This window comes from Saccoglossus kowalevskii, chromosome 14 (genome assembly GCF_978046115.1).
Source record: "Saccoglossus kowalevskii chromosome 14, keSacKowa6.1, whole genome shotgun sequence".
NCBI lineage: Eukaryota > Metazoa > Hemichordata > Enteropneusta > Harrimaniidae > Saccoglossus > Saccoglossus kowalevskii.
The window spans coordinates 23065800-23137888 of NC_140654.1; the positions used below are offsets into that span (position 1 = coordinate 23065800).

Consider the following 72089-nt stretch of genomic DNA (forward strand, 5'->3'; position numbering starts at 1 on the left):
GAAATCCATCAACTATAAACACGACACGGGCAATACACATCTGACTGCACTTAAAACTAGACTTGGCTATTTTTAGAAGGCAGTTCGAACGAATTGTCAATAGCGCAAGTTATTGGAAACCATGAGGAAAACAGTTTAAACGTTAAAACGCGAATGACTGGAACAATATTAAACCCGGATGCATAAAATACACCCGGATCTTTAGCACTGCTATTGTTTCCATAATTTCACCAAACCCATACTGTTATGTTTTTTAACAAAACAACGCTTTTAGTTTACGAAAAATTACACCCCATTTCATATCGACACGCGATATAAAAAAAGATTTTAAAAATACATCACATAAACTCTTTGATTTGTCGATACTGTCATAGTCGTTGTCCATATACAACCAGTTTTTAGAAAGTCGATAAGCGTCCTGTAAGTATTTTAAAAACGGAATAGTAAATACCAAAAAAAAAAATGACAAAACAAACTGATGGAACGGTTTGTTCGAAATTCAAGGCGTTACGTGTTGATGAAGAACTAGTTACGGTCGTGATGGGCTTTGTCTGTCAGTTTGTGTTTGAACGGCGTACGGCGCCTACGTACAGGCGATCGTAATGTACGCCAAATTGAAGATCATCGGAAAAACCGAAGGACAATAATCGTCCAGTAGAATGCATATGTGTCTCTTTAATTTATTTTTTGTTCTAAATAACCTCAGCCAGATTCTGTTGATTTGATTTTCCATCATCACATCTTCGCTCGTAATTGTCTACCGTGCGCATCCTTTATTCGTGTGTCTCCACACAAAACAACAAAACGCATAGCTGCATAGTCATTGGAGGATCCATCGGTCTATTAATAGAAACAAACAGACTCATTGGAAGATCCATCGATCTATTAATAGAAACAAATCACCAGATTCGAGCTGCCATGGTTTTTTGTAAACACAAATATACAGTTATGCAATCTTATTGGTTGAAAAATACCACGTGGTCACACTAGTTACAATTGGTTACCTGTTTCCGCAATAACATGGTATTCACGCCGCATCCATATATAAATACTTGACACGAGCTCGCGAATCAAAATCGTCAGTTGGTTCCAGATTAACAAGCGAAATGTCTCGATTCGGGCTGACATCGACTGTGTGCATGTGTGTTATACTTGCATGTACGATTTTTACTGTTAGTAGTGTCAGTCATACGAAAGTAACACTAATCAACAACGAGTACCACGATATTGTGATTGCGATTGAAGATAACGTTCCCGAAGACAAGGCGTTACTGGACAAGATTCAAGAAGTTTTCACCGACGCCTCAGCATTTCTCTGTGAGATAACGAGGTATTGTGACGTCAGTAATTTGAAAATCTCTCTTCTCACCTGCACTATTTTTTTGCAAACTTCTGAGTATATTGTGTTCCATTTTAGTTGTTGATTTCCGACAAACAAGTCTCAAGTCGCGTAAGCACGTGCCTATATACTAAATGACGACTCCCCCCAAAAAAGGAAACCCGAAGTCCTTACAACTATTAATCAGTCAGGGAATGAAAGTTTCCCTATTCACCGGGAGCTATTAAGCAAGAACACTTGTGACTATTGTCGTTACATGACTTCGGGGTACCGGGGTATCATATATTTATGTCTGCGCACTCTGGTAACTTAGATATCCGCATTATAATCGTACTCACACGTATGGCAAGTAACACCCTGTGGTATTATCAAAATGTTTAGAAGCCTCGCACATTCGAGAACTTTCAGATGTTTTTAACAGCTTAAAATCTTCATCATGTTAATGCATGGTTTTTGAAATTGACTAATGTTTATTTCAGCAAGCCATTTCATTGAAATTGAGATTATCCCAAAACAAGGAGACATTCTTCCAACCAGTAATATATTTCTGTATCTAAGCTATATTTTTGACACATCTGCAACTAAATTGATGTTATCTAAGGTGAGAATATAAAACATATATTTACCATAGTTTCCCCTGTATGAAAAATAATGAAACAATAAACAAAAGTAATTGTTTTAGAAAATCGATTAGTAACCTACCGTCACATTTTTTTGTTGGATTTATTCTACTTCATAATTTGCGTATCCTTGCGTTGTCTTGGTATTGAATGATTTTTCCTGATCGAAAATTATCCCCCTCCTCCTACCTAGACAGTAAATACAATGTCGTTCACATCGCCGAATTTTGTTTTATTGTTCGTCAGTTAGAAAATATCAAATCTCACAAGAATATGATTTTGTTAAGTGCTGGACAACTGCACACTAAGACAATGATCGACTATGTCAACGAACTTCAGTTTACTCTTATACTAGTACACAAAAGCGCGTTGTCGCTGCTATTCATAGACAGGGCTTACTGAAATGGAGTCATACGCAGTGAGACACGTTTTCTCCCAATTCTCCTAACTGCATATGAAATATCTAGGCATACCATATGACGCAAGAATTCACCTTGCCATTGAAAAAGTACGGATGAATGATTTCATTGTACAGATAATGCTATAAATTACAATTTCAACGACATGTGCTGTGACTTACGATGACGTAATTTATAGTATACAAAGGTGCAACAATGAAGCGTAACTTTGTTTAGTCCTATTAATGCTTGACTAATTGATTCGTGTTTATACTAGCCGGATAATCTTGCCTAATGGCAGCTATGTTTACACTTAGAGTAAGCCTGAGTCGGAAATTAAACACGAGTCTTGGGCCTCGGGTTATAATGTATGAACCCGCTTCCGAGAAATACAGAATCGCACGATATCAAGCTTAAGGTACTAACCATATTAACGTGTGTATGTGATCGACGTATCTGGTGGTATAAATAACAAACATTATAGGTCGCTTTGAGCGGCCTTCATTTCACCTGTCTAGGTGATTCTGACGTCTGGGGCGCGACATCTGGAAAAGGTCATTGATTGTTCTACAATCCCTTTATAGATAGAGGGATAGAGGGAACGTGATTGTTCACTAGGTGCAATGATATTCAGCCCTGACTGCTTCTGTTTGACGTAGGAGAACGTCTATGTTCACCCTAAGGGTTTACTTACGTCCTTAAGATACCTCTGCACGTGAAGTCAGGATACTGAGATCGTTACCAGGTGGTGTAGGTAGACAAAGCGAGGAGTTACACCTTGCCCGTTGCGAAGCAGGTTTTTTTGGCTAACTGAAGATGCTGTACAGCTAGCATACAAATGCCGATTGTTAAATGTTCACAGGCTACTCCACTTCAACGGTCATACTATACAAAAGATTGCACCTCAATAGAATGTATAGTGTCATTTAGTGCCCGCATGACTCTCAGGTCGAGGTGTGAGCACTGCTCTGTCTTATAAATACAGGAATATATGGTAATGTCTTGACCAATGTCTTGCGTATTCTTTATATTTCATCTGCTCTTGTTTCTCAACAGATATCGTGCATATTTCAAGAGTATAACCATTCTTGTCCCGAAGTCTTGGACCGATGACCCCCAGTATGAAACACATAACTACGAGACATATGAAACTAGTGATATTAGGATTGACGACACCGATCACGATGGACCGTACGTAATGAAACCGACACCTTGTGGAGAAGTGGGTGATTACATGCATCTCACAGCAGATTATCTCATGGATTCAACCATTGCTGACAGCTATGGTATTTACTCACACGTACGTATGTTGAATAATTCATGAGAAAGAAATAAACAACACGTGTATACAATGATATATTAAGTTCGGCTTACGCTATGTGTTTATAGGTTTCACACCACAATTATAATTCGCATTAAGACGCGACTTGTGTGTAACTAGTTTGTGTTTTATAATACTGTATACGTTAACAATGATATACTGCAGTAAGCTCAGTGAGATTTTCGAGACTGTTCTTTTATGTGAAATCCGCTGCAATGGGAACATGCAATCGGTACTGGAATTCGCGAACACACCTGGGAATGAGTTTTAAAACTTTCTTTGCCACGTGCCAAATAGAAATGAATATTTGTAAAACCTGATTTGACATAATGACACCTGCTCTGCCATTTGCACCATTTTAAAACATAGAAAACACATCTGCATTGAATGGCCCTTTTTATAATAATTTATTTCAGGTAATAGTACACGAATGGGGTCATTTAAGATATGGTGTATATGATGAATACCCTGGTGGCAATACTGGTGCTCCCTATTTCTATTCATCTGGTAGTGGTGACATAGAAGCCACTAGATGTTCTACTGCAGTCACAGGTATTGTATGACGATCGTTTTCGTTGGTTATAGTGACGACAAATTTTACCAAGACATCTGACGCATACATTTATTTCTACTCGATTACCCTTGTTCAGTAGCAAGAATAGTTGACCGAAATGTCCAGGCTAAAGACAAAAATACGATGCCGAAAAAATACCAACAACACATATTATATTTTGCTTAAGAAGCTGTATTTAGAATTGCTCAATCTTAATTCTCGAATGATGAAAAAACACCCATGTAATCCTATGCAATATTATCGACTGGCGGCCATTTTGTTTTTATCCTTATTAGGGTTCATGTTCAGGTTACGTGATTGCTCAGCTACCACGCGCGCGAAGTTTCAGTTGGCATTCCGATTCACATTATCTATTATCATACAAGAAAACACGAAACTCGTACGTTATTTTTCATGCAGTTATTACATATAACCATATATATATAATCGACCTAATTTCAAATTGTTTTGCGTGCTGATTCAAAATGGGTGGCTGGTGACAGTAGTTAGGATGTAAGTGCGTACATTGTAATAGTTTTACAACCATTTCCCATAGGAAACTGGTCATGAGGCTAATTGTTTTCATGCATATAAAAGATAATGCTCGATCGAGGATTTGTTATTGTGGCATCAAAAATAGACCTCAGACGCCATGGCCGTCGATATCTCGTTGATTTTTTCCCATAAAATAGTACACATCTCTTGTCCCCACCCGGTTCCACCGATAATTAACTATGGCATTTAGAACAGATGGCGAAAGAGATGACGAGAGAAAATATACACTATTTGAGGACAAAATAACTGTATCCCATTTCTCTCGCTCCCAATGTGGTACTGGCGGCCATTAGCGTTAACGATCGGTTATGAGGAAGGTCGTATAAAAAAGACGGCTTCAGAAAGCAACAAGAGTCGTTGTGGGCAAAACACAGTAGCTGAAATCACAAAAAATCAAATTGATCAGGAGAAGCCTAAAGTAGTAGGGCACGATAGGTTTCATATAGCGCTTTTCCATTGGTCGAAATTTGAGATATCTGATTGGTCGAGTATGATTACGCTCTGCAGCCGGGCTCCAACTTACAAGTACATTAAAGTACATTGAAATGTCCCATTTTGTTCACCGAAATTTATTCCGTATTATATGGGACGAACGTCACAATATTGTGACGTAAGCAATGCGTTGTCATTCAAGTTACTGATAATGAGAAATTCAAGATAATGAGAAATACAGAATTGTACGAACAACTTATCAGAGAGATAGAATATGTTTCAGTTGTTGTAATATTAATCCTATAGCCCCCTTTTTTTATTTTTTATTACTTCAGGCGTAATGAAAAATAAAGTTACCGGAGCAGACTGTGTGTACATTAATAATTATCCAGAAGATGATTGCCGTTTTTACGATTCAGGTTCATTTACCGGCTCGCTTATGTACCGCCAGTATCTATCACAAGTATGTACACGCGTACATTATTAATCTAAGTTATGTATTGTATTGTTCAAGTGTTAGACGATTCTTCGACTGTTCCTAATACATGTATTGAATTGTTATCACGGCGGTGAAATAAGTGGCATGGCGTGTTACCTATATTATCAAACAACTTATCCATATTCCGCCATTACAAAATATGTTTCTCTCGTTCATTTCAGCTTATCCATTTTTGTGACAACGAAACCTTTGCCGACACACTAGAAAGCATTCACAATGTTGAGTCCCCTAGTAAACAAAATAGACTGTGTGAGGAGAAGAGCGTTTGGGAGGCAAGTTCTTTATTTTTTCCCTTCTATTTTTCCTCATTTTTTTCGTTTTTCCCTTCCTCCTTCCTTTTTTTTGTTTGTCTATTTGTTCATTTATTAATTTCGGGAACATTGTGTGGCACTATGAACAATGTTTGGAACATATTTTGTATGGCGTTTTAAAAATATTATATTCTTTCCATAGATAATGCGAGAACACGTAGACTTTGCTGACGGCGCTAACCCACCGGGAGCTGGATGTGATGCGACCTTGACTCTTCCCGAATTCCGTATTGTAAAACAACAAGGCAGCCGAATCGCATTGGTGTTGGACGTCTCGGGAAGTATGTCCGGTGAACGAATCGTAAAGTTGGGACAAGTATGTATCAATACACAGTGTTTTATCACAGTTACGACAATACAACTAGGCTGGCCTACTAGCCGAGGCAATTTTATTATTGTATATTATAATTTTTTCTTCTCTAAATGTTGGTTCGACGCGGCAATTTCGCCAGAACAGAGGTTCGTTCTTAAAAAAAAATTCGCTTTATAACCAGAGGTTCATTGTTAAAAAGAAATTCGCTTTTTAACCAGAGGTTCATTGTTAAAAAGAAATTCGCTTTCTGACCAGCGGTTCATTGTTAAAAAAAAAGCTTTATAATCAGAGGTTCATTGTTAAAAAAGAAATTCGCTTTATAGCCAGAGGTCCATTGTTAAAAAGAAATTACAATTGTAGTACGCCCAGAAAGTAGAACATTTATTACCATTGGTCCGATATTTCACAAAGCTGCAGCATTATGCAATGTCATCAATTATTCGTGACGTTAGATTTGGACAAACAAATTAACACAAAATAAAATTAGCAATAGACGTGTTTAGTTGCTACGTTATTAAAATCTTTTAGCGATCGCAAGACCCAGTATTCAGTATTCGTTATAGTCTGCGCGCGTTAGAATCTGATCTTTTTAACGCGCTGAACAACTTTCGATAGTTACGTCATTTTCATTTCGTGATCGCGACACGCGCAATGCTCTGTGGACCGTACCGTCGTGTGGACGTGAGACGGGGTCTTCGAGGCGACCGTACCGTCGTATGGACGTGAGACGGGGTCTTCAAGGCGACCGTACCGTCGTGTGGACGTGAGACGGGGTCTTCAAGGCAACCGTACCGTCGTATGGACGTGAGACGGGGTCTTCAAGGCGACCGTACCGTCGTGTGGACGTGAGACGGGGTCTTCAAGGCAACCGTACCGTCGTATGGACGTGAGACGGGGTCTTCAAGGCGGGGTAAACGAACCTTTTCAGACATATCCCCGGGGGCAGTTGATACATAACAGGGTAGGGAGGTGCCCCTGAGTGCTCAAAAGTGTGACCATTTTTATACCTGAATAGTGGCAAATCTATACCCATATTTATATCAAAGTACCATTTATGTCATCACTGTTTATTCCAAATAAAACAGTTACCATATTTGTTCTATTAGAAGAGCATCTCCATTAGAAGCACATGTAAGCCAACAGTTGCATTGAATATTGATTAATATATGTATTTTGACCGTAGAAACACCTCTGTCACATACATACGATCATATTATTAACACAATGTTCAGGTTATTTAGGTTGTTAAATGAGATACAGTTTCGTGCTACTAATCAGATTGCGTTGTCTTTCCAGGCCGTTAACATCTACATAACAGACTGGGTAAGCGATGGCGATGAACTCGGAATGGTTAAATTTAGCAGCTCTGCTACTACTTTGTCACAATTAGTAACTATTGATGACAGCACACGAGCACAGTTATCGGCGTTAATACCGACAACTACGGATGGTTCAACAAGCATTGGCGCAGGTTGGTAGAGAATAATTATTATATCTTAGTAGGGCATCTAGGTTTCAGAGGAAATAACACACCTGCTGCGAAATCGTCTGTATCTGTACTTAAACGCACTTCCCACGCTAAATTGCCTTAGCTAAACACGAAATAATGTTGATTATTATACATCTGCCACCGTAACGCCATAGGTTACAGCGTGCCGTAATTTTGCGGTATTATGCGGGGTATTTTCATCCTACCATATTAGGAAATGCGAATTCCAAATATGGAATTATTACGCGCGTAAGCGTCCTCTAATAATAAAAAACAAACATGGCTGCCACCAGAATTTAACCGGACTACATACAAAGAAGTTCGCTGATTCTGTTCTAAACTTTTTAGATTTCGGCATTCCCATGATGTATACTTGGTAGAAAAAGATGTATAATAATAAGGTTATTACGAAGATACCTCAAAGTATGCACTCAGACAGTACGCTGTCGCATCGACCTCCGCTGCGCGTCGGTGGATACTGCCGCTGTACTGTCTTCGTGCATACTTAGAGTTATCTTCGTAATAACCTTATCCTCGGGGGCGGAGCTACGTCACAGACGTTCCACGTTGCTAAGACGCGCACCACTGTACCATGCATTTCTATGGGCTCTGTGCGCGCTGCTGTGGAACGCCGGTCGAGCCCGCCCCCCCACTCCCTATATTTAGGGGGGGCCTATGCTTGTTCCCTCATTTTTTTGACCCCCCCCCCTATCTAGGGAAAAGAAGAAAATTTAACCCCCCCTTTCACGAGCTTTTCCGATGAATTTCACCTCCTATCTAGGGAACTTTTCAGTCTAGAACTCATTTTAAACCCCCCTTTTTTGTATATCTCGGGAAGTGTTTTGAAATACACCCCCTATTTTGAGAATCTCGGGAAAACAAGCAAAAAATACCCCCTTTTCTACGATTTTCTCGGGAAAATGTTCCCGAGACAGATCGTCAAAAAGTACCCCTTTCCCGAGAAAATGGGAACGCGCATGCGACCCCTACGGATCCTGAGTGGGGGGGGGGGGGCGGTCGAGCCGGTGAAAATTCGAGAAAACAATACAAACTCAACTTTGAAGTAATCGCGAACAACCAAATTTATATAGGTTACACACGTAGGGCTAATCTTGTTGCACTGTTCAGAGGAGTCTCAACAATCACCCCAAAGTACCGTTTTCTGCGAGTTTTGGGCCTTTGCTTTCACCGCCGCGGGTTGCCAGGCGGTGAAAATGCCCGGATGTCCGCCCCGGAGGATAGCATAGCCACATTGCACCGTTCTTTTAAATTGCGCCCTCTAGCGACGGCATGTGATGTGAATGTCGTTTAATCTGTGGTCATCCATTAAAACACTAGTTTTTCGAGACTTATCAAACAGACAGGGTTATCTATTTTAACAGCATTACCTTACACCCGTCTATGTTATTTTTACGTCACAAAAAACATTCGTCGCTTGATGGCGCAACCTATTTCAAAGGTTTAGTTTCGACATAACCAAAATCTGTCAATTTGTATTGTCATACAATATGGGTTTGAGGTTGCTACAACTTTTCCTTGCCATTGGAAGTTTTGGAAACCCCGGATTGGCTATCTCTCATGTGTGATTCGTATCCTTTCACTGATTCCATCGTAAGCATATTTGAATATGGCAGACAAATGCCCCACTAGTTATTTCGCGCCCTCTAGTGGCCAAGAGTTACTGTGACGTCAAATGACATAAATGGGTGTAAGACCACCATTTTGTTAAAATCGACAACACTGTCTGGCTGTGTAGTCGTGAGTTACTTAGAATGTAGTGAATCTCTTTAAATACAGTATTTTTGATGATGGGCAGCTACAGATAACACAATCTAAATTCAACGCTGTGAACGATTTTTTACCCATTTTATGAACGTACCACTACAAGATACCCCAGTCAGACAACAATCCAGCAACGGCCTATACATGTCAGCCTACAAATGCCCATACTTTTGTTTTCGTCTCATTTCTCAATTCACATTATATATCAGAGCCTTTCAACAAATATACACGACTATATTGAGCATGTTGAGCAATCAGCAAAGCTATGTAATTAATGCGTGTGCATTTTGCGTCAAGAGGAATACAAATGCATTGTCATGTACGTGTAATTGTATATCTATCACTATTATAGGACTGGTAAAAGGAATTGAAGTTGTGCAAGACGGTGACAGCAGCAGACTTGGCGGTTGTTTGGTGGTTGTGAGTGACGGCGAGGAAAATACATCTCCATATATTTACGAAGTCATACCTACTGTAAGTATAATGCCAATTTATATATTGTTCTCCAATATGTTTTCGAGTAATAATGTATATATAAAATTGCAAGTAACATTCATGACTCCTGAAAGACACACATCAAAACAATTTCGTATATTCTCGCTGTTCTACCAACTGTGAGAAAGTTAAATAGTGTTTTTCATGTTGTTCACAAAATACAGATCAGGTTCTCCACTAAAGCAATATTTTTGTCGAGGAAATGTCACAAAGTAAATATTCAGAGAGTAAAGTCGATGAATATTTCAAATTCTCCTTACCGCCTGTGACAGGTTTGCTGGGACGAAATACGCCCCCACGACCAGATTTTTTTTTTTATTTTTTATTCGTGAGGCCAGACTTTATTATCCCTTGTTTCGCGAACCCGCCGAATGAACAGGAGCAGAAAATGAATTTCAGCGTAATTTCCCGCGCCCGTCGACTTGTGAGTGCAAACAATTACTAAAAAGAATTATTTTTATCTTTATTTTTTTCCTCCCGCCAGCTAACAAATCCAACTTGAAGTTAATGCTGAAAACTGCCAACCAGGTCATACATGGAATCAAATTTTATTTAATCTCTTCTTGTCGATCAATTACCTCACTTAGAATTCTTTGAGAATCACACAAATCTAATGAACAAAAAAATAATTTTATTTTTTCCCCGCCCTCCTCAAAAAAAAATGACTTATAAAAACTCGAGAAACAAGGAATAAAAAAAGTCTGGCCTTACAAGACTGTACCTGATTGGCTACCCAACCCTAACACGTCACAGGTAGACCAATCAGAGGGCAGCTAAGGTGTCAAATTTGGGTAGCACAGTATACCCGTGTCTTCACCAGGACAGCGAGATACCATATTCCTGTCACGTGCACAAACGAGGTATAATGGACACACACGGGTAGTCATCAATTGAGCATATTACTGAGGTCGACGAAATGGTCAGTCAAGTCAAGCGTGTTCTGATGATATGTTGATTTACAGTCACGTCAGGAACATCAACAAAGTGTAGCATCTCAATTACTGCATGAAGCTTCTCGTGTCATATGAACACTGGCCTTACTAGCCGAACTGAGGCAACTGACCGCCGGTCAATGCCTGGTATGTTAAAACAGAGGGGTCGTCACCTGCGCACGCGCAGAATTGAGTCCAACGCGACGATAACAGCGCGCGCTAAAACGCAAAGGCTCGTGTGTAGACGCTTAACTTTGTAAATGGCGAAATGCCATGGCCGTCTGCCGCTTGCACAGTACAGGTGACGACACCCTGCTTTAAAAGGCGGAACCCCCTCAGAGTAAAGATAGCACAGCAATCTAACATTGGATCGAACAATCAATGGGTTGTTCGCTTTGGATGTCAAACCCATAGAAGAAGGTGAACTCAGATCGAATAACATATGTAATTATAGTGTATTTAAAACGGGGGAGTCGTCACTTGCGCATATAGCGTGTTATTGTTTACAAACAAGCGTCTATCCATGAGCCTTTGCGTTTCTAGCATGCGTTGTTATCGTCGCTTGGATCTCAATTCTCGCGCGTGCCCAGGTGACGACCCCTCCGCTTTAAAGGTTTGATAGTTCAGTTACTATATATCGTTTATATTTTATTTTTTAACAGCTCATTGCAAAAGGTATATGTGTTGATGTAATTGCATTTAGTGAACAAGCATCCCTTAACCTGGAGCTGTTACCAACATCCACAGGAGGAAGGGCTTTCTTTTATTCTGAGAGTGCCACGTCTAACGCTTTAAATGAAGCGTTTGCCACCATTGCCACGAGGGGGAAGAGTAAGTTACAGTAATTCCATGTCTTTCATGTACGCGAACATTTTCTTGGTTCCATTGATATCCGTAACACTTGTGAGTTTCCTATTGATATGTAACGCAGCTGGACATACTATACGGCGACATATCTTGTAAATTGTCACTCACAGAAGAACCTCGCCGATTTTCGCGATTTGCCGAAGTTTAGATTACAGTTTCGAAAATGATAACACAAGAAATTACCAAGAAACTGAATCTGCAATCGCCGTATTGTGTCCTCAATTCATTAAACAATGATAACGTTGTAGAAATGATACATGGTTTATATCAGTTAAAATTTAAAGGGCGGTGGTCGTCGCGCTGCTCATTTGCGACATTTGTGTTGATAAACATTGATTTTCCCAAAATCCAATGCGCTCCTATAATGAAAATCACGAGTACGAGTTTGGACTTGGGTGCAACGTGCACTAATTACCTCTGGTGACTCCTTTGAAACCCTCCAATCACCAAAGATATTACCAAGCTTGGTAAAGTTTGTATTCGTTGGTCTGCGCAACAGACGCCATTTCTTTGTTCATATGAGTCCCATATCTCGCGCATGCTTGGCGCGACGAGCACCGCCCTTTCAACGTAGATGTCATTATGATACGCCTTTTCATATTCTATTAAGTGAGCGCAACATTTTACCAGGTTATTTTTTGTCTTTCTCTTCATGCATTTTCAGCTTACACTCTCGTAACAAAATAGCCCTCGGCATGCTGATAATAGAACAGAAACGTTACGCACATGTAAATATTCGCCCTGACAAGTTTGGTTTTAGGGGAGTGTATGTGCGCCATGTTCCCTATTATGTCTGCTAATATAGTTTTACGTAACATTGTTGTTATTTGTCAGGTGCGTTGGAGCAAGCCGTGCCGCTGTACAGTAATACTATTGTCATCAATGGTTATGATACTTCTGGTTTCTCATTCGACATCGATGCATCAATTGGCATGGATACCGAGTTCCTGTTTAATTACCTTCAATATACCGCTATTGAGGTTACTGTACACACTCCCAATGGGAGCACCATCGATAAAGATTCTTCATTTTATAATTTAGACAGTACTTTCAAACTTATACGGATAAAAATTCCAGGAATTGCCGAGGTAAGATTTCAACGTTTTTATTTTTAAATTTAAATCACGTCTGTATTTTTTTAGCTTAATCGTTACTAAATCCATTAGTGGGACGGTATAGGTTAAACACCCAAAAACTCCATTTACCTTCATCTAATATTTTAGAGAAATATTTTCAGTCACGTTCTGTGATGTAAATTGGCAATGACACAGTCAAGTTTTAATCTGTGATCGTCTGTCAATAAAAAATATGAGTTGGAGAGACGAAGGAACGAGTTCACAAACAAACAATCACAATTGAACAACACCACTTTCCACGCAAGATGGCGCTTCTTAGCCTGCCTGCGCTCAGAACTCTGGGGTGGAGAATGGAACAACACCCATCGACGTCAATATACTCTTACTTTCGTCGGTTGAGGTCATGATTTATACCGAAGGTGGAGTCTTCATTTTATAGCAAATATTAAAAATATTTACACATTGTTATTCTATGAAAAACAGACTTAAATAAAAACATATTCGAATTCGCCATGTTTTCAAAGTTCAATGTTTAAAAACTCGATAGTTAATTTCTTGTGTTCTGATCTTTTTTTTTCATCTCCTGATCAGGTGGGTACGTGGACTGTTTCAATATCAAATCCATCCTCGTCCACGGAATACGTAGGTGTAATAGTCCAATCAAAGAGCAGCACACCAGGTGAATATCCTATTACAGTGACGTCAGAATGGAGTGCCAATACCATCACGCCACCAGAGAAACTGAGACTGTATGCAACTGTATCTAAAGGTATGATGTGTTGGTATTTAACAAAAAAAAACAGATTGTTTTACAAATATTGCGTAATCGTGAAATATATTAGTTTTATGGAAATCATAAATACTTGAGCAAACATACGTAGTCGAAATGTGATCGATGTCAGATCGTAATTTCCGCTTCACACCCTAACGTGATGTGTGTCCTAGTACATCCGGGTCATACATACTTACCTATTTAGTCTATAATGTATTATATTTACAGGTATCATGCCAGTTTTGAATGCTCATGTCGTAGCTACTGTAGAACGACCAAGCGGTGATTCGGTTCAATTGATTATGACTGACAACGGTGGCGGCGCCGATATCACGAAAGATGACGGTGTCTACTCATCGTATTTCACTGCTTTTGCCGGGAGTGATAGATACAGTGTCAAGGTAAATAGTTATGCAACTTAATTCATTCCTACGAGGTTTAGAGGTCTAGCCGAGTAAAAACTTAGTTGGGATGGTGTGAGTTAATAAATACGTGTCTCTGGACGGCGATACGAAAGCAGAAACCGACGAGTGTGGGATTGTGCACCTTAACAATAACGCCATTGCCGAATTGCATTATGGGAAATACATGAATGAGTAAAGACGATTTCTACAACGGCCCCCTTTCATTAATATTTACTCACCCAGTCTGTGACCGGCCTCAGTAATGTATCTGACCACTGTTAGATGGGGAGGGAATTTATGAAGTTCAAAAGCAATACAAAACGACTATGGCCGAAGTGTAAGAGTATCTTTAGACTTGCATGCAATCCCTTGTTTATTTTTTGGTGTTTTTTAAATAACATTTAATATGGGAGTGTATAATGTTCAACCCGGGTTACCGCGAAATAGTGTTTTATTTGGCAGTAACCCGACTTTTGCGCTAACCCGGCTTTCACCATTTACACACTTCCATGATATTTTATTTTATTGAAAAAAATACCAAAAAATAAACAAGAGACTGTATGCAAGTCTATGGTTTCGGTAGTGAAATATAGCAAAAAAACAACAGGTTGTGTAGGCGAGAATATGTGAACAATACCAACATATTGATTTTTGACCTCAGATTCAGTGATATAAGACAACATTTGAATAATCGGCAAATTATAGAATAAATCACCTGTATAAACTAATTGTCATTACTAGGTCGAAGTAACGAATACAGGAGGCGATACTGTAATCAGTCCCAGTAGAGTGGTAGGTTTTGGTTCCTTAACAAATCCTGACCTGCCGAGTACTGGACAACAACCTGAAGATGAATCGACAGGAAAATTTCAGAGAGCTGCCAATGGGGGCAGTGTTACATGCGATGGAAGTACAGCATGCAGTGGTAAGTTGAAATATTAATATTGTGTTTTTTACTTTGAGGTTTTACATTGAGGTTTTACACGTGTCTTTCAAGCGTGTTTTAAAACAAGCCCTCTTGGTGTTATTTTAAGAATTACCTATATACTATGTACCTATAAACTACCATGCTGTCATCGATCTACCCTTGGTCGTTATTAATTCCATCGCACGGTGGAATCTCGTGTAATTTCCAATTCTGTTCACGTGTTGTACACTTTTACACACGTGACTCGTATCGAACACGACGCGGCGCGACGAACCCGTCCTTTAAGGTTGTAGAAGCCTACTCAAATACATAGAAGTTATTCACATTCCAATAAATTGGCACGGTACTTCCGGGTAATATAAGGATATTAATTTAAGAAGTTGGGGCCACCAGCTTAATTTTCAAGAAAATAATGTTTGTATTTTAGTGGATAGTGGTCATTTTTGCAGTATTATAGTGCTTCTACCACAGGTTTCTATGACAGAAATATTATACCATATCCTAAATTGTAGGTTGAAAATAAATATATATTGTGAACGATGAGGTACTTTTTGTTCTCCTCAATTATTAACAAAATCTTGATCTTAAAAAGTGGCAAAAAATGCAATTTTTCTTTAATATTGTGCTTTATGGAATTGTTCTAAAAATATTTTTGAAAAATATTAGGACAAGTTTCCCGAAACACGTCACTGTAACACACAAACAAATCTATTTCATGGTGTCATGAGAAAATAGCACGATTTTACAAAATAAACATTGTCATGCGATTTATGACAAACTTTCTCAAAAATTATGAGTAGGCTTCTACCTTAATCATCCTCTAATAATCATTATACTAGATATACTATACTATTATTGTCTGTGTACTTGTAGGATATTATGATCTGTACCCTCCTGCAAAAATCGTTGATCTACAAGTGACTAAGGTATCCTACGAGGATAGAGGCATAACGCTTCAATTTACCGCACCGGGCGATGATCTGGATTTTGGAAATGGTAAGACTATTCAATCATTAATGTATTTTAAACAAGTTGTAATGTTTATCAATCAAATCATAAATTACTTACCTCAAGACAATAATTAATCAGCAAGGAGTCTGTGTTAACGAATCCATCACGTGACCCAGAATCTTCTGCTTATCTTAGATGCGCAGATGAATAATTTTTACCGCATTCGTCTGATTCAAAAGTAAAGTTTACGATTTTTCGGATGAACGAGAGGTGATTGGAGTGTTTACCCTGAGGATAGTGAAATTATTCAAAGGGTAATATTTACCCCTTTGAATACTGGAAGTTTTTCACGTAAGAACACGTTCAACTGGTGATGATGTTTTTCCGTTCACTGCGAGATCTCGCGTAATGCGTGAAAAATGCGGATCGAACGTCTACCGTCTTTTTTATAGTTCAGTGTCGAAATGCCGCTTCAAGAGAATGATTTGGTGTTTAGATACCTTTACTTTATTACAATTCACCATTATCAAATGAAGCGTGGAAATATCAAAAAAAAATATATATTCGTGTTTGTTGAATCCTAAGCTAAGTTTTAACACCACTGCGACACTATGACCTTTGTTTGTCCTCTTTTCACGCATAATGCGGGATCTCGTAGTGAACGAAAAAAGGCCCGGGGTAATTTTGTAATTGACACATACAAATCACCGTCGCATGTATTCCAGGGTGACCTTTTGTTGTTTTTACGTAAATTTCACTATAGATATCCCCACTGGCATTATAGTATCAGCCGGGCAATCGACATACAAGAATCAACAAAACTTCGCCTTGGAAATAAACGCGACTGTGACACAAATAGGGCCGTTTTGTATTGCAAAAAAAAAAAAAAAAAACGATAGAAATTTTCATAGTAGAACCGGCCGTGTTTTAATTTTTCCCCATTATTGATTCAGCGTAAACAGGTATGAAGTGGGGTACTCAAAACGTGACAATTATTTCTTATTATATTTTGTTATCAACAGCGACAGCTTACGAGATTTGGATGCATACTGATTTTAGTACGATGTCTTCTAATCACGAAGACACAACGAATACTACACAGGACCATTTCGTGGAGGGCGTATTGTCGTCACCGCAATCACCAGGAGAAACAGAAACTTTTACCATTGTTGTACCCAATCAAGGTAAATTTGTAATAATAGATTATCAGTACTACGCACGCGTCAAACTTCTAGTTCTCCGTAATAATTACAAACAAATATTTTGATCTCGTTTTTTCCACGAACAAATCCTATATGATGGGAATTAGTGATAATGACGTACATGTAATTATTCTTTTCGCAGGTGAAATTACTTACGTGTTTTGTGTGGTTGCTATTGACGACGGCGGTAACAAATCGCCCAGATCCAACATCGTCTCCGCTTCTATGAAATACTTTCCACAAACTAACTATCTCGTGGTGGTTCTCATAATATCTGCGATTGTCATTGTCTTGATTGCGATCTTTATCACTACGTTGATTTGTATGAAGAAGAAATACCGTGTAAAGCAAGGCACGGTACCAGTGGCCTGAGTTATGGACAGAATTGACTCTACTTCGCAGCTAGTTGTATATCAACATCGATAACTAACATAGCAAGTCACAGTTTGTAACCGTGTGTATAGGTCCTCCGAAAATATAACTGGAGGCTCAAACAAAATATAAACAAATATCTCAAGATATAAACACAATACTAATGAAATCTTACAACATTGTTCAAATGAGCTACTTCACAGTAGGACTAAATGGGCACTTGGCTTCGTTTATTTTAGTAGCGATCGAAAGAGATCTACTGATATTAAACCTTATTTTTCATGACGCAATCTCATGTAAACACTACGCATGCGTAAACACACAAATGATTTAACCGTAGCCTGTATAGAAAAACGACTGAGGTACTACCTTTGAAGTAATGTAGGCAATAATTTCGTAACTCCCAGTTTGGTGTTAATGCATCTGAATGCAAGTAACTTATTGTTTCAAAGACAATCATGCAAAAAAGAGAACAAAACAGAGTGACATTGAAGTAATTATGTTTAAACTAACTCTTCTAAACACGTGTTTTAAACTCAGTAGTGATTGGAGCAGGCCACCATATCATGGTTTATATTAAGATTGCCACTTCCTTGATTATTGTAAACCAGGGTAGAATTCCTCATGTTTGGCAAACAACCATACAATCTGAACATCATAGCTTCGAAGGAGAAGGGTAAAAAAAGAAAACGATAGTTTAACAAAACTACCCCTCTACTCCATCCTACATTACATGAAGTTTATCTTATTAAATTTAGTGCAATTATAATTTAGAGTTTTCCACCATGGCTTCACAAATCGATTTTCTTTGAAATTCGCCTCAGTTCATTGTCCTTCTACCGACGCAATACAATAATCAATGAAATCGCAACAAATGAACACACCTATATATTCAAACCTCTGTCAGGATGAATGTACTATTATGGCTAGGCTGTTTTCACATTTATGCGATTAGGTGAAAGGCAATTGTGCAATATGCTGTGCTATTGAAATACCAGTAATTATGTGAGATGTTGCTGAACAATGCATCTATAACACACTCTGTACATATTCTCTATTTTTTTTTCAAGCCGAAATTAACATAACTCTCGGCGGCATTCCTCTTATCTTTATAATATTTATGGATGTTTCAACTCAAGTTGAAACAATAGGTTGTTTCTATTGGCTGTTGGAATAACATTGGAACTTTTTCAAATGACGTCAATACGCACTGAGCCCGTTGATTGGCTGGTTGGATTCAACTGCCACTGACTTTGATGCATGCATTTGTAGTGCCCAGAGTATAATATTTATACACGTATTTATCTTATTTTATTATTCGCAATAATATGTATAACCAAGAATTATTTGAAAACTGTAATTAAATAAATAACACTGACAATATTGTGTATTGTCACACGAACAACTGAGATATAAGAGTGTTACTAATATTTGCGCAATACTCAGCAGTAATCGACCCACTCGGAATGGTATTTATTTTCCTGGTGCTATATATTAACCAAAAGAGACATACAAAGCGCGACTCCAGAATCTACATACAACATTTAGTAATGTGTGTTAGCGCGCGTGATCAATATTGAGTACGTTATGTGGATACTGCAGAAATGGGCGCTAAATCTTGAGATTTGAACAAAAAACACTGAAATCTACGAAAAACTTATGACGAAAGTATGCAACGTTGCCTAGGTAAAGTTTTACTTTGCGTCATACTGAGTTTGTGAAATCAAATCGAGTAGGAGTTCTGAAGTACGAAACTTCACATACTGCTTCTCACGTGGCAACACGATATGTGATTCCCGGTATTAAACGCAAAAAACCTTACGTAATCAGTAATTGTATGCAATTTATTCAATTTAATAATGAGAAAAAAGTTGCCCCGTTTTACACGGTTTCGTTGAGGCCGACCATCCATGGCCTTCTCCGAACGCGTCAAGATTTAAGGTAGCGAGACTATTATTTGTGTTGAAAATTACGATTTTCACATTTATTTATTAATTGATGAAATGCACTATAAACTTTCATGTGATAAAGCCAACATAACGAAGAATGTCATGTAAGTTGGTTAAAATGTAGATTTTCTGAAGGGAAGCCAGGCAGCCTCAGTAGTGTTTTCCAAAATCAATAACACAGGTTTAATCTGTGTGCCTATAAGTTTCAAAGATAAACTCAAGACAAAGCAATGTTAGGATGTGTTATCAGTAGCTATCTGACACACAATGAGTGTTTCCAAACATTTGAGTGGTTTGTCTCCACCCCTGTTTGTTTCACAGATTAGTCATTTGCATATGAATGTGTCAGACACAAGGTCACACAGCCACTGAAAAAAATCATTGATTTTGGTGTTTTCATATGCCGAATTTATCCAATTATAGCTATCCCATTCCTTTATTTTTTAGGTTTCCAATAGCCTTAGACATTTGGATGTCCCTACACATGTTAAAGCAGACCTTGATGGGAAAACAAATTGATTGTGCCGATAAACAAGCTTGAAAATCTTTGCTGTTACTTCATGGACGTTTTCTAGGAGTTTATGTTTTTCAAAATACAAGGTCTTTAACAAAAAATAACGTATACTTATTGTCGTCGGATTAACACCAAATTTTCACAGCTTTAAGGTGACAGTGAGAGGAACTTGAATGTGTCCAGACAAACTATTTCATCGATTATTTACCAACGAGTTGTGGTTTGAGTTGGGGGCAATGCGACTAAAACAGTAATTGAAATTCAGCACACTATTTTTTAAAACGCGTTGCTTGCATAAAACTGACCAGACACATTCAATTTACCAGACTATTGAACAACTAGGAAAAGTGAAAAAAATACTTCTTATCGCCAGCATAAATGCGTAATTATTTTTTTTACAGAAAAAGTAATTTTTCACCTTTGATTAAGTAACGGGTCATAGAATGCAGATACGGGCATGACAAACACACCTTTGCAAAGCTTGAAGTCTGGCGATTCTAAAAATATATACTTTCCTGGGTCTATTTGTAGTCATTTGGTCACAATTAGAAGATGAAAACAAGTAAGCAAATAATAGTCCCGCTACCTTAAATTTAAACTAATAGATCGATTGTGTCGTTTATCCATCGCTTTATCCTCGGGGGCTAATATCCGGGCATTTTCTACCGCCTGGCAACCTTCACGGTGAAAACAAAGACCAAAAACTCACAGAAAACGGTACTTTGCGATGGTTGTTGAGAGTGCCCTGAACAGTGTAACAAGATTAGCCCTACGTGTGTAACATATATGAATTTGGTTTTTCAGGATTACTTCAAAGTTGAGTTTGTGTTGTTTTCTCGAGTTTTCACCGGCTCCACAGGCGTTCCACAGCAGCGCGCACAAAGCCCATAGAAATACGTGGTACAGTGGTGCGCGTCTTAGCAACGTAGAACGTGACTTAGAGTTCAATGTTTCTATGGAAACGCATCACAACACGTGACATCGCGTTCGATTTCCCATGGAAACGCATCACAACACGTGACATCGCGTTCGATTTCCCATGGAAACGCATCACAACACGTGACTTCGCGTTCGATTTCTCAAGGAAACGTACACAACACATGACTTCGCGTTCGATTTCCCATGGAACCACATCAGAGCGTACGCCGATGTGTTTTTAATTATTTTGTCTAGAGTGAATGAGATGCTGAATTGTTCAAGTTACGGCCATCGAGTTACGAATATCGAGTTACAAATAGGACTACGCCAATATTTCAAAAAAACTCGCCCACTTCTGCGAAACCACGCCCAAATTGTAACTTTATGTTCAATTAACAGTTAACAGAACTTCGAGTTACGGGCATCCTATATTTTTGTTTTTGTTGAACGTCCACATTTAGGAACTCGAACTTGAATTAACAGTTAACCGAACTTCGAGTTACAGGCAAGATAGATTTTTTGTTTTGTTTTTAACGTTGTAAATTTCCCGTAATTCCACAGGAAGCCTAGGAACTATAATCAACTGTATCTAGTGCTGGTATCTAGTGTAAGAAAAATAGACAAGGGATGAAGGTTCCAGCCAGCTCACATTTTTTAAACTCGAAAAAACAGACGAAAAGAATGAAAAATAAAATCTAAAAAAAATACCAGGTTGAAGAACATTAATTGCTCCTTCAAATTTCGCCAATGCCTTGCCGACATTTTACCGATATCTGTAGAATAAATCAAGAAAACTACACAAATTGACTCCATTTAGGAATTCCTAACGGTTTGCCCGAACGCGCGGCACAGTTGAAGGCGTGGCCTGTTCAGCATTTGGCACGACTCGGTTAGCCTTGCTCAACTGGTTCGTAACCAGTCTTGTGATTGGTTGTTGCCAAATGCTACAGGCCACGCCTCCAAACTTTGCCGTGCGTTCGGGCAAACCGTTAGGAATTCCTAAATGGAGTCAATTTGTGTAGTTTTCTTGATTTATTCTACAGATATCGGGAAAATGTAGGCAAGGCTTTGGCGAAATTTGAAGGAGCAACTAATGTTCTTCAACCTGGTATTTTTTTAGCTCCGCTGTCGACTTTGTCGAGCGGAGCTTATCATATGAGTGATTGTCCGTCGTCGTCCGTCGTCGTCGTCCGTCGTCGTCGTCCGTCGTCCGTGTCAATGTTTTACTTTTTCGACTTCTTCTTGAAAACTACAAGCCTAAATGCTTTGATACTTGGTGTATATGTACCTTGGGTAGACCTCTCTTAGGTTTGTTCATTTCATGTTGATATCTTTAATTCTCTAATTTTGGTGAATATTTTTGTCATTTTTGGTAAAAACTGATATTTTCGACTTCTTGTTAAAAACCGCAATTGCTTTGATATTACATCTATAGGTACTACATGTGGACCTCTCCCAGATTTGTTCACTTTGTAATGATATCTTTAATTCTCTAATTTTGGTGAATATTTTTGTCATTTTTGGTATTAATAAAAAACTGATATTTTCGACTTCTTGTTAAAAACCGCAAGTCCAATTGCTTTGATACTACATATATAGGTACTACATGTGGACCTCTCTCAGATTTGTTCATTTCGTGATGATATCTTCAATTCTCTAATTTTGGTGAATATTTTTGTCATTTTTGGTAAAAAGTGATATTTTCGACTTCTTGTTAAAAACCGCAAGTGCAAATGCTTTGATAATACATATATAGGTACTACATGTGGACCTCTCTCAGATTTGTTCATTTTGTAATGATATCTTTAATTCTCTAATTTTGGTGAATATTTTTGTCATTTTTGGTAAAAAGTGATATTTTCGACTTCTTGTTAAAAACCGCAAGTCCAATTGCTTTGATACTACATCTATAGGTACTACATGTGGACCTCTCTCAGATTTGTTCATTTTGTAATGATATCTTTAATTCTCTAATTTTGGTGAATATTTTTGTCATTTTTGGTAAAAACTGATATTTTCGACTTCTTGTTAAAAACCGCAAGTGCAATTGCTTTGATATTACATATATAGGTACTACATGTGGACCTCTCTCAGATTTGTTCACTTTGTAATGATATCTTTAATTCTCTAATTTTGGTGAATATTTTTGTCATTTTTGGTATTAATAAAAAACTGATATTTTCGACTTCTTGTTAAAAAACGCAAGTGCAAATGCTTTGATATTACATATATAGGTACTACATGTGGACCTCTCTCAGATTTGTTCATTTTGTAATGATATCTTTAATTCTCTAATTTTGGTGAATATTTTTGTCATTTTTTGGTGAAAAGTGATATTTTCGATTTCTTGTTAAAAACCGCAAGTCCGATTGCTTTGATATTACATATATAGGTACTACATGTGGACCTCTCTCAGATTTGTTCATTTTGTGATGATATCTTCAATTCTCTAATTTTGGTGAATATTTTTGTCATTTTTGGTAAAAAGTGATATTTTCGACTTCTTGTTGAAAACTGTAAGTCCGATTGCTTTGATATTACATATATAGGTACTACATGTGGACCTCTCTCAGATTTGTTCGTTTTGTGATGATATCTTCAATTCTCTAATTAATTTATTTTGGTGAATATTTTTGTAATTTTTGGTAAAAAGTGATATTTTCGACTTCTTGTTAAAAACTGTAAGTCCGATTGCTTTGATACTATTCATATTGTTCATTTTCTAATGATGTCTTCAGTTCTTTAATTGAAATGTGCATTGCTAACAGCGGAGCTATCTCAGCCGATAGGCTGCTTGTTAGATTTTATTTTTCATTCTTTTCGTCTGTTTTTTCGAGTTTAAAAAATGTGAGCTGACTGGAACCTTCATCCCTTGTCTATTTCTTACACTAGATACCAGCCGATACCCCCCCCCCGCTCATAGAGACTGCGTACTACAGTTGATTATAGTTCCTGGGCTCCCTGTGGTAATTCGAAGTTCGTTAAACTGATAATTCAAATTCGAGTTACCGAATTTGAATGTTAAACAAAACAAAAATATATGTTGACCAGAACTCGAAGTTTGGTTTTTAATGTAGAATATCTGTGAACATATCCCCCACTACTGCATATATACAGAACGGTGTTGGTTGGTTCAGTAAGTTATTTGGGGGGGGGGGGTGAAGCACGGAGCTCCATATGTGTAGCTCACTGTCTTGGCAGTGAATGGCATATTTGTTTGTTTCTTCGTGAATTGTTCAATTTGAAGTACATGTATAACATCCATTTCGATTTATAAAAATGTATATTTATAAACATTTATAACGACTACAACTTTATGCCCTTTACTGTAGATGGCCGCTGAGTGGTCATGGTTTTAGTTAGTGATAGGTGAAACGACCCATCACACAGTCTACATTCCTTGCACCATACAAAGAAACTATCACATATTTTAGCTTGGGATAAATGTAAGCGTGGTGTGTCAGCGAGCGATAGAAAATTACGAAGTTATAATATAGATAATTTTGTTAAGCCTCCTGGTCTACTGTCAAAACCGTGAACATCAAATATACCGCCTCATATATTGATCAAAGAATGTCAGAATGTCGCTCGCTAATAGAAAAGTTATGCACGCCATCAATATGATCTTACGTAAATCATACCAAACCATACACATTTTTACACGTCTGAGTGATTTGGGTCTTGGAACTGTGTTATATAAAGAACACAACATCCAGTTGAGATCCACCTCGTATGCTCGTAAACGTGAAAGCAATTATTTGGTATAAAAGCTGGAATATTTAGTGCTGGAATAGTCGGTAACTAAAAAGTTTCACGATTATTGTTATGTTGGTGCAAAGCTCACTGGACAGACTCGAACATGGTTGATTATTTCTCTCTTCCAGATTGAAATATATAGCTTATGTTATGCTGTGATGACCGAGGGTATAACGGATGTCATTTTAGGGACATGGTGGACGATTCGTCGACACAGTTAGTTTAGATGTGTGACAATCGTGTTGATGATAAACATTGATTTTCCCACAATCCATTGCGCTATTCTAATTGAATCACGATTATTTATTTTTGGCCAAGACGCAACATACACTAACTACCGCCGGCGACTCCTTCGATACCTCCCAATCATCAGTAACTTAGTAACGTAACGTCTCAGTTTGTACTTGTTAGCCTGCGCAACAGTCAAAGTCGCCATCTTTGTTCATATGCGTCCCTTATCTCGCGCATGCGTGCCGCGACGACCACCGCCTTTCAAAGCTTCCAGTTACAACATTTCTTAGGTTAAAGCAACGAAGCACACTGCTCATGCTATACCCAAACAATTGCTGAGTCCTCATTTATTTTATACTCTACAAATATTATATCACGATTGGAAAAAAGTTCAGGAGAATGGTGGCTAAGTATCAAAGATTTTATATTTAGAAGATATATAGAAAATACCTGTGAGACACTTTTGGTGCGAATGTTATCATAACGAAGTGTAAAGTTCACCCAAGTGACGCTAACGTGCAATGTTACCAACACACACACATAGACAAGTTATTTTGGTTGAACATCGTAGTCATATATGACATTTGGGTAAACATCGACTAAAACACTTTATTTTTTCAAAATGGAATTATTTTGTCCATGTTTATTTCATTTATGCACGAAATGTGTGATAATGTAGTATTGTTATGATAATACAGCAGGAAAACCTGTTATCGTGGGATATGCCTTCTGAAGTCAAAAACAAGACGCCACCTACGGCGAAATTTGGAGAATGGCGTGAAAAGACAAGCGGTGGGCTTCACGAACAGTATTTTTTCACAGTTTTGTTATCAAACAATATTCATGGGAATGACTGGGTCAGAGAGAGATAACACTATTTGCCAGTGAGTCACCAGTGGCACTGGGTAGACCAGTGAGTCGATATTATCTCCACAGGTGCACTGGGCGGACCAGCGAGTCAGTGAGATAATATTATCTCCACAGTGGCACTGGGCGGACCAGCGAGTCAGTGAGATAATATTATCTCCACAGTGGCACTGGGCGGACCAGCTAGTCAGTGAGATAATATTATCTCCACAGGTGCACTGGGCTTACCAGCGAATCGATGAGATAATATTATCTCCACAGTGGCACTGGCGGACCAGCGAGTCAGTGAGATAGTATTATCTCCACAGTGGCACTGGGCGGACCAGCTAGACGGTGAGATAATATTATGTAGATGAACCCCTTAAGTTAATAGTAGTTTGTCACTGGACATGATTTTAGTCGCCATGTTTGTCACAATCGTTAGTGTTAGAGAGCAGCAGCTACATTCGTGTGTTTTTGAAACCACAAAGGTTTTAATTTCATTGGAATAAGGTTAGTAAACCAATATTTATTACCTATCATAGTTATTGTTCGTGTTTTGAATGTTTAATAATAACTGTTTTTGACTTCAGAAGGCATATCCAACCACAGGGAGCCCAGGAACTATAATCAACTGTAGTACGCAGTCTCTATGAGCGGGGGGGGGGGGGGCGGTATCGGCTGGTATCTAGTGTAAAAAATAGACAAGGGATGAAGGCTCCAGCCTGCTCACATTTTTTAAACTCGAAAAAAACAGACGAAAAGAATGAAAAATAAAATCTAAAAAAAATACCAGGTTGAAGAATATTAGTTGCTCCTTCAAATTTTGCCAAAGCCTTGCCTACATTTTACCGATATCTGCAGAATAAATCAAGAAAACTACACAAATTGACTCCATTTAGGAATTCCTAACGGTTTGCCCGAACGCACGGCAAAGTTTGGAGGCGTGGCCTGTAGCATTTGGCAACAACCAATCACAAGACTGGTTACGAACCAGTTGAGCAAGGCTAACCGAGTCGTGACCTCGATGTGGTTCGTAACTAATTTGAAAGCAATCGAAATTTGAAGGAGCAACTAATGTTCTTCAACCTGGTATTTTTTTTAGATTTTATTTTTCATTCTTTTCGTCTGTTTTTTCGAGTTTAAAAAATGTGAGCTGACTGGAACCTTCATCCCTTGTCTATTTCTTACACTAGATACCAGCCGATACCCCCCCCGCTCATAGAGACTGCGTACTACAGTTGATTATAGTTCCTGGGCTCCCTGTGACTAGATACCAGCCGACACCGCCCCCCGCTCATAGAGACTGCGTACTACAGTTGATTATAGTTCCTGGGCTCCCTGTGATCCAACGATAACACGTTTTCCTGCTGTATTATCATAGCAATACTACATTATCACACATTTCGTGCATAAATGAAATAAACATGGACAAAATAATTCCATTTTGAAAAAAATAAAGTGTTCTAATCGGTATTTTCCGGACTAGATATTATTGACCGATTATGATTATCGATTTAAAGTTGTACATGACGTATCCAAATAAAGTACAGTGGTTGTCAACACTACGGTTGCCTTGGTGTATGTTGTGATGTAACAACCGTTGGAATTGGCTCGAGTAATTAAATGCTGGATGATTTTATTTTGCATTATGGATGACCAGAAAAATTGCATCCTGGTTGTGAAACTCTGTCAAATCCTCGGTATTGAAAAATTAAGAACACGGCTGTCCATTCCATACCCGCAATTTTCTGTGTTTTGCTGTTCATTAGTATGTATTATGTAGCCTGAATGCAGGCCGACCGTCATCAGACCGCACTGTGTTAGGTTTGGAGCACCGCAGAGGGCGCAACTCACGCGACCTCGTCTGGCTAGTATTTATGCGGAATTAGTATCCATGTAAAGAGGATTTCGTGAATCGACACAACCGAACACATTCAATAACCGCCACACGTGATATATTCCCTGTACTGGCACGAGGGCAGGGTGAGACAATAGCAACTGTTTAGATACTGTAGTTAATGGTATTCAGGTTGTAAGTGTAAATCGTGGTTTCTATACGTAAATCGAACAAAGTCAATTGTGAGCAGGAACGTCATATTCAAACACAATTCACATCTTAAAACCGTGGAATTTATTTCCGGATTACGAAAAACAATTTGTACATTTGTACATTTGTATATAAGAATAAATTCCCGAATTTGAAAATCGTAAGTAATCTTGGTTCCGAATACAATAGAATAATAAAGACGTTTTCAGTATGCTGTCATATGAAGAAAGGTCGAAGACGGGCAGATGTTCACTAGCGGATTCAGAAATTTGGTAAGAGGCGCGCGCTCCTATTGACGTAGCCGAAGTAGACCTCCGGTCGGCTGGGCTGTCAATTGGTTTGCCTGGCGCCCCCCCCCCCCAATCCGCGCGTGATGTTAGCGATGCATGTTGAGTCATGCTAGTCGAAAGTGCATCTACGAAATCCAAATTATGCTTTGTTAATAGTTGAGAAGCTCTTTCACTATCCTTTTATGGTAAAAACTGGGTCGCAATCGCCCAGTAAATGACAAATTTTCTTCTCGCAAGATTTTCCAGAGCTTTCAAAATGTTGCCAATTTGTCGACAGAGGGCGCATATGAAGAATGAAGTTGATTCAAATGGCATGACATATAACAGAAAGCGAAGGCGTCTTATGAGTTTGCTCGAAAGACAAGCGCAGAATGCGAAGGCGTCGAATGACAGAGCGAATATGGGAACGACATGGCACTTTGTGGAATTGCATGGCGTGGCATTAAATTACATGCCAAATGGCATATTGTGTTGTGGAATTGCAATACAAATACTCGAGTCTCCCATCATAGAATGGCATGTTGATGCGCCAAGGGGCATAACATACCATATAAATGACATATTCTAATTTTGGCAGGAATACGACGCCATATATAATACCATTAATATACACAAATAGTAAGTCAATTCTCATACTATATTAAGTCAAGTAGTGATAAATTAATATAAAAAAACGTTATATTAGTATAGACAGAAGTCGAGGTAATTCCGTATAAGAGTACAAAAGCTGATTACAATGAATCGAGTCAGAAGGATACTAAATATCGCAACACTTATCAACATTTCAAAAAAACAAGCTTTGATTCTATTCGTTAAGAAATGAAAAACAATTCCAAGAAATTTGATCACGACATGGTTACAGATAGAACACGGTTCCCAGTGTTCAGAGTCTTTGCATTATATAGAAACTGTTTTTACTTTGGAAATACGTCAACACTACATGCCAATGTATATTAATTAAACCATTGCAGTGGGAAAATATGTTAATGGAATATATGGTAATTCGTGTAACAGTTTTAAATGTAAAAATAAACAATATTGACAAACGATTGAGAAAAAGAAAACAGAGTAACTTTCTTTCAGTAGTTATAGCTTTATATTAAAGAGTGGGGGTCGTCGCACAGCGCGTGTTTAATTAATGCTATATTAATTATGTTAATTTCATGTAAACAAACAATGTATTTTACACGCGTTGTGTACGTCACTATGAGACCCATTTCGAACACGACGAGACGCGACGACCGCCGCACTTCAAGTAGATTGCAGTACATCCAAGTAATAAGGTTTCATTGATAAAAAAAGTCTTGAGATATTCTTGTATATATATATATATATTCTTGAATTATATTTCCGGAGTTCAATGATCTACACATACGATTACAAACGTTGACTTTCCGTTCAACACAGGTACGAAATATTGCTCTATCTGTTATTAAATTTGCTATGTAAGCTGCAACACAGTTCAACCGCCTTGCACACATCTTCGTATCACATATATGGCCACCGTGACGACAATCACGACAACGAGTACACTCGCAATTGTTGCGAGGATAAACAATAGATTGCTAGATCGTTGTGGAAAGTATTTCATAGAAGCGGAGACAATGTTGGATCTGGGAGATTTGTTACCGCCGTCGTCAATAGCAACCACACAGAACACGTAAGTAATGTCACCTGTGGAAAGAATAATTACGTCATTATTACTAATTTCCATCATTGGGTCATATTAGGATTTGTTCATGGAAAAAAAAAACATGATCGAAACATTTTTCGGAGTTCGAGGAGTTCAACGCATGCGCAAGCTTACCCTGAGTGGGTACAACAATGTTAAAGACTTCAGTTTGTCCTGGTGATTTCGGTGACGACAAGACGCCCTCTACAAAAAGATCCTGTGTAGTATTCGTGGTATTTTCATAATTAGAAAACATGGCACTAAAATCAGTATCCATCCATATCTCGTAAGATGTCGCTGTGGAACACAATATATTAATAAAGTCAAACAACTTGAACCACTTCATGTCATATATATATACACCTCAATAAAAAAAGTATGTACATTATTTGACAGTTGAGAGTCCTGTCAAACACATTGCGCAACAGGTTTGCGAAAGAAATGTCACAAATTACTTTTAAAAAATGTAAAGGGGAGCTCATAATCTTAAATATGTGAAGCTAACAAGGTCGTGTTAACTTCTCCCTCTTTTGTAGGCAATAGTTAGCTTTCGGGAGGCAGCTGAGAAACCCACCAGAACAAATGCGCCATTTATTTTGCGAAAATTCCTTTAAATCAACTTTATAATTCTCACTATACACATATTGGAGTTGTATTTACTAATATTAAAAACAAAGTTTGTATAGTTGTAATTTCATCATATTTCATATAAACCTATTTTATAGTTGTCATGGAAATATTGATACAGCCACCGTCGGCGTCATTATCTTTTAACAGTTACTCAGTGGAGTAAGCTGATGCTTAACAAATATTCAAAAAGAGAATTATTAACCTTTGACTAATTGCAACATTCTCGTTGTAAAAAATTATATCAAATTTCGATATCTATCTTACGACTCAGAAAATTCAGATGTAAGCGGTAAAAATAACTCATCTGCGCATCGGACGTGCGTAGAAGATTTGGGATCACTTATTCATATCGACTTGACACACGGTGTACACGGCTATACGTGAATGCCAGCTGACTAATGCCGTACTTACGACATTTATGTAAATGACTTCAATAATTCGATTGATTTATAAACATCATTAATTTATACACAGTTTATAAAATATGTTCATGATTTAATTATCTTACCATTTCCAAAATCCAGATCATCCCCCGGTGCGGTGAATTGAAGCGTTATGTTTCTATCATCGTAGGATATTTTAGTCACTTGTAGATCAACGATTTTTGCAGGAGGGTACAGATCATTTAACCCTGCAAGTACACGAGACAGCAAATTGCATAATGATAGTAGATGACTTAAAGGCGGTGGTCGTCGCAATGTGTTGTGTTCGATATGGTCTCATTCGAATTATAGTGTTATTTTTTCATTAAATTCGAACGCGTGCTTGAAGCGCGAAGGTCTTCACATGTGCACATGCAAGAATTGAGTTCCACGCGACGAAAAAAAACAACCGCTAAAGCGCAAAAGCTTATGGGTAGAATGACACGCTATGGCCATCTGACGCATGCGCAGGTGACGACGACTCCCCCCCCTCCCAATGGGTACATTGGATAATCCAAGTTTTGTATGCAGCACGTCCAGAAAGACCCGTGTAAAACCATAATATTTCAACCTACCACTGCATGCGGAACTCCCATCGCATGTAACACTGCCCCCATTGGCAATTCTCTGAAATGTTCCGGTCGATTCATCTTCAGGTTGTTGTCCAGTACTCGGCAGGTCAGGATTTGTTATAGAGCCAAAACCTACCACTCTACTGGGACTAATTACAGTATCGTCTCCTGTATTCGTTACTTCAACCTAGTAATCAATTAATTTATATAAAGGTGAATTACATTGTCAGTGATTCATTCTGTTACACTATACAATATATTGTTTACTTAGTAGTTTATTTAAGCAATAACCCCCGCCGAAGGCGGGTATACCACGAGATATTGCACAATTCACGACATATATGCACGAGCCGCAGGCGAGTGCATATATGGAGTGAATTGTGCAATATCAAGTGGTATACCCAACTTCGGCGGGGGTTATTGCTATTATATTATACCAGTATATTGACAATTCGATAAAACTAGTAAAAAAAGAGTTTACTTTCATCTACTAAAAGATCATGATTATGGCCCTTGAACATGAATATTTATAAGAATAGTATGTAGTTGTACGCTGAATGCATACAAAAATTACATGCGCAACACAGTTCAAATTGAATACAAACTAATTTTTATTCCACATGAAAATGAAACATATCCACGTTGAATAGAGCAGCGTAAACACACAAATTAGCATAACAAAGGATGACCTTTCTAACCTTTTACTGACGCACAACGCGATTTGAAATACAGGGTCGTGTACAGTTTGGATCATTTAAACAACGGATTTTCCACGTTTTCATTCCGGTTTTTGTACAATTTGGACTGTAATTTGCCCATTGAAAGTACAGTTGTGAAATAAACCGGTTTTGTGACTCATCATACTACTTGTAACTGTGGATATTTGACGTTCAGCGGTACTTGGTTCGACCGAAATTTGAGACGCGGCGGGACGCGGTGTATCATGTACGGCGACCGGCACAGCGACCTCAGTTCCAACATCTGACCTGGATACCTTTGGTATAACCAAAGTTTTGTGACAGTATGACTGACAAGTTTTGTCGTTGTTCTGGGGTAAGTTTGATGGTGTAAGATCGGATTTTCGCATCGTTTTTGTGACACGTACATGATATGCCTTGTCTCAACTCCGGCCGAAAGACTTTGCACGCCGTCGCTCTAATACAGTGGTTGGTGAACACTCGTCACAAATCTGTAGCTTTCGAAATTACCTTCATCATCTCCTGTAATTTATTTACCCATAGTGGAGAATTACAATACCATATATCGTCGTCGAATCCTGCGTTGTCCCGTGTTCTTTTAAACAGATGGCAATTACCCGGGTGCACTGCAATTTTGTCAGCTGCCGCGCGCTACCGGACACCGGTTGTTATTGGTGGCATACATTTTTGCCTGTGACTCATAGTTTTTTGCATTTTTATGTCATTAAATCCCTCAATTATATCTTGTACTTAAAGATCATGTTTTCTTTGTTGGAAGTTCGCAATCCATCTCAAAGTAACAACACTGAGAACATAGCGTTCTGGCGTTCGTGCAGGCACCTCACGGTGTTGAGGGACGGTGGTTTAGGTTTGTGTGGCGAACAACAATCACCCAACGACCGACGCTCACAACTTGGATCCCACAATTAACAAAAAGCAATATTATAGTTATATAACGTTTCAGATGTTTTTAATTCAGTATTTTTTTCAATATTCTTCCAAAATTCAACCACTATATTTCCCTAAAAATCAAATAATACCGGTTTTAAGTATTTCCGTATTAAACCTGTAGTCAATTCATGTTCCAGGGCCACTTGGTTTAGCCGTGCATTATCAGCCAATATACCATGGATTGCATATGCAAATTTTGTGTTTGGACCAATCAAATCAATGGATTAACACCATCAATATACTGGTATAATATAAAAATAAATAAACGCTGCTCGGACTGATAAATATGATATATAGAAGATAATATTTGGTAATCGTAGTCCTAAATAACTATTAAAAACTATTAATAACTATTGTCTACTTGACCGCTGACAGCGCTTGTGTCTGGCAAACTGGACCGGACAGAAAGTAGAGTGCGCCTTCGTGTTAGAAAAATCTGTATTTAATCTCAGCTAAATTGACTTCATGTTACATTCACCGTGGAAACGTATCAGAGCACACGTTGATGTGTTTTATTTCGTTTAGAGTGAATACAGGATTATAGTTGGTATTCGACTCGGATTCTGTCAAGGTATGTTAGTGAGGCGACGGCGACGGCGACGGACGAATTAATAAACCTTGGCTGGCGAAGCTGCAAACCATTTCGACAAAAAACAGTGAGTCTAAATATGGCTGACGAAATATAGTTGAATTGTGTTTTTTTTAAGATATGTGTGACTATCAAGCGTGGTGTGGTTGGTGGATACGTCACTCTGACTGACACAGTAGCAAGACATGTATATAAACCGGAAGTCTCCAGTGATCAAATGTATTGTTGGCCACAAATCGAGTGACTAAATATTGGTGAACTGGACCCGTATCCTTATATTTTTTTAAATAATGGGAGGGGGGTATACCACCACTAAAACCCTCTGTGTGTATACACGTATATCCCATCATTGATAATGACGTCATAGTAAAGGTTCGCCCTTTATTCATTGTTATTTACTTATACCAGCTACTATGAGTTTACTATAAATGGCTTTCGTATCCATGATCACGTATTAATAGCATTCAAAGTAATTCCTAATTTTCGAGTTGTTAGTTTTCTACGGAATTCCGCTAGAGGGCGCATCCAAAATACCCGGATGACGAGCCTGAGTGGGGTTCTTACATGCTTAAATCAATAGATTGGAAAAGCAAAAAAGTTCCAGAACTCCGCAAATTTCTTCAGGATCGTGGTATAACTTGCAGCAATGTTCGTAAAGCTAAACTTTTTGAACTTGTTGAGTTAGCAAACGAGTTAAATGTTCGCCAAGAGTCAAACAATCGTCGTCGTACTGTAAAACACAGTGAGTCGACGATAACTCTGGTAGATCCGTGTAACGTAAAAACTTGGCAAAAAAACCTTCATACTTTGCCTTTGTTTGAAATAGCTGATATGTTCGCATATTTGTTGCATCGAAGTGACTGGACAACAGCCAGACTGAAAGAATATCGACTTGATAATGGTTATTTACTTTCCGTAAAGCTTCATCAGAATACAGAATTTATTTTCATTATGGCAGAGTGTAGTCGGCAATGATCCATGAAGGAAAATCCTTACAAGCCATGGTTTATTATTAAATCAAACTCTAAAATAGTTTCTGGTGTTTGTAACTGTGTAGTGTAAGTTTGATTTAATATGATTCACCAGGCGATCAGCGGATGCAGTTATCATAAATGGACACACGTTTTTTCCTTCCATAGTTATTTCAACTTCAACTTCGAAACAAATGCCAGCATAAGGATTCTGAACAAGAAGATCGATGTGGGAATCGGCAACGAGCGAATTTTCCATCAAATCTGGCTCAATGTTTTCGTTTGCGCTCGTCTCGGGAAGCTGACAGAGTCTTCGTTTTTCAATCGATGTATAACTGCGGTTCAAAGACGGCTGTCTCTAGTTATTGAACTAAAAAAAATACTGGCGCAGGATGGAAAATGCCGTGAACAAACCCAGGAATATAGTTTGGCGTACACTCAGGTTCCCGACGACGCATTCGAATCCACTGGCGTTAAGTATATTGCTTACAGCAGATGCCGCTCAAATTTCAACCCCACCACGAACGTTGAGCGGACTGTCATCCGGATACTTTGAGAACGCCCTCTATCGAATTTCGTGAGAAAAATAGTAACTCGGAAATTAGGTCTGTAAACTAGAACCATCGAAACGATTACGTAACTATTTACCTTGACACTGTATCTTTCGACCCCCGCAAAAGCAGTGAAATACGATGAGTAGACGCCGTCATCTTTCGTGATATCGGCGCCGCCACCGCTGTCAGCCATAATCAATTGGACCGAATCACCGCTTGGTCGTTCTACCGTGGCTACGACATGAGCATTCAAAACTGGTGTGATACCTGTAAATATAATGTGAGGTTATTACGAGGATACCTCAAAGTATGCACGAAGACAGTACAGCGGGAGTTTTTACAAAAGGATGACCATGAACTATAGTCTGTTAAATATAACAACCCACAAAAAGAACATACCTTTAGACACAGTTACATACAATATTAATTTCTCTGGAGGTGTGACGGTATTGGTACTCCATTCTGACGTCACTGTTATAGGATATTCACCTGGCACGCTGCTCTTTGATTGGACTGTCACACCCACGTGTTCTGTCGACATGGATGGATTTTTTATGGAGACATTCCACGTACCCACCTGATCAGGAGATGAAAAAACACGACAAATTAATGAATTTGCATACTAGTATTTATTTCTTTTTTGGTGTAGTTTTCATGGAATTTTAATCATGTGTAAAATCTTGGATGTTTTCTATGAAAAAAAACACAACAACAATAACTACACATTGCAAAACCGCACTAATTACTAATTCCCACAAACAATAATATGACAGAGGTTAGTACGAGGATACTGCAAAATATGCACGAAGGCATACTTTGCAGTATCTTCGTAATAACCTTATTATTTTACATCTTCTCCTCCCAGGAATACATCTCATGGGAATGCCGAAATCCGAAACGTTTAGAATAGATTTAGCGAACTTTTTTGTGTGGAGTCCGGTCAAACCCTGGGGGCAGCAATGTTTTTGCTTTTTTTTATCTATTACTAGTATCAGAGAACGCTTGCGCGTGTAATCGCTCCATATTTGGAATTTCCGTTTCCTAATATGGTAGGATAAAAATACCCAGAGCAATACCTTTAAATTACGGCACGCTGTAACTTATGACGTTATGGTGACAGATGTATAATAATAGCTAGTTATGTAACAAATGAAAATACAGATCTAGAGCCTCTGAGCTTGATTTATAATGGAAGGTAAGTCGACGTATATGACTGTTACAGACGCTGGCCTTTACATACGTGAAAAAAACGACTGTAACCTTACCTCGGCAATTCCCGGTACTTTAATCCGTAAAACTTTAAAAGTACTGTCCAAATCATAAAATGGCGAATTGTTATCAACGGTGCTCCCATTGGGGGCTTGTAACGTCACATCAATATCGGTCAATTGAAGGTAATTAAAGACGAGCTCCGTATTTATGCCAATTGATGCATCAATAACGAATGAGAAAACAAAAGTAGTACCACCATCAATAGCAATAGTATTACTGTAGAGGGGTATCGATTGCTGCAATACACCTAACAAATAATTAATAATAATAATAATAATAATAATAATAATCTCACCGCGGTGTAAATATTTTCTCCGCGGTTTAATATTTCTCACAACGGTTTTAATATTCTCACCACGTTGAAAATATTCTCACCGCGGTGTAAATACTGGTGAAAATGTCGAAAATTCGAAATAAAAGGCGAAAATTCATAATGAAAGCAAAAAACTACTTGAGAAAATTTCGGAAATAGGCAAATACAAGTGAAAATGCCAGAAATTGGGAAAATGGTCAATGGCCCTACTAAACAAATAATAATAATAATAATAATAACAATAATAGCACAACACAGATTATTCCATAAAGCAACTTCGATTTCTCATGGTAAAACTTTATTTACAGTACTGCTCTAACTTTGCAAAACACAATTTGTAATTACTCAGAAACTTGTTTTATTAAAATGGAAGTTGGATCTGTATCCCAGAGATCTCTGGGCGAGTTGGTCGCATTTTTTATTTGGTTATCGACTGCTAATATATTCCCTTTTTATCGCAACTAAATACTCTGCATGAGCACAATTTTCTAGCCGTGGTTGAGTCGCCTCTTTTTGCGAACAGGGTTATCACTGCAAGGACCAGTGAAAATATCCGCAATACGACTCCATGGCGTGCATCGGTGCTCATCAACGTCATGTGAGTGACGTTGCCGCTCTAATTCAGGCCTTTATCTGCGACGGTGTTAACGATATTTCACCCACCGACTGTTGCGAGGATTGGGATTGGAGTTGGTGCAATAGTTACTACTATTATATTCAACATCGAAACACAAAAAAACAACAACATTCCAAATAAAATGTTTCTCGGTCGCAAACATGCCGGCCATCCTAGATACGGCTGGACATGGAATTAGTATGGTGTGGTGTAGTGTAGTGTAGGTCAGATATTTGTATAAAATTACATTTGTGTTTCGAGCAATTAAGTTTGTGTTTCATGAATTTAAAGATCTGTTTCGTGAATTAAAGTTTTGTCGTGAGAAGAAAAAGTTTTGTTATGTAAATTAAACTTTATTAATCAAGTTTGTGTTGCGGAAAGTAATAGATGATGTGACGCCATGGGCAACGTGCGACATTGCCCACAATCCAATGCGCTCTTCTAATAGAAATCACAAGTATGAGGTTTGACCTGGGCGCGACCTGTACTAATTACCGCCGGTGACTCCTTCGATAACTTTCAATCACCCAAAAAATACCTAATTAAAGCTTGATAACTTCTCAGTTTATACTCGTTGATCTGCACAACAGCCAACGTCGCCATCTTTGTTTATATAAGACCCATATATCTAGCGAATGCATGGGGCGACGGCTACCACCCTTTAAGCGATTGTGAATTAAGTGCTGCTGTGTTGGCATTAATCAATATCCAGACATGTCGGCGTCTGGTAGTGTTCTTAAATGATACATCTCAGCTACATAAGTAGCCTGACAAGTTGGCATAGGTGGCGCGCCCTGGACTGCTGCGATCCACTTACGTTTTGAGTATGTGAACGAAATATAAAAAATAGTAACTTACTTTGCCCTCTCGTGGCAATGGCGGCAAAAGCTTCATTTAAAGCATTAGACGTGGCACTCTCAGAATAAAAGAAAGCCCTTCCTCCTGTGGATGTTGGTAACAGTTCCAGGTTAAGGGATGCTTGTTCACTAAATGCAATTACGTCAACACATATACCTTTCGCAATGAGCTAAAAAAGAGAAGTATTTAAAATATGGCAAACACATAAGCTACTTAACTTGCTCTATAAACCATCAAAAGTAAGTAAATGGCTGATTGGCAGCCATCTTGTTTGAACGAATGTAGTTCAACAGAGCCATATCTCACACATGCCCAATGAATTTTAAACTTCACACATACATAACACACTAGGTTTTACATATATTGCGTCTATAGTACAAATGGGGGCTATGTCATTTACAATGACTTGTAATTATGTATTTAAATGCCAGGCTAGCTTTCGTGTCAATAAGTTGATCTGCGCATGCGATAACAAGATATTGCGCCACCAACGACAGGCATATTCCTATTTTTTGTTGTTTCGAATAAAAAAACATATCTAAATCAGTAAAAAAATGAACTTGACCGATGGACTATACTAGTGTGCCAGCACGATGACTTGCTCACAAATTACGACGTTAGTTTTTAGCCTTCAGAATCTGCGAAACGGATAAATAAGATAAACATGATATCAAATTCTCGGCGCTACTAAATGCGCTTTTGTTCAAATTCGATATTGTAGGGTCACTAAGGTGATATAAATGATTACGCCTTTTTAATAGCTCGCGCCCTCTAGTGACAAAGCTTATTATCGAGGTAAATGTGTGCCACTAATTCCGTTCAAACCGTCTATATTCTTTTTATGTGTAGCCGTCCTATACTGACGATTCTGTTGTTTTGAGATTTTTTTTTCATTCTAGGCAATGAACGACTACATAACCAAACTCAGTTGTCGATTTGAACGACATTGTAATTTTGACGTCACAGAAATATTTCGTCACTGGAGGGCGCGACTGATAGCTCAATTCTGTTGTTGAAAAGCCATTTTCACTGATTTTGAATGTAAAGTATGGAAATAAGGTATATTCACTAGATTTTAAGTATTTTACGGCATCGTTACTAACAAGCATGCACATTATGTTTCTATTGTATACGATTTGATGTCTGATATTTTCCCCTAGGGTCCCTTGCTAGACAATCGATGACTCTGATTCAGACTGAGGCTTTGGGCTGATTGGTCACATGCAATATTCTCATTTACTGCCCAAAATCTAGTTTTACATGACAACTGAGGTAAAAGACGGGGAATTATTTTTGTTACAGGACTGCAATACCATACATCTAATAAGTGCCTTAATGAATATGACTTGTAATTTTATATATGAATTTGTACTCGACAAAATGTGAATTGACTCACATATACTTACAGTAGGTATGACTTCGGAAATATATGGAGATGTATTTTCTTCGCCGTCACTCACAACTAACAAGCAACCACCAAGTCTGCTGATGTCACCGTCTTGCAAAACCTCAATCCCCTTTAACAGCCCTAGAATTGCGATTGATTTTTAATTGCAGTATTATCATTGCACATTTTTATAGTTCAATATTAAATTGATGGTTGTATTGGAAATTCAAGAAGGAAGTAGGTACCGTTGCCGATTATTGAATATATAGTGTTCGATATATTTTTTTAAAGCCACTTACTAAAATATGAAAAAAAAAACATTGGGAAATGTACTAAAATAAGAAATTATGGCCTATAAGGTATAGGTCGCTATATTGTTATCTGACTTGGGCATACCGCCGTGCCATCTAGCGAAGTGAAAGGGAAGCCGTTCCAATGCCGTTACTAGCGTCGATATTTATTTTGTTATCTGTGGTAATCTGTCATCAAAACTTTTAGAGATTTACCGCAATCCAAATGACGTACGACGACACAACCAAACCGTGTTGTTGATTTTAACGATTTTAACGCTTGGTCGTAGAACACTTAATGAAAGGTGTATTGCAATAAACTATTATACGGGATTTTGTATATGCTTACTAGAGAATCTAGTGGAAAATCGGTGAAAGGATTTCAAGCATTCAAATGAGAACGCCCATCCACGGCTTCTAACGCTCTAGTGGCCAGGAAGCTGTAGGGCTAGTTAATCAAAATTGAGAGATTTGGAATAGGAATATCCAATACCACTTCCCTCTTGCGCCGAAGCACTCATGTGACGTCAGACAGGCGTGAGCAATATCGTTCAAATATATAACTTTGAGAAGACGTTTAAAATATAATAAATCTGTATAATGAACAATATTTTTATTGACGGAAGACCACAAATTAAAATAAAACAATATCTACTCCATGATCTGCAACAATAATTCCCGTTTACGTCACGGAGGACATCGGTCGCTAAGGGGCCCAACTTATATTAAGCTTGCAACGTGGTTTTGACAGTTAAATTTGAAGTAATTGATAATAAACGCTGCCAACTCAACCAAGTTTATAGAAAACTCGCTAATTATCAAGTTCTTTTCAGTTGTAGATTGTCTAAATCACGGTTCGTGTATGGACCGTCATTCACAATTATTCCGAACAACAACAAATGACGTCCCATGTCATACGTCACAAGCGACGATAACAACGCACGCTAAAATCGCGAAGGCTCATGGGTAGACATTTGCTTGTAAACAAGGACACGCTATGGCCGTTTGCCGCATGCGCAGGTGACGACTAAGACTCCCCTGCTTTAAACGGGGGCGAAGTACATCCATGCCCTCAATAAATTGTTCTGGTACTATAACTTCAAATTCATGACGAGATACACAATGGAGAAGATAGGGATTGTTCAATACCAACCTGCACCAATGCTTGTTGAACCATCCGTGGTTGTCGGTATTAACGCCGATAACTGTGCTCGTGTGCTCGCATCAATAGTTACTAATTGTGATAAAGTAGTAGCAGAATCGCTAAATTCAACCATTCCGAGTTCATCGCCGTTGCTTACCCAATCTGTAATGTAGATGTTAACGACCTGGAAAGACAACGCAATCTGATTAGTAGCACGAAATGCGTGATATGTCTGGCACGACATGCATGAAGGGTGTGTAAGTATTTTGTAAAACATAGAAGGATTGTTTACACCAGAAACTTTATTTCAGATACCATGTTATAAGTTAATTTGTCAAACTCGTAAAGAAACTGATGACGGGACGTTGTCATATACATTCACACACATTTATAGTGTTATCAAATTCAGTGCATTGATGCGTTCAACGAAAACAAATATATGCATTCTAAGAGCAATTTACCAATAAACATGATATGTTTCGATTCAGTGTTAAATGATTATGAGATTGTATATTTTGTTTGTTTGCTTGTAAATCAGAAGACAGTATTATGTGAAAGACACATTTCAATAAATGTTTCGTGGATATTAGCCCCAAACTCGCTGCAAATATTGATTTCGTTCCTGATTTTACAAACTATCTGTCAAATAAAGTGAATAAATAATTTTCTCTGAAATTTGTCTCAATACTTTTATAGATATTGAACATGACAATTTGTAGTTCGACATATAACAGATTTTGCTTCACATATTTGTCCAAAACTTGCTCATCTCGTAAACATTTTATTCAAGTTTTCCTGCTAGAGTTTTGTTATCTATAAATTACAAATAATTAGCAATATATCCGAAAAAAACAAAGAACATATCTTTTCTTGAATTTCAAAATATTGTCATTATTTAGCCTAGCAACTACGATTATTAATCTCGGTAAAGGTTCATTTGAACTGGCTATATTAATGGATTTTAAGAAAGTCTTTGATATCATTGGCCATAATTTTTTTATAAAAACAAATGGACTATTATGGATTTAGGGAAGAAGCTTCTGGGTTAAATTTCTAATAGAACACAGAATGTTAGGGTGAATAAATACAACCTTTGGATTTTGTACAATTTGCATAACAACGAAACAACGATAATGTACTCTAACACACATTAGTGATGTTATATAACTGCCTTATTCAGCTGAATGAAAGTGAATGTGTTGCATAGAATTGTTGGGTCATGCAAACAAATTAATTCTGACACCCATTTTCATATTGCAGAAAAAAGTCGTCAAATTTGTTTTCGAATTCAGATTCACTCTTTAAATTGTGCACTTGTTTTTTGATATTCGATTTATAACATGATAATTTAGCAAAAAGTGGATTTGACAATAAAATTATGCCAATTAAATATGTAACACAAGATCAGCCCTCAAATCGAATTTATTCGATAAAAGGCCAAATCCTTGTCACTGTAAATATAGTATAATTTCCAGTGTTACTCCTCTTTGAAAATTTTACCTTATAAATTGACTGTGCTATAAGTGACAAATACAATGTTTTAATACAAGCCCAATGCATGGGTTAAATATATACCCTTTCGTTCAATGCATTATGGCTATATACCTTCGCGTACTGTGTCATGAACACATAGGTTGACGACGACGTTGTCGGGCGCACAAGAAATGATTACGTGTACTATCTTGCGTGGGAGTGTTCTATTCTCCCGTACTGTGTATTGATAATAGGACATCAAATATACATGTCAAACATACTTGTCCCAACTTTATGATTCGTTCGCCAGCCATACTTCCTGAGACATCCAGTACCATTGCAATTCTGCTGCCCCGCTGTTTAACAAAACGGAACTCAGGGACAGTCACATCACATCCAGCTCTTGGTGGGTTAGCGCCGTCAGCAAAGTCTACGTGTTCTCGCATTATCTATTGAGGGTAAATGATACCATACAATGTTATCGAAAGAAACAAATACACACACAAGCAGTGGCGGATCCAGAGGGGGGGGGGCAGGGAGGGGATGGCCTCTCCCAAACGCATGATGATTCATATCATCTGGATTACGCATAGCTTCTCTGCGATTTACGCTCCGTATATCTTAAGCGAAGCTTAGACCCCCCAAATACATTTTGCTGGATCCGCCACTGCACACAAGCAAACAAGCGAGCGAGCGAGTGAGTAAACAAGCAATCTAGGCAGCCACTCAACAAACAAACGAACTTATCAACAAACAATCATGCAAGCAAGCTGGCAAGCAAACAAAAATGCAAAACAAGACAAGCAAACGGTAAGCATGCAAACGATAAATAACTTGCCTCCCACACGCTCTTCTCATCACAGAGTTTATTTTGTTTACTCGGGGACTCAACATTATGAATACTTCCAGCCGTATCAGCAAAGGTTTTGTTGTCACAAAAATGGATAATCTGAAAGAGAAACACACGCAGTTATGGCAAAATGTGGATCCATAAAATATGAATAAATCATAAATCATGTCATATTACTCGCATACTTAATTAATTAATTTGAGTGCGTAACTTAGATATAATATACATAATATATATACAATGTCCGTATGTACGTACTTGTGGTAGGTATTGTCGGTACATAAGCGAACCTGAAAATGCTGTTGAAACATTTGAATCGTAAAAATAACAATCATCTTCAGGATAATTATTAATGTATGCACAGTCTGCTCTAGTAAACCGATTCTTCATTACGCCTACAACAATAAAAGGGTTAAAAATGTCAGGATATTAATTGACAGCTGACACATAATAAATGTCACAGTTTCTCAGATTGTATTGTAATCTTACTTTTATCGATTACGACACAATGTCTGCAAAATCAGTTAAAACTGATGGTAACTTTAAATATCACAAAACCTTAGAAATAGTTTTAATATTTAGGCTGTAAACTCTTACAAGTGAGATAAATTCAATAATGTATCGAAACAATGGCAAAAGCTCCTATGAAAGAAAAAGAAATTGTCAAAATTGTCTAAGAAGGCAGCCAAACGACGTGACTGATTACAATTATTTCATTTTCTCGTAAAAATTAAACCATAGATACTACATGCAAAATTAAAGGGCTAATTCGATTAGTAAAAAAGAACCATAGTAAACAAATTCTTTGAATTTTTGCTATTTTTGTAAATTCAGCATGGCGACCAATTGACATGAATTATATTCTTGCTGTCTCAAGGAGATTCAACGTAGCAAATTTCAATCAGCATAAAGCTAATTTCCGCTTAGAAATTTGAGATGGCACCAAACCACCACGTGGCCAATCATAAAGAGTTTTACAAAGATATATAGATAGATAGATAATAGATGTTAAACACAACATTTCAGATCAATGCATTCAGTGGTTATGAGGAAGAATATTTTGAAGAGTTATGGTACCGGATTACTTTTAGAATTCACTGCTAATTTAAACAAGTTGGTGATGTTTTGAAACATACACAAAATGTGGGATACACACACATTCAGCAGGCGCACGCGTGATAATAAAATAAATGCGATATTTACTATATGGGGGCCGCCATCTTGAATGCGGCATAAAACTAAATAAGAGACAAGTTGTGAAACGCGTTTTTCAAATTCCTACAAATCAGGACAAAAATACCAAACTTTCACAGAAATACGATCCGTTCGGAGTAATATTAAGGCGACCGCTAACAAAATTCGGCCGATTTTGTTGTTTTTGTGTGGAAAAATCCCTTAAATACGAACACCTAATTACACGAATAACATAGAACACTTTCCCGGGGTATTTGAAACCGAAATTGTCATCTAACTGTAAGACCGTCGTTGATTGGCCGCTGAGCTGGAATGACAATTTTTGGTTTGATATTGTATCGTGTTGTGAATTTGTGTACACCATACAATTGACATACTTGTGAACCCGCCACTATATTACTATCTCAATGACCTCAAACGACCAGTGACCCCTATGACCTGCGCAACTAACCATACCTCAGTATCATTCTATAGAAGGGGTGAATGGTAATATGCAGCTTCAGTAAAATTGAAAAGGGACGCAACATACGATATTACCAGTCGTTGATTGAGTTGCTAGTGTATATACACACTCATTCATCGTCATAGTTACGGTTATGTCAAAATACATTGTATTTACTTGGAAAAAGTGAGTCAATAAATCCGTGAAGTTTTCAGTCGGCTTTTTATGTAGGCTGCAAGCACACGGTGAAACACGGGGGGGGGGGTGACTCCTGGATTGAGCAACACTACTACATATTCACTCAATGGGCTTAGATTTGTCAGTTGAGATCAGTGATGATCAGGTGATTAAGTAGCAACTAGAAATTTAAGCGTTTTTGATTTAAAGAAATAAAGGCTTCTACGCATAGTAGGGTAAAACGAGAGCGAGTGAACCTAGTAACTTTCAAATCTCAGTACACAGGTATGTTATTTTCTAAGGCGAAATGACCAAGTACTTTTTTGTCTAAACCGACGCACACGAGTTTTGTTCAAAGCCGAAACTCATGATTATTGTTTGTGCGACAGAGACATGTATATTTCACTTGAGTACACACATTTGTTTACCATAAGCCAGACTTTCTTTCAAATTCACAATACTAAAGTGTTTAGTGCAACAACGGACCAGGTACAATTATACATATATTGTCTTTTTTTATATAAAAACAGGACCGGCACAAATTGAAGTATTTTGTTTCTTCAACTGGATCACGTTATTTGTTCAGATACCGTGTTTTTGGATTGTGAAGAACTTTATTCAAATAAAATAAATACAGTTGTTACCGTCTCTGCTATTCAAGATTTTAATTAAAATCAAAATCTCAATGCAAATGAAAATGTAAATCAATTATAAGTAAATATCTAAATTTCAAAATCTTACTGCAAGACAACAGCTCAAATTAAAATCAATTTTCGATTGAAAATACAGATAATTGTAAGGTAATTGAAACAGCGTAGCTGCCACCCCACTCCGTTGTCATGGTTAATTCTTGTCAAATCAATCAAACTTTCAGTTTCATTTGATTACGTGTTTAAAACGCTATAGAATCAAATCCTATTGGTATAACGTCAGTGAGTAGTTTTTAAATATAATAGGTAACCTATCACGACCTTTACCAAGAGTGACCTCGGTATTTATATAAATGAAAGGTAGTACAACTCGGCATTGTACAAATGAAACGACACGTATCACTCGTTACTGTTCGCTGAATTGCTTTACCTGGAAAGCTTGAGTCAGTGTTTTATATATACTTATTAGGAAATAATATTATATTGCTCCTCGTTTTTATTTTGTGATTGCCTATTAAAAAAAAATCACTTGAGCTGATTTAAAGTACATTGTAAACAGATTTAGGATTACAAGTCTTCGTAATACAAAACTTAAGATAATCCCCAAATCGGATTAGAATGAACACTGCCATTAATTACCAAGTTCCTAACAGCTCCTTAGCACGGGCTAAGAGGTCAAATACCTTAGCTAGTGCTAAGAAAACGCTTAGCATGGGCTTAGAAACGCTAGGTACGGATTAAATCTGGTCCGTTTTAAGACCATGTCCAGATCCTTGGAACGGGCTAACGACTCGAGTGAACGTGAACGCTTAGCTCGCGCCCAAAACTCCATTCAACGTTCATTTGGATGATTTACTATTATATTCATAACTATTCATTTCGTTATGCCATTTCTGACATGACAACCAATGCGAACACGCGAGACTCAGTACTACTTCCTGCTAACCACTCCCCCGCCCGTGCGGGAACGCAATTAGGTCTATTGATATTGAAACATATGAGATTAGCTTAAATCTTAGCTTACTAATATGATAGTACAAGTATTTATCTGCTTCAAATATGTTTTAAATTTTTTTTTTTTTTTAATTATTACATATATTATTAATTTATTGGTGCCTTTAATTGCAATATTTATTTGTATAATGATCGACTTTTAACTCCACTGTCGACAGTGTATTGCGTAGTATCCATCTGTTGTTAGCGCCTTCCATTTGTTCACTAAGTTTCCGGCTTTCCTTTGATGTTTGCTTATTTTTGCTTTCATACACACGTTAATAAAAATTATCTCCCGACATTGTTTTATGCTAAGAAAATGTAAATAGAAATATTGACTGTTTGTTAAAAGGTTAGTTCGATCGAGCAAGTATCACTGCCGTCAACAGATTCACATATTTGGTTAGGATAAAACAAACTTTATTTCGACTACGAAGTGTTAGAATTTACGCCGCCGGTCGGCCGTTCATATATGTGGTAGTCGTGAATTGTACAATATCTCGTGGTATACCCACATTGGGTGGGCGGGGATGTGCCATTGCATTAGTGTTCATTATATTTTGTGCAATTTCATTGTGTTTGTACCACGAAAACACATTTTCCTATTTTAAGAACTGGGTGCCTACAATACATAATCAAAACGCTCGACGCAAGACCTATTGCAGGTGTCAACAATTGCATATTCCTCATGACTAGAAGTGAATCAACGTCACGAGCATTACAGCTAAGTAACCAACGAACCCGAAACTTAACTATTGTTCTTCTAAGGGAACTAGGGATGTAAAAGCTGAACTAAAAGGCCGCTAGCTGGCCACATTGTTTAGGATTACGGTAAAACAGCGAATAATATTATAATTGAAGTACTAACAAGATTAGAACGATTTTAAATACTGCTTCTTGTTATTTTTTGCATCTACTTTACAAGTCGTGATGCTAAACAAAACACCAAAGATAATTCAAATATAAATAAATGTATGCACCAACCTTTTGGCCGCGTAATTTGTCGCCAATATAAACGGAGAAAACGACCGACATACAATACCTGTGACTGCAGTAGAACACCTAGTGGCTTCTATGCCACCGTTACCAGTTGAATAGAAATAAGGAGCGCCAGTATTGCCGCCAGGGTATTCATCATATACACCATATCGTAAATGACCCCATTCGTGTACTATTGCCTGAAAAATCAATAAAAATTTGTACTTATGAAATGCAGAGTATGATTCTAAAATGGGGAAAATGGCAGAGCAAAAAAGTTAAGTGTAATGTTGTGCAAATGTAGTTCCAATATATTTGTCTCTGTGAGGCACGCCGATCCAATTAGGACGCAGTACATATTCTGTACATGACGTACACTTGAGACACATCTATGTACTGTATGTTGTGTATGGCAAGCTGTGTGGGACATTTCAATGTATTAAATCTTATACGACACGCATGGTTGCCGAACACCCGACTATTATACAACATGGACGCAATAACCGATGTTTTAAGAAAATAAAAAATGCGATACAGGAAGTATTTTTTTCTCGACATATCAATAAAATGCCCGATCAATATGAACACCCGGCAAAAGCCGTGACTTAAAAACATTAAAATTTCGGTCACAGTAACAAAATAAGTGTCACTGGCGCATCTTTGTAATAAGTTTCGCTATTTTTTTCACTTGTTCATGTAACTTATACAGTACGCATAAAACATTATTTATTTACACAAACGACGACTGTGATGTTTAAACCTCACTGAATAAATCGCAGTTGATTTATAATACATACGTGTTCGTAAGAACCATAGATGGCAGCAATAATTGGATCCTTGAGATATTTTGTTGTGAGATGCATATAATCGCCAACTTCTCCACACGGTGTAGGTTTCATTACGTAAGGTCCATGGTGAATACCGCCATCAATTCGGATATCACTAGTGCCATATGTCTCGAATTCCTGCGTTTCATACTCGGCGTTATCAGTCCAGGACCGCGGAACGAGGATACTTATACTCTTGAAATATGCACGATATCTGTTGAGAAAAGAGAGTGTCTTAGATATATCTGGAAAAAAGTGCGAAATATTACCAAAGAACAGGATATAAAGAGAGCATACACAAGACGTATGTGTTATCACCATCGGGATATATCTTCTTTTATAGCTACGTTGCTAGTCTGACAGAACATTAGGTTTAAAATGGGGTCTTGGTTTTCCCCTATACAGTTGCACATCTGTACCATGCGTGTACAGTTATCGAGTAACCCCAGGCTTCATCTACTAGTCTCAAAACACAAATGAACTTTATAGTATTATTACAGAGTACAACTGTAATACACTGATAAATAACACTCTTTATGAAGTCGATAGTTTCTAGTTGGCACTCTACATATATATCCAAGCCTAGACACGGATCACAATTCGTGTATAATTTTTGGCCCGAGCATGCCTGAAGTGTGAATATAGCTTCCGCTAAGAAAGAGTATTCGTCTACTGAAAACATGTACTCGATCGGTAGTGCTTATTTGTCTGTAGAAACGACATCTTAAGAAAAGGGAATGAGGAATGGTATTGTAAATATTTGCACCTTTCGTTAATGGCATGATGTATGCATGTACGTGCATCAATCTTTCACGCACTGAAAGAAACGTGATTTACTGTTTGTTAACTGGGATGATTGTACACCTCTCCCAATCTACGCCATTTTGTCACGGAAACGCCATGCAGCTTGACGTCGTAACATAAAAAAACATGTGCTTTGCCGAACTTTGATTTTGTTTTTATCGATTACATAAACTTTACACAATTTCAAGATCGTAACTCATCTTCCCCATAATGGCTCCAAGTATTTTTTTATATAAAAATTGCCTTTATGTCCAAATTAATTAGTAGTTGTCAGTACACCACTCGAGAGTTGGTAGTAGTGACCACAGAAATAACCATAAACATAAACGCTACCTTATATACTAGAAGTTCACAAAATGAGAGAAACATATGAAAAGAAAGATTTTAAAATACTGATTGGTGAAACATTACCTGGTTATCTCGCAAAGAAATGCTGAAGCGCCGGTGAAAACTTCTTGAATCCTGTCCAGTAGGTCCAAGTCTTCGGGAACGGTCTCTTCAATTGCGATCACTATGTTGTGGTATTCGTTGTTAATTAGCTTTACTCTGGTATGACTGACACTGTTAACTGCATACATCATACAAGCAAGGATGACACCTATGTATACACTCGATGTTGTCCCTAACCGAATCATTATGTTTAGTAGCCGATAATCAACTGACTGTGAATAGTTTCTTTCTTGGTGGAATGTAGTTACACACTTCTTGGAAACGCGTGACCAATTGTGAATAATATAGTCGTACCATGTGACAGCATAAATAAATAGAACTCGGTGACTTGTAATACATGAGTAGATCCTTCAGTAACTATGCGTTATGCTGTTTACAACAGATACTAATGCCAAGCAAGTTACCCCTATTTATAGAGAATTGGAGGTTCCAAGCTGAGCAGTACGAATGTATTTATTTATTTATTTTTTTCATTCGCTTGCAGTCACTTTTCAGAAACCGCTGTATGTACAGCTATTAATTTCATTTGAAGTTGTACACCAGCCTTCTTGTAGCTGCCAGTTTTAGACATTCAGTTTTCTTAAACATTCCACATTATTCGGTAGTTATTCGTTATCATAATATTTTCTTTGTATATTGTCATTTTAGTTTATGGATGTCGTCTTCTTATTGGCTGTTACTCGTATTGCATGTTATATCATTAATTCGGCAAGATGATTGTCAACGTTTAGAGGCCAGTCATTTACGTCAACCTGAAGTGGCTAGCTGAATTTTTCTAACCGACCACAGTTGAGAAGTAAATAACACCAAATAAACGGCATAGTAAATAGTAAGTCAAAGCAAGGTCACGTGACCGTGGTCAAATCAAAGTAAACATGTACTGCGTGCGTGACGAGTCGGCACTCGCGTACGGCACGTAATCGTCTATAGCTTCATGTCACAACACGTCTTCCCCTCAAAAATCACTTCATTTAATCTACTGCTTTTATGAAAACGAGTGGCTTTACTGCAAAACTCTTTCGTGGCTGGTGAATAATGTGGCATTTACCGTTCAAAATAAAAAAAAGTTTACACGCAATGTTGCATACTTTGAAATATGACAAATCTTGAAATGTTGCTTGCATTCATAAATATCAAATTGACCTAATTATGAGCATTTTGTTCATAAAATGACAAAATAGATAGACCTCAAATGTTAACATGTAAAATAGTACACGACATTTACTTTCAATAACACATAAGACATGAAAAATACAACTGTGAAAAAATGTTATAGTATACCTGTTGACATGTACACAATTTTAAATTCACTAAAACACCTTTTTCCTAAAACTATTTTAATTTCAAGCACTTCAGAAAACAAATAAGCACCCATGTGATGTTTCAACCGAAAACACCCGACATGTTTGCAGTCTACGGCACGCATCCGTAATAGCAACAATGCATATTATCACCTGTGTACAGAAAATTTATTAGAAAAATAGAAAATTTGCCAAAACATGTCACCATTGACAGCAACCATTTTCTGAGGAAAGCCAGGAACCGCAGTTAACCAAAATAAATTTGAAGGTATGATGGTATTATATTTTTACTCCTTTACAAAATGTGGGGGAAATGGGAATAGAGCGCCAGCAGCTGGTACTGGATTTTCATTTGCAGCGACCTCCATTCATTTCTGATCATTATGTGCGGGTTGTTACGATAAATTATTCAACTCAAATTACAATTTAAAGTACATTGTAATACATTTACAGGACCTGAGAATTACATATTTCATAAATTTCATGATTAACATAAATATGCCGTTACATTCCTATTACTGGCCTTTGTGTCGTACCTCCCTTAGGATGAATCTCTAACATCAACATACTAGTATAACCACCAAAAAGTTTCTCAGTCAAGGCCACATCACCCGCCTTGTAGACTTCAGCTGGAATCGAGTCCAAACCAGGTGATTGCCACTGGAAAATATGCAGACTTATTTCTGAATTTCCTACAAGGTGGTCCGTTCAACACAGACTTGAGGTAGCCCGTCAATGGCTTCATCGTTGATGGTGGAAGATCTGTTCAAGATGCTATCAAAGTGTTCCGCCCATCTCCCCAAAACCTTCTCCTTGGTGGTAAGTGTTGTCCCATCAGCACTGAGAATGGGAGACAGTGATCTTGAGGCAGTAGGGCCGTAGACATCCTTTAAGCTGCCATAGAAATTCTTCATGTTGTTTCTGTCTGTAAAGCCCTGGATATCATCTGCTTTGAGGCTCAACCAGGAATCCTGCATCTGACCCAGTTTAACTTGAATAGTGCTCCGTGCATTCTTCAGAGTCTTTCTTCAATGCTGATTTTGAGTCATTGAGATGAACATTGTAGGCACGACGCTTTTCTTCAAGCAGCTGCTGGATCTCTCATCAAACCAGTCATAATGCGTCCTTGCAGTTCAACATATCTGATTACAAATGCCCAATAGAGGTACAGCCAATTTGTACAGCCATGAATGTAGTCATTCAAGCCATAAACGCCAACTTCCTGGACAATTGAACCAATATGTAATGGATTTTTAAACTAATTACTGCTGTAGCTTGTCCAGCAATGTTTTTGTATTGATCTGTAATTCATTCTTAGTTCATTCGTTTTCTACAAACTTTTCAAAACTTGTGGTTACTCCGCTATGTGCGATTATCATACGTTTTACCAATTGTGTTTCCGCCCTCTCGTGTTCGCTTTACAATATTCTATGCATACATTGATTACTTCCTTGTACCTCTGCCATGTTTGCAGTGACTTAGATACACTTGTTTAGTGCTCCAACTGAAATGTTTAGTTGTAGTCCAAGCTTTGTATACAACATGTCTGTGTCTATACTGGCTCAGATTAACATAGTGTTTCGAATTCTGTAAATTCTTCATATTAGGCAAAATGTATCCAAAAAATAGACAAATTACATTTCTATCATCCTTTGGAATAAGATCAAAATTTTCATCTTTGTTAGATTATTCCATGCATGGTTTCCGTGGCATCGTATGCTGTAGATTTGATCAAACTTCTGACTTGTAATATTAATCTAATGTGTTTTCAGCATAATTTATAAGTGATTTAACATTTTTTCCATTGATACAAGCTACTTCTAAAAATAATTCTGATGATCCAATATTATTATACATCTGTTGCCGTAACGCAATTACAGTGTGCCGTAATTTTGCAGTATTTACGGGGCATTTTCACCCTACCATATAAGGAAATGCAAATTCCAAATATGGATGATTAAGTGTGTAAGCTTCCACAAATAATAAAAGCAAACATGGCTGCCACCAGGGTTTAACTAGACTCCACACATGCAGGAACGTTGCCTTATATCTTTTCCATGTGTGATGAAACAAAAATCCAACAACTCGTTTACTCAGGGAGTCTCCTATGCAAGTACTAACCACGCCCGATTGTGCTTTACTTTAAACATTTGTACCTTCTAGAATTGACCTCTAAATACTTTGATTAACACTACGCTATTTTAACGGCAATTAACGAAATATTTATTCACATTTTCAAACTGTTAACTATTGGACTTGTTATTATGATATCACAGGTAAAAATACCGAATGAAACTATCAACTTTGCAATCGCTTTTCACATAGTCATAAAAAAGTTGATATGGAAATTGATGAAAGCGACGCACACGAACCATTAACACCAGTCGTGAGTGAAAACAATAACAAACTTAATGAAAACGATATGCAACCAACCACTGATCACACTAAAACGAGCACAATCACACCAAACCAAAATAAACCCGTTCACGATTACATAGATAATATTACCGACACTTCTGTAAACTATGCAAAACAAAACAAATCAACTGATTATCAAACAGAAACAAATACCACAAGTCAAACCAAAGCAAACGCCGATCAACAAAACACGTGTATAAACAATACAAATGGAAATGAGCTCACTCAAAATAACCTAACGTCAGCAGCGCTAACATAACAGGTGTTGAAAACGTTGTTGGTAGTCAGTCAATGTCAAATGACAATAAGGTACCTGAAACCCCTGCTGTTGAGGAGAGGGTACCAACCCCTCCCTCACTCCCCTTGCCCACGGACGGGCCTGATCCTCCTCCCTTTCCCGGCCCTGGAGACGCGCAGAGTGGTTTTCGGGCTTTTGATGTCTTTGATCGACAGGTCGGAAACCCATCAGACGACAGGGAAAAGATTGAGTCTATCGCCTCTGATATATCTGACTTGTCTCAGGTTTCATGGAGGACTGTTCTAATGAGAAAGAAAAAAATCTACTTTCCCACGAATCACTTGCTACTTTCTTAGCGATTCGTTCAATTCAAGACAACTTATTGATCATGCAATCTCATTCTGTCCTGACCACAGACTTTTAGTGAGATCATCGACGCACTACCGCAAGAACACAGAACTGGCAAGTAAAGAAAAAATCAGGATACAGAGAATGTCATCCAGAATAGCAAAACACTTCCTGAATATAAAAAAAGAAACAAATTACAGACCATGAAGACACCAATGATGACACATATGAACGAGCGGCTGACCAAGTATTCCTCAGGAAACGGGACCTTCTTACCAGTCATAGTGGAAATCAAAGAAAGGCAATTAAACCGTTTTCTTCTATGTTTAATCATGGAACACAATAATAAAAAACGTAATAAAATTTATGTTCTTTGTGATAGTACTGTCTTTTTTGGGTTTCTGTCGTCATTATATTTAGCGCATATATGTACTATATCATCTGGCTAGCTACAACTTACACTAAGCTACATGCGTACTGTTCTGTAATATTGTCAGCACCGTTTTGTGCATCTCGGATGGCTTTTTTCCACTTAATTGGCCGATCACTGTCGCAGATAGACTATGAATCCAATTTAACGCTTAATCTGTTCTTTGCAAATAAATATACGAATCATATCGTTGCCAAGCTTGTGGTAGCTTTACTTAATCACGTGACTCATCTGGCGCCTGGTAGCTGTTTGAGTGCCGTGCATCTCTGTTTAAACCCGAGGTCTAACAAATCCAAGCAACTACCTCGTTTGTCACTTGTGTACTTTTCCTTAGCTTGGAGTGGTCATGTGACCCGACTAGCGTCTGCAGGTTGTATTGGTGCTGTATTTCTGTATGCCATGACATGGTCTCATGACTTTGATATATCATTCCAATTGCAAAGCAGGAATGATTATATAAAACGTTCCTTGTTTAGCTCACGCATTTTTCACCGCATGGGAGTTGTATGGGTGCCGTAATTTTTTTTCCGCCAACATGGTACACTGAATATGGAAATGAAAAATCGCATGCTAAGAATGACACAATGCGCAAACCAAATTGTTGACTGGTGATTATTATATTTACTTATGGCGAACATCTCAGCGGTTACAAGGAATGTAAACGGGTGTCGCGAGTCAATGAAGCGTTACCAACTTTTTGAATTTCTCAAGTTGAACCACTTAAGTGACTTATATCTGCTTCAAGAAACCCACACCATTGCTTCAGATGAACCACAATGGCAAGTTGTGTGGAGAGGTCCCACGTTCTTCTCTCACGGGACTACGCACTCCGCTGGTATCGCCATATTAATCAATCCTAAAAACAATGTTACAGTACTGAGCTGCAACGACGTAGTTCCTGGCCGGTTATTACATATCCACTTGAATATTGAAGGCTCTCCTCTTCATCTGATCATCGTTTACGCTCCGACCGATGGTGTGAAACGGCTTGCTTTTTTCAAGGTTTTGAAACAATTTCTAAAAGGTCTAAATCAAGATCCAGTCATCATACGAGCAGACTATAATTGCACTGCAAACCCTGTTATGGACAGACTAGACAGCCCCGAACCACATCCTCCATCCGCTAATTTTGTACCAAACACTGTAAGGCGCTTCAAACTTATTGACTCATGGCGTTATTTCAATACCACATCACGGAATACACATGGTCAAGAAATAAAAGAAATCCCGTATTGACACTTTCTTTTTATCTAAATCTCTTGCTGCCAGAATTAAAGTTGCATCTATTCAGCCTCATCACGATTTTTCCGACCATTGCCTTGTCAAGCTTCGTCTGTCGTTTAAGCAGATCAGCAACCATAACCCGATATAGTGCTTTAATTTAAACCTGATACAGGACGACGAATACTGTCAAATACTTAATGATTACTGGTTGGCATGGCGTATACAAAAACACGTTTTGTTCAAATGTGGTGGGATGTTGGTAAACATAAAATAAAAGAGCTAACTAAACAATATAGTGCTAAGCCCACTCATAGTTACAAACAAACCAAGCACACACTCTGTAAAGAAGTCAATGAACTAGAACAGGTACATGAACCAAGTAACTTAGTCGCTACACAACTTAATGAAAAAAAGACGCTACTTGATGACTTAATAAAAAATGAATGCAAAGGGGCAGCTATAAGGGCTCGCCACAAAATCCTGAACAAAAATGACGCACCAACTGCCTTTTTCTTTAACATTGAAAAACACAATGAGAGCAAAAAGATTATGACCTAACTACAAAAACCAGACGGTACAACCACTGACTCCCAGGCCGAAATACGCATGTTAACTAAACAATTTTATACCGATCTCTTCTCCCCTGATCCGGTGTCAGCTGAGTCCCAAAATATCATTTTAGAAGATCTCCCTCAACTTGAAAACGCCTTGAAAGAGGATTGCGATGCACATTTGTCGTTTGATGAGCTTTCTGTGGCCGTTAAAATGTTATCTAAAGGTAGTTCTCCAGGCATTGATGGTTTACCTGGTGAGTTTTACAGGCACTTCTGGTCTCTTCTGGATCCTGATCTCCACCAAGTTATCTCTGCTTCTCTTGAGGACGGTCAGCTTCCTCTGTCATGTCGGCGTGCAGTGATTACGCTTCTACCTAAGAAGGGCAACAACTGCTTATTGAAAAATTGGAGACCGGTGAGTCGTCTATGTGCGGACTACAAGATTTTAACGAAAGCACTCTCAATCAGGCTAAGATCCGCAATTGGTAACATCATTCATGATGATCAAACCTACTCCATACCTGGTAGACAAATTTTTGACAACATAAACTTAGTGCGCGACTTAATTACGTACTCTAACCACAATAACATTCAGCTCGGCATTGTCGCACTGGATCAAGAGAAAGCCTTTGATCGAGTGAATCATTATTATCTTTTTAAAACACTTGAAGCATTCGGTTTTGTGAATACATTTTTAAAATACATGAAACTGATACATACTGGCACACAGAGTCTTGTACGTATTAATAATATCCTCACAACCCCTATACCGTTTCTACGTGGCATACGCCAAGGTTGTTCACTCTCCGGTCAACTTTATACTATTGCTATCGAACCACTTCTGCATAAAATAAGAACCAAGAGCTATATACATGGTGTTGAAGTAAATGACTCTGGTGGAAAACACGTGAATCTCACCGCCTATGCTGATGATATCAGCTTCTTTCTTACCGAGCAGTGCGACTTTTCTAATTTTGAGAAATGGCTGCGAATTTATGGGTTGGGAAGTGGCGAGATAGAACTGACACACCTCTGGGTATCGATTGGAATAGTGACGGGTTGAAGGTCCTTGGAAGATTCCTCGGAAATAAACATGAATACATAGCTAAAAACTGGGATGACATTACAGAAAAGGTTAAAACAAAATTTGAATGGTGGACCAAGTATGCACCAGCAATGTCATATAAAGGGGCACCCTAGTAATAAATCAGCTCGTCGCCTCAAAGTTATTACACCGGTTTATGTGTCTGTGTCCGCCGAAACATATGGTCGACTGCTTGCAGACTCTTTTTCGTGAGTTCTTTTGGCAGGGACGCCACTGGATCCCAGCGGAATTACTTTATATGTCAAACCATGCGGGTGGACAGGGGTTAATTCACCTCTCTTCACGAATAGCTGCCTTCCGTCTACAATATGTACAGCGATATTTTTACTCAGGTTTAAAGCATCCTAGTTTTATATTCACGGACTATTTTTAAGGCAGGTGAACGGCTTAAACTATGACAAACAACTATTTGTTATTACTCCACCCAACTATTTTACTTGTGTCTCATATTTCTATAGCGATATATTGAAAACATGTACATCATTAAGGAAAGATGAACCACATACTTACCAAGAAGTATGTGACGAACCGTTGTTTTTCAACAATCTGATTTTGCACCCATTGCAACACAAACCACTAAATCTTCTGCACTTCCGTGAGTTAAGATTGACGAAAATTGGAGATTTTTGGAAAATGGTAATTGGCTAAATGTTGCAGCATGACATGGATCCGTGCCGATTTATTCAAAAAGACTGCTGGCAACCGCCCTAAACGTTGTACATAGAGCCATACCGGCAAAATGGAAAACTATTTTAAATAGACACGACATTGAGAGTGATATCATACCACTTGATCTAAAGTACTCACTTGAGCTTACGTATATCGATGAAGATGAAGATATTCTTCTAAACTGTCCCCTACACAAATTCGAGAAGGGAGAAATATACAAATTTATCAAAGCAAAGCAAAAATTCAGGAAATATGCAAGCCGCTATGATACTGTATGGAGGGACATCTTATCTTTCAATCATGAAGACATCCCCAATTTCAAGGACTGCTATCTAGCTCCGATCACTAAGAAAGATGGTGACCTACAATGGCGCCTACTGCATGGCGGATACCCCACGGGTGGTTTTTTGCTTAAGTCCAAAATACATAACACCAATGCATGTCTCTTTTGTCATGAAACCGATGACCTGGCACACATTTTCATCGAGTGCCCAAGATTGGCACCACTTTTCAACCTTTTTAAAATTATCATCCACAGACTACTTGACATTGACAAAGTTTAACTGTCCTGGTACATACTAGGTCCACCATGTAAGCGACCAACTCCAAGTCACCGCCTCTTTTGCTTTATCATCACCACCATGAAAGCAGCTATACACGTGACCAGATTCAATAAGATAAATGAACTCTTCCAGACTGACGTAGTGGAGTACTTTAAAACCAGAATCAGGCAAAAGTTGAGAAATGAGTATAATTACCATATGGTGACTCGTTCTCTAAATAAATTTATATCGCTTTGGTGCATCAACAATACCATATCCACTGTTGTTGGACAACTACTAGAGTACCCGGACTACATGCTTAATGTAGATGATGGTTAGCAGAGGAATGATGCTGATGAATATGCCAACACATAAATATATCAGAACTGCATTTTCTCGTAATTGTTATGTATACGATGTGAATCGCTAGCAAACAATCGATTTTTCTAGTTTTTTTCGCTCCTTTCAAACAGTGTTTTTAATTACTTCCTGTACATATCTTTATTAATGCAATGTTAATTGCCTTTTAAACTTGCGAATAAAAAGTCTCCTGTCATACTCAAGACATTTACCTAATGTATTCGAAATTTAACTGCGGGGTTGTCATGACAATGACTTAGGTTAAATATACAAGCAACTCCGCCAACATTTCAATCGCTTTTTTCAACTTTGCACGCTGTTTTCTAACATTTTACAGTCAGCTCATGTGAACATCTATAGGCTGCATTCAACTGGTTTATATTAAATTTGTCGACTTTACAACTGCGCGTTTCTATATGCCAACAACTTAGGTCATATATACAAATACATCTACCAACTTTGCAATAACTTTGCACAACTTTGCAATCACTTTGAACAACTTTGCACGATGTGTTAACAGCTTAAACTCACTACGTGCCGACAATATCAACAAATTGTTCGTGAAATTAGAAGGATGTGAAAACTTTTCATTAATAAAAAAATTACAAAAAATTCACGATTTTCCACTATAAATGATTTACATCACAGTAAGAAAAAATGCAGAAACGTTGCCTTATATCTTTTCCATGTGTGTGATGGAACCAAAAAAAAAATAAAGTCTAAAGCTCGTTTACTCATGCAGTCTCCCATGCAAGAACTAACCACGCCCGATGGTGCTTTACTTTAAATACTTGTCGTTTACGTAACCGCATAGCTGCATGGGTAATTTGAAATTAAGCCGGATTGGCGGCTATTTCATGTTATTTGGATGTTTTAAAATCGATATCGCTTGCACAACTACCTTCTAGAATTGACCTATGACCTCTACATACTTTGAGTAACGCTACGCTAACTTAACGACAATTTGCGAAACATTTATTCACATTTTCGAATCTTTAGCCATGGGACTTGTTACAATGATATCACAGGTAACAATCCCGAATAAAAATACCAACTTTGCAATCGCTTTTCAAAACGTTGTAAGCAGTTTGTTACCGACTTTTTGGGTGGCTGTTGTCATACTCAGGACATTTAACTAATGTTTTCGAAATTTAACTGAGGGCTTGTCACAACAATGACTTAGGATAAATATAGAAACAACTCCGCCAACAATTAAATCGCTTTTTCCAACTTTTTACGCTGTTTTCTAACATTTTACAGTCAGCTCATGTGAACATCTATAGGCTGCATTCAACTGGTTTATATTAAATTTGTCGACTTTACAACTGCGCGTTTATATATGCCAACAACTTAGGTCACATATACAAATACATCTACCAACTTTGTAATAACTTTGCACAACTTTGCAATCACTTTGAACAACTTTGCACGATGTGTTAACAGCTTAAACTCACTACGTGCCGACAATATCAACAAATTGTTCGTGAAATTAGAAGGAATGTGAAAACTTTTCATTAATAAAAAAAATTACAAAATATTCACGATTTCCCACTATAAATAATTGACATCACAGTAAGAAAAAATGCAGAAACGTTGCATTATATCTTTTCCATGTGTGTGATGGAACCAAAAAAAAAATAAAGTCTAAAGCTCGTTTACTCATGCAGTCTCCCATGCAAGAACTAACCACGCCAGATGGTGCTTTACTTTAAATACTTGTCGTTTACGTAACCGCATAGCTGTATGGGTAATTTGAAATTAAGCCGGATTGGCGGCTATTTCATGTTATTTGGATGTTTTAAAATCGATATCGCTTGCACAACTACCTTCTAGAATTGACCTATGACCTCTACATACTTTGAGTAACACTACGCTAATTTAACGGCAATTTACGAAATATTTATTCACATTTTCGAACTTTTAGCCATGGGACTTGTTACAATGGTATCACAGGTAACAATCCCGAATGAAAATACGAACTTTGCAATCGCTTTTCAAAACTTTGTAAGCAGTTTGTTACCGACGTTTTGGGTGGCTGTTGTCATACTCAGAACATTTACCTAATGATTTCGAAATTTAACTGCGGGGTTGTCATAACAATCACTTAGGTTAAATATACTAGCAACTTCGCCAACATTTCAATCGCTTTTTCCAACTTTGCACGCTGTTTTCTAACATTTTACAGTCAGTTCATGTGAACATCTATAGGCTGCATTTAACTGGTTTATATTAAATTTGTCGACTTTACAACTGCGCGTTTATATATGCCAACAACTTAGGTCATATATACAAATACATCTACCAACTTTGCAATAACTTTGCACAACTTTGCAATCACTTTGAACAACTTTGCACGATGTGTTAACAGCTTAAACTCACTACGTGCCGACAATATCAACAAATTGTTCGTGAAATTAGAAGGAATGTGAAAACTTTTCATTAATAAAAAAATTACAAAAAATTCACGATTTTCCACTATAAATAATTGACATCACAGTAAGAAAAAATGCAGAAACGTTGCCTTATATCTTTTCCATGTGTGTGATGGAACCAAAAAAAAAAAAAAAGTCTAAAGCTCGTTTACTCAGGCAGTCTCCCATGCAAGAACTAACCACGCCCGATGGTGCTTTACTTTAAATACTTGTCGTTTACGTAACCGCATAGCTGCATGAGTAATTTGAAATTAAGCCGGATTGGCGGCTATTTCATGTTATTTGGATGTTTTAAAATCGATATTGCTGGCACAAATACCTTCTAGATTTGACCTATGACCTCTACATACTTTGAGTAACACGACGCTAATTTAACGGCAATTTACGAAATATTTATTCACATTTTCGAGCTTTTAGCTATGGGACTTGTTACAATGATATCACAGGTAACAATCTCGAAAGAAAATACCAACTTTGCAATCGCTTTTCAAAACTTTGTAAGCAGTTTGTTACCGACGTTTTGGGTGGCTGTTGTCATACTCGGGACATTTACCTAATGATTTCGAAATTTAACTGCGGGGTTGTCATGAAAATCACTTAGGTTAAATATACTAACAACTTCGCCAACATTTCAATCGCTTTTTCCAACTTTGCACGCTATTTTCTAACATTTTACAGTCAGCTCATGTGAACATCTATAGGCTGCATTCAACTGGTTTATATTAAATTTGTCGACTTTACAACTGCGCGTTTATATATGCCAACAACTTAGGTCACATATACAAATACATCTAGCATCTTTGAAATAACAGTGCAAAACTTTGCAATCACTTTGAACAACTTTGCACGATGTGTCAACAGCTTAAACCCACTACGTGACGACAATATCAACAACTTGTTCGTGAAATTAGAAAGATTGTGAAAAGTTTCCATTAATTAAAAGAATTACAAAAATTCCACGATTTTTCACTATAAATAATTGACATCTCAGTAAGAAAGAATGCAGGAACGTTGCCTTATATCTTTTCCATGTGTGTGATGGAACCAAAAAAAAAAAAAAAGTCTAAAGCTCGTTTACTCATGCAGTCTCCCATGCAAGAACTAACCACGCCCGATGGTGCTTTACTTTAAATACTTGTCGTTTACGTAACCGCATAGCTGTATGGGTAATTTGAAATTAAGCCGGATTGGCGGCTATTTCATGTTATTTCGATGTTTTAAAATCGATATTGCTGGCACAAATACCTTCTAGATTTGACCTATGACCTCTACATACTTTGAGTAACACTACGCTAATTTAACGGCAATTTACGAAATATTTATTCACATTTTCGAACTTTTAGCTATGGGACTTGTTACAATGATATCACAGGTAACAATCCCGAATGAAAATACCAACTTTGCAATCGCTTTTCAAAACTTTGTAAGCAGTTTGTTACCGACGTTTTGGGTGGCTGTTGTCATACTCGGGACACTTACCTAATGATTTCGAAATTTAACTGCGGGGTTGTCATGACAATCACTTAGGTTAAATATACTAACAACTTCGCCAACATTTCAATCGCTTTTTCCAACTTTGCACGCTGTTTTCTAACATTTTACAGTCAGTTCATGTGAACATATATAGGCTGCATTTAACTGGTTTATATTAAATTTGTCGACTTTACAACTGCGCGTTTATATATGCCAACAACTTAGGTCATATATACAAATACATCTACCAACTTTGCAATAACTTTGCACAACTTTGCAATCACTTTGAACAACTTTGCACGATGTGTTAACAGCTTAAACTCACTACGTGCCGACAATATCAACAAATTGTTCGTGAAATTAGAAGGAATGTGAAAACTTTTCATTAATAAAAAAAATTACAAAAAATTCACGATTTTCCACTATAAATAATTGACATCACAGTAAGAAAAAATGCAGAAACGTTGCCTTATATCTTTTCCATGTGTGTGATGGAACCAAACAAAAAATAAAGTCTAAAGCTCGTTTACTCATGCAGTCTCCCATGCAAGAACTAACCACGCCAGATGGTGCTTTACTTTAAATACTTGTCGTTTACGTAACCGCATAGCTGCATGGGTAATTTTAAATTAAGCCGGATTGGCGGCTATTTCATGTTATTTGGATGTTTTAAAATCGATATTGCTGGCACAAATACATTCTAGATTTGACCTATGACCTCTACATACTTTGAGTAACACTACGCTAATTTAACGGCAATTTACGAAATATTTATTCACATTTTCGAACTTTTAGCTATGGGACTTGTTACAATGATATCACAGGTAACAATCCCGAATGAAAATACCAACTTTGCAATCGCTTTTCAAAACTTTGTAAGCAGTTTGTTACCGACGTTTTGGGTGGCTGTTGTCATACTCAGGACATTTACCTAATGATTTCGAAATTTAACTGCGGGGTTGTCATGACAATCACTTAGGTTAAATATACTAGCAACTTCGCCAACATTTCAATCGCTTTTTCCAACTTTGCACGCTGTTTTCTAACATTTTACAGTCAGTTCATGTGAACATCTATAGGCTGCATTTAACTGGTTTATATTAAATTTGTCTTCTTTACAACTGCGCGTTTATATATGCCAACAACTTAGGTCATATATACAAATACATCTACCAACTTTGCAATAACTTTGCACAACTTTGCAATCACTTTGAACAACTTTGCACGATGTGTTAACAGCTTAAACTCACTGCGTGCCGACAATATCAACAAATTGTTCGTGAAATTAGAAGGAATGTGAAAACTTTTCATTAATAAAAAAAATTACAAAAAATTCTCGATTTTCCACTATAAATGATTGACATCACAGTAAGAAAAAATGCAGAAACGTTGCCTTATATCTTTTCCATGTGTGTGATGGAACCAAAAAAAAAAGTCTAAAGCTCGTTTACTCATGCAGTCTCCCATGCAAGAACTAACCACGCCCGATGGTGCTTTACTTTATAAACTTGTCGTTTACGTAACCGCATAGCTGCATAGGTAATTTGAAATTAGGCAGGATTGGCGGCTATTTCATGTTATTTGGATATTTTAAAATCGATATTGCTGGCACAAATACCTTCTAGATTTGACCTATGACCTCTACATACTTTGAGTAACACTACGCTAATTTAACGGCAATTTACGAAATATTTATTCACATTTTCGAACTTTTAGCTATGGGACTTGTTACAATGATATCACAGGTAACAATCCCGAATGAAAATACCAACTTTGCAATCGCTTTTCAAAACTTTGTAAGCAGTTTGTTACCGACGTTTTGGGTGGCTGTTGTCATACTCGGGACATTTACCTAATGATTTCGAAATTTAACTGCGGGGTTGTCATGACAATCACTTAGGTTAAATATACTAACAACTTCGCCAATATTTCAATCGCTTTTTCCAACTTTGCACGCTGTTTTCTGACATTTTACAGTCAGTTCATGTGAACATATATAGGCTGCATTTAACTGGTTTATATTAAATTTGTCGACTTTACAACTGCGCGTTTATATATGCCAACAACTTAGGTCATATATACAAATACATCTACAAACTTTGCAATAACTTTGCACAACTTTGCAATCACTTTGAACAACTTTGCACGATGTGTTAACAGCTTAAACTCACTACGTGCCGACAATATCAACAAATTGTTCGTGAAATTAGAAGGAATGTGAAAACTTTTCATTAATAAAAAAAATTACAAAAAAATCACGATTTTCCACTATAAATAATTGACATCACAGTAAGAAAAAATGCAGAAACGTTGCCTTATATCTTTTCCATGTGTGTGATGGAACCAAACAAAAAATAAAGTCTAAAGCTCGTTTACTCATGCAGTCTCCCATGCAAGAACTAACCACGCCAGATGGTGCTTTACTTTAAATACTTGTCGTTTACGTAACCGCATAGCTGCATAAGTAATTTGAAATTAAGCCGGATTGACGGCTATTTCATGTTATTTGGATGTTTTAAAATCGATATCGCTTGCACATCTACCTTCTAGATTTGACCTATGACCTCTACATACTTTGAGTAACACTACGCTAATTTAACGGCAATTTACGAAATATTTATTCACAATTTCGAACTTTTAACTATAGGACTTGTTACAATGATATCACATGTAACAATCCCGAATGAAAATACTAACTTTGCAATCGCTTTTCAAAACTTTGTAAGCAGTTTGTTACCGACTTTTTGGGTGGCTGTTGTCATACTCAGGACATTTACCTAATGATTTCGAAATTTAACTGCGGGGTTGTCATGACAATCACTTAGGTTAAATATACTAACAACTTCGCCAACATTTCAATCGCTTTTTCCAACTTTGCACGCTGTTTTCTAACATTTTACAGTCAGTTCATGTGAACATCTATAGGCTGCATTTAACTGGTTTATATTAAATTTGTCGACTTTACAACTGCGTGTTTATATATGCCAACAACTTAGGTCATATATACAAATACATCTACCAACTTTGCAATAACTTTGCACAACTTTGCAATCACTTTGAACAACTTTGCACGATGTGTTAACAGCTTAAACTCACTGCGTGCCGACAATATCAACAAATTGTTCGTGAAATTAGAAGGAATGTGAAAACTTTTCATTAATAAAAAAAATTACAAAAAATTCTCGATTTTCCACTATAAATGATTGACATCACAGTAAGAAAAAATGCAGAAACGTTGCCTTATATCTTTTCCATGTGTGTGATGGAACCAAAAAAAAAAAGTCTAAAGCTCGTTTACTCATGCAGTCTCCCATGCAGGAACTAACCACGCCCGATGGTGCTTTACTTTAAATACTTGTCGTTTACATAACCGCATAGCTGCATGGGTAATTTTAAATTAAGCCGGATTGGCGGCTATTTCATGTTATTTGGATGTTTTAAAATCGATATTGCTGGCACAAATACATTCTAGATTTGACCTATGACCTCTACATACTTTGAGTAACACTACGCTAATTTAACGGCAATTTACGAAATATTTATTCACATTTTCGAACTTTTAGCTATGGGACTTGTTACAATGATATCACAGGTAACAATCCCGAATGAAAATACCAACTTTGCAATCGCTTTTCAAAACTTTGTAAGCAGTTTGTTACCGACGTTTTGGGTGGCTGTTGTCATACTCAGGACATTTACCTAATGATTTCGAAATTTAACTGCGGGGTTGTCATGACAATCACTTAGGTTAAATATACTAGCAACTTCGCCAACATTTCAATCGCTTTTTCCAACTTTGCACGCTGTTTTCTAACATTTTACAGTCAGTTCATGTGAACATCTATAGGCTGCATTTAACTGGTTTATATTAAATTTGCCTTCTTTACAACTGCGCGTTTATATATGCCAACAACTTAGGTCATATATACAAATACATCTACCAACTTTGCAATAACTTTGCACAACTTTGCAATCACTTTGAACAACTTTGCACGATGTGTTAACAGCTTAAACTCACTACGTGCCGACAATATCAACAAATTGTTCGTGAAATTAGAAGGAATGTGAAAACTTTTCATTAATAAAAAAAATTACAAAAAATTCTCGATTTTCCACTATAAATGATTGACATCACAGTAAGAAAAAATGCAGAAACGTTGCCTTATATCTTTTCCATGTGTGTGATGGAACCCAAAAAAAAAAGTCTAAAGCTCGTTTACTCATGCAGTCTCCCATGCAAGAACTAACCACGCCCGATGGTGCTTTACTTTAAATACTTGTCGTTTACATAACCGCATAGCTGCATGGGTAATTTTAAATTAAGCCGGATTGGCGGCTATTTCATGTTATTTGGATGTTTTAAAATCGATATTGCTGGCACAAATACCTTCTAGATTTGACCTATGACCTCTACATACTTTGAGTAACACTACGCTAATTTAACGGCAATTTACGAAATATTTATTCACATTTTCGAACTTTTAGCTATGGGACTTGTTACAATGATATCACAGGTAACAATCCCGAATGAAAATACCAACTTTGCAATCGCTTTTCAAAACTTTGTAAGCAGTTTGTTACCGACGTTTTGGGTGGCTGTTGTCATACTCGGGACATTTACCTAATGATTTCGAAATTTAACTGCGGGGTTGTCATGACAATCACTTAGGTTAAATATACTAACAACTTCGCCAACATTTCAATCGCTTTTTCCAACTTTGCACGCTGTTTTCTGACATTTTACAGTCAGTTCATGTGAACATATATAGGCTGCATTTAACTGGTTTATATTAAATTTATCGACTTTACAACTGCGCGTTTATATATGCCAACAACTTAGGTCATATATACAAATACATCTACCAACTTTGCAATAACTTTGCACAACTTTGCAATCACTTTGAACAACTTTGCACGATGTGTTAACAGCTTAAACTCACTACGTGCCGACAATATCAACAAATTGTTCGTGAAATTAGAAGGAATGTGAAAACTTTTCATTAATAAAAAAAATTACAAAAAATTCACGATTTTCCACTATAAATAATTGACATCACAGTAAGAAAAAATGCAGAAACGTTGCCTTATATCTTTTCCATGTGTGTGATGGAACCAAACAAAAAATAAAGTCTAAAGCTCGTTTACTCATGCAGTCTCCTATGCAAGAACTAACCACGCCCGATGGTGCTTTACTTTAAATACTTGTCGTTTACGTAACCGCATAGCTGCATGGGTAATTTAAAATTAAGCCGGATTGGCGGCTATTTCATGTTATTTGGATGTTTTAAAATCGATATTGCTGGCACAAATACATTCTAGATTTGACCTATGACCTCTACATACTTTGAGTAACACTACGCTTATTTAACGGCAATTTACGAAATATTTATTCACATTTTCGAACTTTTAGCTATGGGACTTGTTACAATGATATCACAGGTAACAATCCCGAATGAAAATACCAACTTTGCAATCGCTTTTCAAAACTTTGTAAGCAGTTTGTTACCGACGTTTTGGGTGGCTGTTGTCATACTCAGGACATTTACCTAATGATTTCGAAATTTAACTGCGGGGTTGTCATGACAATCACTTAGGTTAAATATACTAGCAACTTCGCCAACATTTCAATCGCTTTTTCCAACTTTGCACGCTGTTTTCTAACATTTTACAGTCAGTTCATGTGAACATCTATAGGCTGCATTTAACTGGTTTATATTAAATTTGTCTTCTTTACAACTGCGCGTTTATATATGCCAACAACTTAGGTCATATATACAAATACATCTACCAACTTTGCAATAACTTTGCACAACTTTGCAATCACTTTGAACAACTTTGCACGATGTGTTAACAGCTTAAACTCACTACGTGCCGACAATATCAACAAATTGTTCGTGAAATTAGAAGGAATGTGAAAACTTTTCATTAATAAAAAAAATTACAAAAAATTCTCGATTTTCCACTATAAATGATTGACATCACAGTAAGAAAAAATGCAGAAACGTTGCCTTATATCTTTTCCATGTGTGTGATGGAACCCAAAAAAAAAAGTCTAAAGCTCGTTTACTCATGCAGTCTCCCATGCAAGAACTAACCACGCCCGATGGTGCTTTACTTTAAATACTTGTCGTTTACATAACCGCATAGCTGCATGGGTAATTTTAAATTAAGCCGGATTGGCGGCTATTTCATGTTATTTCGATGTTTTAAAATCGATATTGCTGGCACAAATACCTTCTAGATTTGACCTATGACCTCTACATACTTTGAGTAACACTACGCTAATTTAACGGCAATTTACGAAATATGTATTCACATTTTCGAACTTTTAGCTATGGGACTTGTTACAATGATATCACAGGTAACAATCCCGAGTGAAAATACCAACTTTGCAATCGCTTTTCAAAACTTTGTAAGCAGTTTGTTACCGACGTTTTGGGTGGCTGTTGTCATACTCGGGACATTTACCTAATGATTTCGAAATTTAACTGCGGGGTTGTCATGACAATCACTTAGGTTAAATATAATAACAACTTCGCCAACATTTCAATCGCTTTTTCCAACTTTGCACGCTGTTTTCTGACATTTTACAGTCAGTTCATGTGAACATATATAGGCTGCATTTAACTGGTTTATATTAAATTTGTCGACTTTACAACTGCGCGTTTATATATGCCAACAACTTAGGTCATATATACAAATACATCTACAAACTTTGCAATAACTTTGCACAACTTTGCAATCACTTTGAACAACTTTGCACGATGTGTTAACAGCTTAAACTCACTACGTGCCGACAATATCAACAAATTGTTCGTGAAATTAGAAGGAATGTGAAAACTTTTCATTAATAAAAAAAATTACAAAAAATTCACGATTTTCCACTATAAATAATTGACATCACAGTAAGAAAAAATGCAGAAACGTTGCCTTATATCTTTTCCATGTGTGTGATGGAACCAAACAAAAAATAAAGTCTAAAGCTCGTTTACTCATGCAGTCTCCCATGCAAGAACTAACCACGCCAGATGGTGCTTTACTTTAAATACTTGTCGTTTACGTAACCGCATAGCTGCATAAGTAATTTGAAATTAAGCCGGATTGACGGCTATTTCATGTTATTTGGATGTTTTAAAATCGATATCGCTTGCACATCTACCTTCTAGATTTGACCTATGACCTCTACATACTTTGAGTAACACTACGCTAATTTAACGGCAATTTACGAAATATTTATTCACAATTTCGAACTTTTAACTATAGGACTTGTTACAATGATATCACATGTAACAATCCCGAATGAAAATACTAACTTTGCAATCGCTTTTCAAAACTTTGTAAGCAGTTTGTTACCGACGTTTTGGGTGGCTGTTGTCATACTCAGGACATTTACCTAATGATTTCGAAATTTAACTGCGGGGTTGTCATGACAATCACTTAGGTTAAATATACTAACAACTTCGCCAACATTTCAATCGCTTTTTCCAACTTTGCACGCTGTTTTCTAACATTTTACAGTCAGTTCATGTGAACATCTATAGGCTGCATTTAACTGGTTTATATTAAATTTGTCGACTTTACAACTGCGCGTTTATATATGCCAACAACTTAGGTCATATATACAAATACATCTACCAACTTTGCAATAACTTTGCACAACTTTGCAATCACTTTGAACAACTTTGCACGATGTGTTAACAGCTTAAACTCACTGCGTGCCGACAATATCAACAAATTGTTCGTGAAATTAGAAGGAATGTGAAAACTTTTCATTAATAAAAAAAATTACAAAAAATTCTCGATTTTCCACTATAAATGATTGACATCACAGTAAGAAAAAATGCAGAAACGTTGCCTTATATCTTTTCCATGTGTGTGATGGAACCAAAAAAAAAAAAGTCTAAAGCTCGTTTACTCATGCAGTCTCCCATGCAAGAACTAACCACGCCCGATGGTGCTTTACTTTAAATACTTGTCGTTTACATAACCGCATAGCTGCATGGGTAATTTTAAATTAAGCCGGATTGGCGGCTATTTCATGTTATTTGGATGTTTTAAAATCGATATTGCTGGCACAAATACATTCTAGATTTGACCTATGACCTCTACATACTTTGAGTAACACTACGCTAATTTAACGGCAATTTACGAAATATTTATTCACATTTTCGAACTTTTAGCTATGGGACTTGTTACAATGATATCACAGGTAACAATCCCGAATGAAAATACCAACTTTGCAATCGCTTTTCAAAACTTTGTAAGCAGTTTGTTACCGACGTTTTGGGTGGCTGTTGTCATACTCAGGACATTTACCTAATGATTTCGAAATTTAACTGCGGGGTTGTCATGACAATCACTTAGGTTAAATATACTAGCAACTTCGCCAACATTTCAATCGCTTTTTCCAACTTTGCACGCTGTTTTCTAACATTTTTCAGTCAGTTCATGTGAACATCTATAGGCTGCATTTAACTGGTTTATATTAAATTTGTCTTCTTTACAACTGCGCGTTTATATATGCCAACAACTTAGGTCATATATACAAATACTTCTACCAACTTTGCAATAACTTTGCACAACTTTGCAATCACTTTGAACAACTTTGCACGATGTGTTAACAGCTTAAACTCACTACGTGCCGACAATATCAACAAATTGTTCGTGAAATTAGAAGGAATGTGAAAACTTTTCATTAATAAAAAAAATTACAAAAAATTCTCGATTTTCCACTATAAATGATTGACATCACAGTAAGAAAAAATGCAGAAACGTTGCCTTATATCTTTTCCATGTGTGTGATGGAACCAAACAAAAAATAAAGTCTAAAGCTCGTTTACTCATGCAGTCTCCCATGCAAGAACTAACCACGCCCGATGGTGCTTTACTTTAAATACTTGTCGTTTACATAACCGCATAGCTGCATGGGTAATTTTAAATTAAGCCGGATTGGCGGCTATTTCATGTTATTTGGATGTTTTAAAATCGATATTGCTGGCACAAATACCTTCTAGATTTGACCTATGACCTCTACATACTTTGAGTAACACTAC

At 37.4% G+C, this 72089-nt stretch overlaps 2 protein-coding genes and 2 long non-coding RNA genes across 4 annotated transcripts; 1 reads left to right on the forward strand and 3 right to left on the reverse strand.

Moving 5' to 3' along the window:
- Nucleotides 1-674: 674 nt before the first annotated feature.
- On the reverse strand, nucleotides 675-1038 carry LOC144346054 (uncharacterized). Its single transcript, XR_013419458.1, has 2 exons — nucleotides 1005-1038; nucleotides 675-840 (listed from the first exon to the last, which is right to left on the reverse strand). It is a non-coding gene; the product is annotated as an uncharacterized LOC144346054 (long non-coding RNA).
- A 14-nt stretch (nucleotides 1039-1052) lies between these two features.
- Nucleotides 1053-19016, forward strand: LOC100373553 (calcium-activated chloride channel regulator 1-like). Its single transcript, XM_085508049.1, has 16 exons — nucleotides 1053-1330; nucleotides 3414-3657; nucleotides 4095-4230; nucleotides 5554-5681; nucleotides 5879-5989; nucleotides 6171-6344; nucleotides 7638-7812; nucleotides 9965-10086; nucleotides 11702-11870; nucleotides 12741-12994; nucleotides 13574-13751; nucleotides 13983-14155; nucleotides 14900-15083; nucleotides 15960-16082; nucleotides 17060-17221; nucleotides 17382-19016. The coding sequence occupies exons 1-16, from the start codon at nucleotides 1107-1109 to the stop codon at nucleotides 17609-17611; spliced, it is 2787 nt and encodes a 928-aa protein (XP_085364175.1). The 5' UTR covers nucleotides 1053-1106; the 3' UTR covers nucleotides 17612-19016.
- On the reverse strand, nucleotides 12996-16543 carry LOC146734600 (uncharacterized). Its single transcript, XR_014931627.1, has 3 exons — nucleotides 16155-16543; nucleotides 14874-15002; nucleotides 12996-13745 (listed from the first exon to the last, which is right to left on the reverse strand). It is a non-coding gene; the product is annotated as an uncharacterized LOC146734600 (long non-coding RNA).
- Nucleotides 19017-28825: 9809 nt separating the features above from the next.
- LOC102804575 (calcium-activated chloride channel regulator 1-like) lies at nucleotides 28826-50175 on the reverse strand. Its single transcript, XM_006813293.3, has 16 exons — nucleotides 49904-50175; nucleotides 48659-48902; nucleotides 47926-48061; nucleotides 43686-43822; nucleotides 43416-43526; nucleotides 42859-43026; nucleotides 41114-41288; nucleotides 39690-39811; nucleotides 38284-38452; nucleotides 36490-36743; nucleotides 35624-35801; nucleotides 35319-35491; nucleotides 31465-31648; nucleotides 30976-31098; nucleotides 29973-30134; nucleotides 28826-29839 (listed from the first exon to the last, which is right to left on the reverse strand). The coding sequence occupies exons 1-16, from the start codon at nucleotides 50125-50127 to the stop codon at nucleotides 29628-29630; spliced, it is 2772 nt and encodes a 923-aa protein (XP_006813356.2). The 5' UTR covers nucleotides 50128-50175; the 3' UTR covers nucleotides 28826-29627.
- Between the last annotated feature and the right edge of the window lie 21914 nt (nucleotides 50176-72089).

Bases quoted from the DNA above. Each gene is read 5' to 3' on its own strand.
- LOC100373553 (XM_085508049.1), top strand. From the start codon at position 1,107: ATGTCTCGATTCGGGCTGACATCGACTGTGTGCATGTGTGTTATACTT. The intron at 6,345-7,637 runs GTATGTATCAAT...TTGTCTTTCCAG, and splicing joins GAATCGTAAAGTTGGGACAA to GCCGTTAACATCTACATAAC. The intron at 13,752-13,982 runs GTATGATGTGTT...TTATATTTACAG, and splicing joins GTATGCAACTGTATCTAAAG to GTATCATGCCAGTTTTGAAT.
- LOC102804575 (XM_006813293.3), bottom strand. From the start codon at position 50,127: ATGATTCGGTTAGGGACAACATCGAGTGTATACATAGGTGTCATCCTT. The intron at 48,903-49,903 runs GTAATGTTTCAC...TTTTCTCAACAG, and splicing joins TTTCTTTGCGAGATAACCAG to ATATCGTGCATATTTCAAGA. The intron at 35,492-35,623 runs GTATGTTCTTTT...TTATATTTACAG, and splicing joins GTATGTAACTGTGTCTAAAG to GTATCACACCAGTTTTGAAT.